At 35.8% G+C, this 72,089-nt stretch overlaps 2 protein-coding genes and 1 long non-coding RNA gene across 4 annotated transcripts in view; 2 read left to right on the forward strand and 1 right to left on the reverse strand.

Annotated features, from left to right (window-relative positions):
* Positions 1–527: 527 nt before the first annotated feature.
* Positions 528–3,180, reverse strand: LOC126814355 (uncharacterized). The gene is made up of 3 exons (XR_007677556.2): positions 3,119–3,180; positions 2,343–2,418; positions 528–1,898 (listed from the first exon to the last, which is right to left on the reverse strand). It is a non-coding gene; the product is annotated as an uncharacterized LOC126814355 (long non-coding RNA).
* Positions 3,181–12,838: 9,658 nt separating this feature from the next.
* On the forward strand, positions 12,839–58,932 carry LOC126814314 (prominin-1-A). 2 transcript variants are annotated; one of them, XM_050539395.1, is made up of 27 exons: positions 12,839–12,950; positions 34,090–34,437; positions 35,564–35,619; positions 36,142–36,347; positions 37,394–37,514; positions 38,040–38,106; positions 39,021–39,116; positions 40,581–40,783; positions 42,216–42,287; positions 42,853–42,916; positions 43,401–43,477; positions 43,916–43,998; positions 44,804–44,956; positions 45,389–45,521; positions 46,118–46,221; positions 46,577–46,667; positions 47,027–47,167; positions 47,820–47,909; positions 48,376–48,450; positions 48,810–48,863; positions 49,454–49,534; positions 49,844–49,912; positions 50,112–50,204; positions 50,510–50,634; positions 51,369–51,404; positions 52,327–52,356; positions 55,302–58,932. In XM_050539395.1, the coding sequence occupies exons 2-27, from the start codon at positions 34,179–34,181 to the stop codon at positions 55,330–55,332; spliced, it is 2,610 nt and encodes an 869-aa protein (XP_050395352.1). In that variant the 5' UTR covers positions 12,839–12,950; positions 34,090–34,178; the 3' UTR covers positions 55,333–58,932. The 2 variants fall into 2 exon arrangements, with proteins under 2 accessions (XP_050395352.1, XP_050395353.1); XM_050539396.1 differs by lacking the exon at positions 52,327–52,356.
* Positions 58,933–64,660: 5,728 nt separating this feature from the next.
* Positions 64,661–72,089, forward strand: part of LOC126815284 (prominin-1) — a 16,708-nt gene continuing 9,279 nt past the window's right edge. Inside the window, exons 1-6 of the mRNA XM_050540849.1 lie at positions 64,661–64,746; positions 66,683–66,977; positions 68,393–68,445; positions 69,711–69,916; positions 70,901–71,021; positions 71,952–72,018. Coding sequence (XP_050396806.1) covers positions 66,719–66,977; positions 68,393–68,445; positions 69,711–69,916; positions 70,901–71,021; positions 71,952–72,018 — 706 coding nt within the window. The 5' untranslated portion in view covers positions 64,661–64,746; positions 66,683–66,718. The remainder of the gene's footprint in view (positions 64,747–66,682; positions 66,978–68,392; positions 68,446–69,710; positions 69,917–70,900; positions 71,022–71,951; positions 72,019–72,089) is intronic.

Below are 72,089 nucleotides of genomic sequence, written 5' to 3' on the forward strand. Positions count from 1 at the left end.
ATATATTACGCAATGTCTTAAGCTCGAGACCATTAAACAACTTAAAATACAGACACTTGCACGTGCTTTGCAATGAAATACGTCACTCGAGTTCAATATTTTACCAAGTTACGCTTGGCACATTGCCCGTACGATTATTTGAAATAATGGTACTCCAACATCAAAGGATGACGTCACATCTGTATTTTAATAGTACACTGAAAAAAAACTTGTGTTGAATCAACACAAACTTGTGTTGTTTTCAACACAAGTTAGGTGTCTCTATTTAACAACAAACTTGTGTTAAATGTTGAAACAACACAAGACTTGTGTTAAAATTTACCAAACGATACAAATTTGTGTTGAAACTTGTGTGAAAATCTACACAATACTTGTGTTGAAACTTGTGTTGAAATTTCTGAAACTTGTGTTGAAATTTCTGAAACTTGTGTTGAAATTTCTGAAACTTGTGTGGTTTCATAAAAACTTGTGTATAACCACCACCAAAACTTGTGTTTTATGTTCCCTTAATTTAGCAATCTTTCCCATGCAGCCCCCACCCCTTTTGCTCTGTTTAACCTGTAAAGTTTGATAAATGAGGTAACAATAATTTTATTTGTTAAATTATCATTTATTCATAAAATGATAGGAAAAAGTAAATTAACACCACCAAATCAAAACTAAATAGACATCATTTGAAATGTTAACAGAAAAACAGAGATATAATTCTAATACTAATAAAAATTTTGTTATACTTTGCTCCCCCCCCCCCCACATCACAAAATACAAAGTAGCTATTTAATTTTTTCTTTACCCGAAAACAAGAACTGAGAAAAGAAAGATCCCTACCCCATACCCCAAAAATATATAATTCAAATATATCTAAATTTAATAACATCCAAACCAAGCCCTAATTAGATTAATTATGCACTAAATTGAAATACTTTCAGAAACTGAAAAGTGCTACAAAGTCATATTACAAGTGATTTGAGAGGCATCTAGAAATAACTAGCATACACAGAAAACTAACAAAAGAAAAATGCACTATTTTGCAGGAGTAATAAAATGATGTAGAACCTTTTCCTCATTAAAAAAACAACAAACAAAATGAATATTTTGTACATAAAAGGAGCAAAGCATCAAGATTACAGAATTGAAAAATAAAAAAATATCAGAGAAAATCGCAAACATTAAATAATATGTACAAAATATATATAAATAATCACAAGTCAAAAGCAAGGAGGAGTCACTGTGGTTCAGTGAGTATAAGGCATTGGCCGAGAAATTTCAATTGGATTTTCCGACATAGTTCCCACACGTCAGTAGTGTAGGACATGGCAAGGGATAATTGGGTATAAGCCCGGAATTGAAACTACCCCCACTGCGTTTACTTTAAAGAACCCTTGACAATTGAATTATCTGACTCAGTGACAGACCTTCTGATCCAATGTGCGTGTGTTAACCATTCGGCCCTCCTGGGTTCCCTTTAAACAACCCTTGACAGTTGAAATATTTGATATAAGAGTAGGTTGTAGGGCAGAATCACCATATTAACACAGAAAAGTAGGATCTTAAACCCTATTTCATTTCATAAGCAAGGGAAAGTCACCTTAATGTAGGTCAAGGTTTTTTGTAATTCTGGGTATATTTGATCTACATTTGGTTTCTAGATTATGCCTATTAAATACTTTATGATTTCCGACCAAATTCTAAGTGATTAATATGTCACTTTACATTCTATATTATACATAAATTTCTGTAGAGAATTAAAATCTAATTGTGTTTGGGAAGAATATTTAACAGTAAAAACAAAAAATAAATATTCAAAAATTGGGTCAAATGCATTCTTTTCCAGAATTTTAAAATAAATTGATGCTTGGGATCTCTTGTTGTTATCATACATCAAATAATCTTCCAGCCTAAAAAATAAAAAGTAGGCAATAAGAATACTTTCTTACTATTTATGGTTCACAATGTTTAAATAAACAATTTATTTTGCCACATCGAGACTGAGTCTCTATTTTGTTTCATCTTTGGGTAACACTTATTGTGTCTTGTCCAGTAACAGACCCAGGCAGATTATTATATTTTATTTCCATCGACAACAAATTGGATATTACCTATTAAAATCTATTTGAAAAGTAAAATATTGTCCATCAATTTTATACTGCTATTTACTGTAAAAATACACATAGGGTCTATCACAACTTGAAGAAAATCAATGGATGTGATTGTCAAAAATCAAGAATGCCAAGACTTGAATAGGAGAGTCCTAGGTATTTCCCCAAGAAGAATAACTAGATTACCAATCAAGTGTATAGAACTAGTTGATGATTAAAAATACAAATATGTATGTTACTTACATTTTACCTGATTATCAAGCTCTGTGAGAAAAAGTTTCCATAATATGAATAGCCATTTTCAACTGTCTTGATCTTTCTGATGTAGTTAACGGAGAAAAAAAAACATACTATGTATTAGTTGACTTAAATCGACTCGACAGTTAAAAGATGAAAGTTTTAATTTAATTACATTGCATTGTAATGTGTTGGTTTGCTTTGTCACAGATGAGACAAAATGAAAAAAATGAAATGGAATGGGGTTCGGCGTCCTACTGTTCAGCTCCGACTGGGCTAATGAGGTTGGGCATATGCCATACAGTGTGCTATGAGAGAAATTTTGCCGGGTACCGTGACCCTAAGGCCTACTCTTGTATCAAATTCTAACTGCCAGGGGCTATTTTTCATGCACGCCAATGTGTACACGGGACCACGTTTTTTGTTCAATCTGAACGACTAGACAGCTGTCCTTGTAAGGCCCTCCGTTCTGCATTGTCTTACTGCAAACCCGCGACCTTAAAATATGCGAACCAGTGTCTAACCCGCTTGGTCACCGTAGGTCCCCACAGATGAGATAGTCATATCTACATGTATCTGGACATAAGTAAGATTCTGTCTGTGCACATACATGTACTTCACAGTTTTACTATACTAAACTGAATTTTAAATTTCAAAATATTAAAATGAAATTAAGGTTTATGTCACATCAGCTCCAACCGGGCTATATTGTGCCAAACACATTATGGTGAGATTCTAAAATACCACAACAACAATCTTTTCTATTAGAATTGAACACTCACCCTCAAAAAACAACTATGAGAAATCATAGGTGCTCAAATCACCATTTCTTCAGCTCTTTTTTCCCATATTTGGGTTTTTTGACTTATTTTATTATATGATCTTTGATTTGCTATGGCATCTAATATGGAAACTGAAAAATATAAATATGTGACATGTAATTAACTGTTTAAGATACCTTACCATATACAAACTGTGTGATATCTAAAACCATTTGAATCCCGAAGATCTTACCGAAGCCGTGGAAATCTGTTTTAATAACCCTTGTTTGTCATGTGACTGGACTGTCACAGTAATTAGAAGAGAGCCATGTGGCTTAGTGTGTAAGGCACTGGCTTGCTACCCGGGAGGTTGCAGGTTTGCTCCCAGTGTTGACCGAGAAAGCTCATTTGGATTTTTCAGCATGGATTCCCTGTCTAGTCGTCATGGTGGCTAAGTGGGAAAGACGTTGGCTCGCTAGCCTGGAGGTCGGGTGTTCGATCCCTGCATTGGCCGAGAAAGTTCACCCAGATTTTCCGGCGTGGTTCCCCCTTGTCAGTGATGCAGGATGGAGGGCCTGACAAGGACAGTTGTCTAGTCATTCGGATGATACGAAAAAACGAGGTCCCGTGTACACGTTGGCGTCCACGTAAAAGATCCCTTGACAGTTGGAATTCGATACACCGCATTGCCGCTGTCCGGGCAAAATTTCCCTCATAGCACACTGTGTGGTGTATGCCTGTCTTCATTAGCCCAGTTCGGAGCAAAATAGTAGGACGTTAAACCCCATTTCATTTCTAGTCGTTTCAATGGAACACAAAACCTGAGGTCCAATTGGCGTGCATTTAAGCCGATAGTATGGTAGTTGGAATTTGTTGGCTGTAGCACCCGTGTCACAGTTCGACTGCTAGTTTGTGATACCCACTCGATATAAATGAGTGGTGATTGGTTAATGAATTCTAAAATCAGACGAATGCTTCGGCGAAGCGGACAGCCGGACACACCACTCAAATACAATTCGACCAAATATATTAAACATGTTTGATTCGGGCGTATGTCAGTGGATAAACTAGGTGAAGTTTAGCGCCAATTGATTCAGCCGAATCCTTTGGCTAGTTTATCCAGCACTGACGATTTAAGTTTGTACTTTCTTTATATGCAAATATCACATTTGAAAGAGGCTGTAGGCCTACTTTCTTTATATGCAAATATCTTATTTGAAATAGGCAATTATTATGTGATTCCCCACTTGAATGTGACTAGGAATAAGGTCGCCTGTCCAGCCTTGTGGGTTTTCTCCGGGTCCTCCGGTTTCCTCCCTTTGCTAAATACCCCTAGGGTGTATTCGAAACAGTGTTCCGGTGCAGAGAACGGACGGAGAATGGGTTCTTGTCGGACTTGAGCAGTCTGGAATGCGTTCACGAACACGTTCCCGTTCTCAAATCCCACACTACCTCATAGCTGGTGTGAGGGAGAACAAACATGGTCGACGCATCGATAACTGCTGAGAAAACAGCATCATGGGTGCATTTATTAATTTAAAAGTTTAATACCGTTCGAAAATTGGATGTAGTATGTGGCCAGTATAACATCAAATAAGTTAGGTTGCCAGGCAACGAAACATATGCCCACAGCAGTTTAATCGTTTGCTCAGTCAACAGGGATTGTCGCATATTCATTCTTTTGTAGGTAATGTGGGCATTTACAAGAAAAGATTATAATTTTTGTCGTATGTGGGTTTACAAAGGTTCTACAAACTGAAACAAGGGCCTTAATTGTTGAAATTTGACAGATTTTTTTGTTTTGTGTTTTACTAATTTAAATAATGCATACAAATCGGATGATAATTTTGTTGTTCGCGCGTTCACAAGGTTCGAAAAAGTGAAACAAGGGCCAGAACTCTAGACATAATTCACGGAAATCGCAGAAATTTAATAGACGTCTTCGTTTTACTAATTTAAAAGATGCAAATGAATTTCACAAAGTGAAACAAGGGCCATAACTCCAGAAGAAACTAACGGAAATTATTGAAATTAAATAGGATTCATCTCATTAAAATAAACAACATATCAATTTCAAAATAATCAGGTCTGTAGACGACGGACAAACCTACGGACGAGGGCGATGACAATATGCGACCACATTTCCATGTGGGCGTATCAAAAGGTGATGTAATCGTCATCCAAAGAATTGAAAAGGAGTAAAACGGAGTCATAATTTATCATAAGTATGCTTAATAGCGAAGTCAATACCAAACAAGTTATCGTAACAGATTGTATAAATTTAATTCATCTTGTTACCATGGATACCGTTCTCTCATGTTCGAGACTCATGAAAGTGTTTTCATGTTCTTCAGCCGTTCTCGAACCTGCGCGAACACTGTTTCTAATACACTCCTACGGTACGCGCAAGCAAATCATTCAAATAAAATTGAACAATATTAGCCTCAAAATTACCTAGCGCCAGTAAGTATAAAGGATCTATCCGACAAACACTAACAACAACTCTAGGTTTATGCAGAATTAATATAACACAACATACACAGATGGCAATAGAATGAGACAGTGTTCAGGAAAAGGGCGGAAACGGAAGAAAAAAACCCGTCCTACTTGATTCTAGGACATAAAGCATGGGCCTACTTGATTCGACCAATTTAATACAAGGAAATGAATGGCATAGTTTGTGTCAAGTGAATTTAGTGAATTTTAAACCCCATTTACTCGCCCTCTCTCTACAGAGATAAATACTTTTCCTGTTACATACAATAACAATTATTGGCCATTATTTAAAAAATATATTAAAAGGAAATGAAATTCTGTTACCTGTTTTTCTTTGTGTAGTACATGCTAACATCAATCACTGGAAAAAAAATAACGAAACTGTAGAGAAACTTCTGAATCATTGAAAGTCTAATTATTAGGCCTACACATTGATGACATTGATATAAAAAAAGGCTGATTTGTTTGTTGTTGTTTTTTTCTTTTACAGAAATATTAAGATTACATTTCAAATAAACAACTAACACAAAAGTTAGTATCTAGCTATAGTCCATGTCTGGATATACATTTCTCCTTTTTTTTTGGCCCGAACGTCTATAAAAATCAAAGATGGCGGCCAATAATTGCAACCGGGCATTACTATAAAATCAAGACAGATTCTTACCTGCTGGTCCTAGTCGGGGGTTTCTTGCAATTATAAGTATTTGAACAACGGTGTAGCGCCGATTAGCTAATAATAATTAAGCACGATTTCAGAAAAATTAAGACAGAATCATTAGATTGCTGAATTAGCGGAACACTTTTAGAACACATCAAAAAAAAAATTCTTTGTGGCGCCATTATATAAATAGAATTCCGGTGCAGTCAGTGGCAGTGGTTCTAAATCTGACTGTTTTAAACGAAACGAATTATTATATACATAGAAGCAATATATACATGCTAAATTAAATACACGGTTTTATTTTTTGTAAAAATTCATAAATTTGAAATAAATTCAAATTTTATGAATATACTTACCTGACAAATACGTATAGAATATCTATTCTCGCTTGTCACACAAATACCGGAAGTAGCGCAGTCATGCGCACTCATAACTTCCTTTACCTGAGTGGGTGCGCAAACACCCATCACTTCATCGAGGCGCTAAAACAAGTCGCCCAAATGCTGAAACCTGCTCTGAGGGGTAGGCAGGGAGGGTGTCATGTATTTGTCAGGTAAGTATATTCATAAAATTTGAATTTATTTCAAATTTATGAATTTTATTTCATCTAACTTACCTGACAAATACGTATAGAATATACCTGATTTCTAAGCAATCCTTAAAAAAGGAGTTGGGAACAACAGAGTGTAAGCATTAAACTCATCTAATATACCTTGTATTAATAACCTCCACAAAGGTTATATCAAACCTTGTAAAAACCATACCCGAAAAAACTCGCCGGGGAAAGAAGATTAACCTTCTTAAACATATATACACCTTGTACCAATCACATATATATTATATATCCAACACCTTGTGGCTTGTACCAATAACATATATACACCAACACCATTAACTCATTATATTACTACATGTATGCTTATCCTGCAAATAGAATTTTATGAAAGTTGATGAATCCGACCAATCCGCACTCTCTAAAATGCGTCTCATTGAAAATCCCTTAAATAATGCCCAAGATGGCCCAACAGAACGGGTTGAATGAGCATGTACCTTAACCATATCTGGATAGGCTATCTTTATTGTTTTCACTATCCACCTGGAAAAAGTCTGAGTGGATACTGGTAAATGCGGTCTGGTGTAACTGAGAAAAACGTTTGTACTATTTACACTTTTTTGTGCTCTAAAAGGCTCTGTCAATTTTAAATAGTATTTGAAAGCCCTCTTCGGATCTAGTTTTTTATTTTCCGAAAAAGACGGGATAAAAATGATAGGCTCCTCATGGCCAATTCTTGCCTGTTTAGACAACCCACATCTTATAAACTGTAAACCTTGAGCCAGGACATTTACATTGCCTTCTCCTAATCTTAAAGAATTAAGGTCACTACACCTACGATAAGACGTGATGGCAAATAAAAACACTGTCTTGAAAGTAACAAACTTTAAATTTGCTTTGTGCATAGGTTCAAAAGGTGGCTCTTGTAACACTAATAAAACCTTATTTAAATCCCATTCTGGTGCCAACCGTCTGGATGGAGGTCGAGTATTAAACATTCCCTTAAGCAGTCTAATAATTAAAGGATGTTGTCCGACAGGTATTTTGTCAATAGGTTCAAGGACAGATGATAGCATTGACCTGTAGCCAGCTATTGTTCTGTAATTTAAACCTTCATCGAATAATCCTGATAAGAACTCTGCAACTTGATTCAGAGATGCTGAAAAAGGATCAACCTGTTTCCGACTACACCAGCTATAGAATCTTTTATATTTTGAGTTGTAGTCCCTACAGGTTCCCGCTCTCCAAGAGGCTGAGAGCAAGTCCCTAGTTCTCGAAGAAAAGCCTTCCTTTTCGAAACGTTTGTTGATAACCTCCATGCCACCAGCGACAGTGTTTGTGGATCTGGGTGATAAACCACTGGGTGGTGTCCCTGTTGTAGTAGGTCTGTCCTGTTGGGTAATCGAAAAGGAAGATCGACCAGACAACCGAGAAGGTTTGGAAACCATATTTGTCGCGGCCAGAATGGGGCTATCAGGATCATTTCGCAGTTCTGACACATATTGAACTGTTGAAGTACTAATGGGACTAGACAAACTGGTGGAAATGCATAGGCTGACATTCCCTCCCAACTGATTGTCAACGCATCTATTGCTAGAGCTTTGGGATGAAACTTCCATGAACAAAATATTGGAGCCTTTCGATTGCTCTCTGTGGCAAACAGATCGATTAACGGGCGGTCCCATTTCCAAAAGATCTTTTGAACAGTGTCCTGATTCAGAGACCATTCCGTTGCTCGCATCATGTTCCGGCTCAATGAATCGGCCAGTGTGTTTTTGACCCCTGGAATATGCACTGCATTTAAGATTATCCCATTTGACAGCGCTAAATTCCAGAGATTCCAAGTTTCCTGACATAAAAGCAGAGAACGGGTCCCGCCCCGCTTCTTTATGTATTGGACTACTGTTGAATTGTCTGATTTCACTAGAACCCCCCTGTGTCTCAAATGTGGTAAAAAATACTCCAGACACAGATAAACCGCTCTCATCTCTAGAAAGTTTATGTGGTGATTTAATAATTCCTGAGGCCAAATCCCCTGAACAAATGGTCCTCTCTCTGCGAGGTGTCCACCCCAACCGATCATCGACGCATCGGTCGTGAGAGAAACCGTGCACTGCATGGGTTGCAAAAATTGACCATTTAGAATGTTTAGATCCTGCAACCACCAACTTAAGTGTACTACCAGGTCTTGAGAAAAAGGGATTGGAGTATGCATACTCATTACAGAAGGTCTCCAGTTTCTCAACAAATACATTTGGATTGGTCGCATAAACAGTCTTGCGTTTGGTATAATCTGCAATGCTGAGGCAATCATTCCCAAAACCCGAAGATAGTCCCTGGCTATTGACATTGGACGGAAAATTTGTTTTATCCCTAAAACTAACAGGGCTACCCTCTCTTGAGTGGGAAACACCAAGCCTGCATCCAAATGGAATTCGGTACCCAGATACACAATTCTCTGGGCCGGAACCAGTTCGGACTTCTTGATATTTATGACAAACCCTAGTCGTATTAAAAGATCCAACACCACCCTTTTGTCTCTTAGCAGGACCTGTCTCTGCCGATTTACTGCTAATAAATCGTCTAAATAAGCTGCCATTCGGACATTCATGAAGTGAAGGTGGGCCACAACTACTGACAACACCTTCGTAAATACCCGTGGGGCTGATGTTGGGCCGAATGGCAACGCCTTGAATTGGTACGCCTGACCGTTTACACTGAAGCGTAGATATTTTCGGTGCTTCTGAAAAATGGGGATGTGAAAATAAGCGTCCTTCAAATCTATGGATATTGCCCAATCCCCTTTCTGCACTACTGATGTCAAGACTTTCAATAATGTGTCCATCTTGAAATGAATTTTTTTCAAATATTGATTGAGCGGTTTCAAATTGATTACTGGTCTCATTTCCCCATTTTTCTTTGGGACCAGAAAAAGTGTGCTGTAAAAACCTGTCATTGCTTGAGAAGAAGACACAGTTTCTATTGCCCCTTTTTTTAATAAAGTGGCTATTTCTGCCAAAATAATATCTGAATTTTTTTCTCTTAAAATTGTTTGTTTTATCCCTAAAAAGGGTGGTATTTGTACAAATTCTAGTTTGTAGCCTTCCTCTATTACTGATAATACCCAGATGTCTTTCGTTATCAACTTCCATTCCTTCAAAAACAATGACAGGCGACCCCCGACAGGAATGTCTGGTCTCAACTTCAAACTTACCAAGTCACTGTCTGGGAAAGGAGGGCTTTTTCCCTGTTCCTTGACTGTTACTCGTGACTGTGGCTGACGGTTTTCTAAAACCTCTACCCTGATCGTCTGTACGGTGCCCATATCTTCTGCTATTTCGTTCATAGGAACGAAAGGAATCATTATTATGGTTATAGTTTTTTGAAAAATTAGAGTTCGTATTATTCTGACCCGATGTTCGTGGGCGTTTTGAGTTATGGCTTTCTTCCATTGGGGCTCTACGTTTTTTTGCAGAAAAAGGTAAAATGTCTGCTACAGACTTTAACTTTTCTTTTCTCTCTTTTAGAGTTTTCTCTAAGTCTACCCCGAACACCCCATCCGCTGTTAAAGGTAAATTAGAAATTGTTCTAGCATTATCTAATTGAAACAGTGAAGTGTCTGACATGGCTACCGTTCTACGAGTCATATGGTGGAATGCACCTGTTCGACCTAATTGATCCAGGCCCTTAGTCGACATAGCAAAAATATCTTTAATACGAGATACTATATCTGCCTTGTCAAACTCCTTGTCTTGCACAACTTCCAACAAAAAGGCTAAATTTTGTTGTAAATACAACTGAATGATAATCCCTAAATAAGCGGACTGCTGTCCTCTAAATGCCATTTTCTCCAGCATTTTAAACGGCTGAGAAAAGAGGAAGGCTCCTGACTTGGTAAAAGCTGCCTTGTTCCCAAATTTTTTAACTAGACAGGATTCGACTAGCTCATCTAATGATGGCACCTTTAAAAACTCTTGTGTCTCTTTTGACACAGAGAAAGTCTGAAAATTTTCTTCAGAAAAAGCTGAAACATTACTGGGATTAGCAGCCCTCCAGCTCTGGAGTAAAACTTCCTTCTGACAGCTGTCTAGAGTAATCCCTTGTGTATTGTCCTCTGATGCTTTAGTCAGGGCATCCTTGCCAAACAAATCAAAAAGCCCTTTATTAGTACTCTTTGAAAAATCCGAAGACAGTTGTGGATCCAAACGAAGCATCCCTGATTCGTCCTCACTAGTCAGAGTTTCCGTCTGTCCCGGTTGAAGGGAAATGAGGTCTTCGTCCTCACTAGAAACTATCATGGCTGATCGCCTTCGTGGCGAAACTGCATTATTTCTCGATAATCGTTCAAGTAATAAATCAAACTTTTTTTCTAAATTTGATACCTTATTACTTGTACTAAGACGGCCTCTACCGTCCGTTCTACAACTACTCGATGATTTATTACCAACCTTTGATTCATCGGGTTCAGATTCAGAATCCGATCTTTCTTTCGAAATATTATCCATCGTAACAACGATTGTTGCTAAGTCAAACAACTAAACTAAAACACGTGTGACTTGTTTTATCGCCGAGAAAGAAGTGATGGGTGTTTGCGCACTCACTCAGGTAAAGGAAGTTATGAGTGCGCATGACTGCGCTACTTCCGGTTTTTGTTTTTACCGGAAGTGGCGAGTTTGTGTGACAAGCGAGAATAGATATTCTATACGTATTTGTCAGGTAAGTTAGATGAAATAAAATTTACAAACCTGCGGTCTGGTATTCTATGTGACCATTATAATTTTTTTTAAAAAAATATCACGGCTAAAGCACTCTGTTGATGCTAACGTCACTACATCTAACTGAATGTCGCTGATATAATATCAAAGAAAGAATTTGTCGCAATGACTAAAGTATAGATACTTCTTCTTAGTTAGTTGTATTTTACGTCCGCTTCCACCGAAGTGATATCGCAGACAAAAAGTATAGATAACTTGGAGAACCATTATATCAATAAGTCGATTATGAGATACACGTGGATGATCAATTAAATTTGATTGGTTACTTTTCAGTTAACCAATACTGTCCAATTTCGATTACATCAACCAATTACATTATTAAGAGTTTTACTCATTTCTTTTGTTCATTGCACATTGAATCAATTTTCGAAAACACCAGGGTGCTGAAAATCACATGTACACTATATATTCATTTGGTCTATCAGTTTATTGGGTCAATAAAAAAAGACAGACATTTTAACTATACAGACAACTTAACACCAATTAACATTCAAGTCTGTCTGGCAATTGTCTGATTAATTGGTACTCACTCCCTTCCAGTGAAGAACAGTATGTGATTTTCGAGATGTGAATTAAGCCCTTTATTACTTTTCTTAAAACTTGACGACTCCCAAATTCAGACTTTGTATGGAGTTTTTTTCTTAAAAAGAAAACAAATCGTGGAAGGTACACGTTACTTGTGTTAATGATATGAAAAAACACACAAGATTTTATAAATCGACACAAGTTTGTGTTAATGCAATGCAAAACAACACATAACTTGTGTAGATTAGTTTTAACACAAGTACTTGTGTTGAGATCCAACACAAGTGTTTTTTCAGTGTATATAAGATAGATATTTTGAGTATCACCGGGCCAGTTGAATATTATTATACATGATTTAACATAGTAATGATAATCCAACGGTAAATTGAACCTAGCCTTTAAACATTATCAGAAAAGAAATTATATTATTTGCCTTTAGTTTTTTCATCGATTAATTAATTAAATTAAACGTCCAAGGCTAATCGGATTATATTGTTCGGTCCATATTTTATTTTTGAAACATTTCCAAAATGGTATAAATTACTTTAATTAGCCCTTTATAATTTTTAAACAAGGATTGGTGTCGTATAGAAGGATTACCTTTAATTATCTTAGAGATCTCATTAGTGTCGTGTTCGTATCCATCAGGTATGTCAATCCAACTTTACGCCATGTGATTACCATGCACGCGCTACCTTAGCAACCGTTCATTTACAGCCATTGTGAATCATGATCAATCTAACGGTGATATCATGACAACTTCATATTAAAGTATATATATACTTATACGCATTCGATATATCATGTGATTGTATTCTGACATATTGGATTTAAGTGAATAAGGTGAGAATTTTAAAATGTCTTTTTGTTAACGAGGTCCCAGTTTCTAGTAATCTGTATGGGTACCTTTTATAATAGACGGTGTTATACCCTGCGAGATAATCGACCACAGGAAACTATGATCGGTATAATAAACAAGGTGATTGTGTTAGCCATGTATGTAAATATACATTATCAGCCCATGTAAATATAAATAGGGTAAAATTTTACTTATGAATATTGGCTTATATACCTGTACATGTAAACTGGATTACAGTTAATCCACACAAGTCATCATTAATCTGCTACATTTTATCTTTCTGTTTGATTTTATGTCGGGTAGTTAATATTCTCAGGTGTAGGTAAAAAAAATATATATTCCCAGGTCCAGTCACAAATTGACCCAAATATTGATTTTCGCGTGGCAGGGTTTAATAATTTACATTCGATTATTGATCTGAGTAATAGGTTAAAATATAAGATATATATTCCCAGGTCAAGTCACAAAATAGCTCCCCAAAAATCCCAAAATATCTATGATTTTCCTTCTTTTTAAATATTTTTATTCGATTATTGATCAATGATTGTGGTTTGCACAATATCCTTAGGTAAGACATCTAGATTTTCGATGTAATTGGAAAACTGTCACAAAAAACAAATTTTTAATATAACAAAGACCCCTGCTAAATGGCCACAATATTTAGCTTTTCGCGTAGTTGGGTTATTTTGAGAAAAAAAAATATGTTACATTTTATGGTTGATCAAAGAAGAAGGGTCATGTGAAAAGTACATGTAGTAACCTTTGTTAAAACCCCTATAGAAAACCATTAGCGTTTGTTACAATGTGTGTATGTTTGGTGTGATAAATAAACTATTATGGATTAAGTGTTCATTCATAACAGGTTCAAAATTAATTCCCTGCGCAAATAAATGTATGAACCCGGATCGTTGGTTCATCTACAAGGTTATGCGTACCTTTTCAAACTTATTATATGTATGATTATGCCTCAACGTTAAGTTTGATGCATTTGAAAGTACAAAGACCCCTGTCTATCATTAATGTTAGCATATTGATTGCTTGTAAAAGGATCTTTCCAAGTTTTTGAATATTAAGCCCACCTTTTGATGTTAATACTGTTTTTGATTTCTGTGTGTAAGCAGATATGTGAATATTGTACATTAAAGTCATATATGTGTTCATAATACGAAGTATATTAGGTCAATTCAACTTACAAAAGATCTTGAATGAAAAGCTATAGATTTTGTGTGTGTATACGAACATGTGTTTAACAACATTGAGGGAACAGGGAAGGGCACACTAAAGGTATAAAGGTGTATTCATATATTATGATCTTTATTACTGTTTAATAAACGATTTACAGTTCATAAATAAACATGAATTGTTAGCCTATTGATAAATAGATATTTATTATACAATGTGTCAGAATGGAGTCTATATTATGATATGTTCATACAAACAAATACTGTCATACTATGAACCAGGAAATGCCAGAAGTTAACTCATCGCAGCCATTTTGCAAAATCAAATATTCATGTCAATCGCACTTAAATTGGCGGAGTCTTGGGCTTTCCCGAAGAGCTGCACCCCCAAAGCAACAAAAAAAAAGAACAATAAGCGCTTAGGGGCCATTTCCGGATCAAAAAAGGCCTTTCGGTAAATAGTGACCTTGCATAAACAAAACAAAAAATCGCGCAAGACTAACGATCTTTCAAAATATTGAAACCTTTATTTCTGAGAATGTATACCTCGTCATTGTTACTTATTGTAACTAACTTATAGGTGACATAATCTTAAGTATTAATACATTAACAGAACACGATTTATATGCGAAACAATCCCTGATTTTATTATAAAACACGACGTTTCGACACATATCCTCTTATCGTAATCTTGCGCAGTGAAGGGAAATAATATAAACAGGGCTGATTAGGTTATTCCCTCTTTTTGACGAAATACAACAGATTGTAGGCTGCACACGGGCATGTACATAATACAGTAGCGGTGCCATAATTTTCAGATGAAATACTTAATTCAGAGAACGTCCCCGAGAAGGAATACAAAATAAATGATTTTGTGAGTCGCCATTGTACAACTTCAATTAGACATATCATATGAAGTTAAATCACATTTATATCACAATTTTAAACATACATTATGCAAGAGCTAAATCTGCCTATTGTAGGTCTTTCTTTAGGTCTGAAATGTTATATAAACTATTAATTAGACATTAATTAACGTATCCAGACCATAATCAACTCTCGATGTCAACGCTAGCCTGCGATAATTGTTGGATTATGATCCAATTTGCTGCATAACTTTCCTTCTGGATTTAACGATTAAATGGACAATCGAGACTATGATTTTTGTCGTACCGATTTTAGTAATGATGACCGAGGCTATGCGGAACTTTCGATCGCTTATTTCTGGGTTCATATGTGGATCAATTTAACAGAAATTTTCAGCAAATTGCCTTTACATTATCTAGTTTTTAACTATTATAGTGGTCTTTTGGAGATTTGAGTTGTCCTAAATTAACCAGAGTATTAATGATACTAATCCGCCTTGGTTTTATGGCTGCCAACCTGTCAATTATTCGGTCAAATTATCCCAATCAATATCAAGTCCGCCATATAGTACCCACAAAACCCCCACGTGACGCCCCTACTGACGATATTTGCATTTGGCCTGGATATAGTTAAACAAGTGTTCTATTGGACACGAAAAGATCATGTGTATCTGACGTTTTAGAACAATAAAGTCGCTATTGTTATGTATGGACGTGTAATTGAAAGAACACAGGGTCTATAATTACACGTAATATTTTTTCAGTGTAGATACAAAATTTAAAGTACACGTATTGTCTAGCTGCGTGGTTGGTTTGGAAAGACGTCAGACAATAATCAATATCTTGTTTCAATCAATCATTGGATTTATTGATTTTTAATTATCAATCCTTTGGTCAATAGAAATATTTTTATAGGTTATTTAAGGACTTGTCTTTGTGATCTATAATATTTTATGCTCTGATAAGAACGTCTTAAAAGAAGGACAAATGTAATTTACTGGTGGCTTTATTCTAGCTAGTCAACACTTCACCCATCAAAGAAGAATTACCTGCCAAACACATTAAACAAATACAAGTACATGTACATGATATACAGTTTTCAAATTCTTTAAAAATCCTCATTTTTTTGTTTTTTATCCTCGACATTGAAATTTTGAGCAAAATTCAATTTGATTTTCGAGTAAAAATCCATTAGATTTTTCGAGTAAAAATCCATTAGATTTTTCGAATAAAAATCCGTTAGATTTTCAATGACATTTTCGAGTAAAAATCAATGATATTTTCGAGTAAAAATCAATGATATTTTCGAGTAAAAATCAATGATATTTTCAAGTACATATCAATTACACTTTCGATAGAACTATTTTTCCCACTATTTTCTTTATCGATTATTTCGAGATATCCGTTAAATGGGCATTATGGGCGATTAGATAAAGAGCTTGCAGTTATCACAATACTAGTTAAAAACTAGATAATGTAAAGTGAATTTGCTGAAAATGTCAGTCAAATTGATCCACTCTGAACCGAGATAATAGTTTTTGAATTTTAGGCCTAGCCTCGATCATCAATACTAAAGTCGGTACGATAAACAACATAGTCTCGACTATCCAGTTTTGGATTAAATCATCAATGTCGACAATGAGCGTTGAGCAGCAAATCGGATTCAAATCCAGTAAATATCGCAGGCTAGCGATGACATCGAGACTTGATTATGGTTTGGATAAGTTAATTAATGTTTAATTAATAATTTATATAACATGTCAGGCCTAAAGAAAGACATGCAGATTTAGATCTTGCATAATGTATGTTTAAACATGATTGTTGTATGATTGTTGTGACATAATCAGATAAGTCCACCAGTGAATAATATTTGAAAATTTGTGCTGAAAGTTACATCCGTAACTAATAGACATTAAAGGGGGCGATTTCTTTTGATTGCTGACACTTTTTCAGGCATATTGTGTTTATTAATAATATAGTATTAATACCGTCGTAATGCAACAATGTGTAATTGGTAATACAAGTACTTTGTTTGGGTTGTTTACGGGGGGGGGGGGGGGTATCAGATTTATTTCATACCCCTCCAACTGGTGTTAATATTTAAAGAAACCTATACTAGAAGTATTAAGTATTAACAACTTATTTTTTTTTATATTTATGGAATGAACTTATCGTCGTTATTCCTGTTCGGTTTAGGGTATAACAAATTAGTTCAACTATGTCTCTTGTGAGATATATAAATACAATGTCTCTGGTCATAGGCTCGGTTTTCTCGCTGATCTAAGGAAAAATGAAATGAAATGGGGGTTTAACGTCCTACTGTTTTGCTCCGAACTATTGACCAGTCATAATTTGGAACCGAAAGTTGGTTACATTACAGCAGTGTTAGGTGGGATTAGTTCTAATCAAACGAAACACTGCGAGGAGTATTGTATATATTTGCTGACCAAATTAGGTAATATTCTTTTTCTAAGTCGGTGTGACCGTAACCATTGGGTTATTTGTCAATACAATTTTATCCTCACATTGAATACGTAACTAACCAGATAACTTACGCTAATACATGTATACACGGTTTTAATATCTCAAGTGGCAAGGCTAATTTATACAATATATGTGTCAAGTGTTCGAGACATTATATCAGTATAATGCTTCATGATGCAGGATTAAATCAACCTGTTATATATCTAAACTCTTGAACAGCGCGATGAAAATGAAATATTATATTGAACATAGAATGACTTGCCTAAATAATAAGTATACGGCTGTTAACTCATACTGTCTTTAATGAAATGAAATGGGATTTAACGTCCTACTATTCTGCTCCGGACTGGGCTAATGAAGATGGACATACGCCATACAGTGTGCTATGACGGAAATTTTGCCCGGACAGCGGCACTACGGCTTACTCTTATATCGAATTCCAACTGTCAATGTATCTTTTACGTGAACGCTTCTCATCCGAATGAATTACTAGACAGCTATCCTTGTCAGGCCCTCCGCCCTGCATCACTGACAAGGGGGAACCACACCGGAAAATCTGGGTGAACTTTCTCGGCCAATGCAGTGATCGAACACCCGACCTCCAGGCTAGCGAGCCATCGTCTTACCCACTTAGCCACCGTGACCCCCGGTGGTCTAAGGAAAAATGTCTTTAAATAATATTCGACCTTGTACATTCTTCAAAATATCCCATAACGCCCTGTTTATTGTAAATTAACCACGCCATTGTCCATTGTTTTGATGCGATTTGTTCCTTATACAGGTAGAAAAAATCAATAAACACCATTATGATCGATATCGGTATAGGATTTGATATAGAAAGTGAATGATGTTTTTCACTCGTTTCTCTGCATCTTTTATGATCGATTGATTTTAACTTGACATTGTTAAAGGTCTACACAGACCTTACAAGTCGGCGAGAAAAGTGAGGAAATAAAGACCCTAGTGTATTATAAGTAGTTCATAATTTGCTATGAAGAAAACGTACATGTGTGGTATGGTATGGTTACATTTTCTAGAACACCTAATACTAAAGACCATTTATCCAGGTATCAAAATCAGTAAGTAATGTTGTATAATTATAGAAATGAAAATGCAATTGGGAAGTTAAATAAACTGCGTGTGGTTTGCATTTTTCGGAAAATATCAAATTGCTCACAGATGAATCCACGCTGCTGTGTATCCAGATTGATTTATTTAACATTTAATTACGAAACAAATATCAAAATATTATATATCAACTTTAGATAATCATCCGACTTGGGTTGAATCGGATTAAAAACGGGCCAGTCAATTACATTTCGCTAAATATAAGAATGGTGCAGTATACCATTTACATAGGGGTACAAAAAGATCGATGGTGTTTCAGTTCTGATTTCTTTGTAAATGCTGAACGGAACGGAAACATTTCAGGACTGATATTCCTATTAGAGATGTCAGGGCTTGGATGGCCGAAGGGTTAGCGCATCTGTCATTGAGTCAACTGTTGAGGTTTCGTTTCCACGGTTGTACGTAACAAGGAGTAGGGTCGCCTGTCCAACCTCGTGGGTTTTCTCCGGGTCCATTTGGTTTCCTCCCACTGCTAAAGATCCCTACGCGCAAGTGTATTATTGAGCCATTATTATGTTCCAAAATGACCTAGTTTTTGTCGACCCTCTCTTTCTATCTCTCTCTCTCTCTCTCTCTCTCTCTCCCTCTCTTCACAACATTGTAGTTTGCAAGGGATTCATACATCGCTCTAATAAAGCCCATGGATTAAAGTTTAGCAAATATTGTTAGACACATTTCCTGTCCTAAATGATGTTCCGCGCAGAAAACAACCCTCGGGAAAACAAAGTGTTTAATACCACCCGCCATCAGAGGCATTATAATTATTTTCTTAGGTTCATATACATATGTGCCTATACAAAAACAACAATACGAACAAGTAATAAAAGGTTTCTGGGGCGACACCCCTACACCCATTCAGGTGGGTTTTCTAGTAATTGACACCAACAGACCAAAGGCATAAATCATATTTATCTTAAAGAGGGTTGAATGGGTACAAAACTATACGGATATAACCTTAAAAATTGTATTAAATTATGTATAAAAGGCTATTGGAATATATAGTTATTATCCTTATACATTAGAGATAACCCGTTCATATCTAAACAAAAGAAACGGGTTTTAAATCGTTGATGGCTATCGATCGGATTTATGTATACTCGCCTATGTAAACGACAGCCTTTCAAAAACAACTTAAGACTACATGGTGGTATTCTAATACCATTTTTATTCTTATAATATAAAAACGTATCTTTATTGTTGCCATTAAGTGAAGAAAGTGACCCAGCCCTAAACACGAGGGCCAGACATGACAAGTGAGTATCCAAACTCTGTGTCAATACCCCAAACAAAGGGTGTATACTTTTGTTGTACACTAACTGCTGATTAATTAATTAATTAAAATAAATTAATTAATTAATTAAATTATAAGCCATTAGCTTACATTAAAATTGATAATCCCTCTGGTCAGTTTAAACTGCGGGAGCATGTCTTTGTCTGGGTTATAATCCTGTCCTTGGAAACGGATTAAATACTTTACGTATGGACCTTCATTAAATATAGGATATAAACCCAGAAACTCAGTCATAATCTTCATTACCTCCCGATACAGTATTCTTATTACATGTATATGGGTAAGTCATTCTATGTTCAATATATTTCACTTCATAATGTTGTTCAGCTACATAGCATTGATTTAAAGCGATAATTTTATATTTTCTAAGAAAGTCAAAACATAATTAATTCTATGTCTTTTGCTCAATAGGTTATCGACTCACTATTATACGATTATAGGTATTATTCTCCCTCTTAAAAATCCTTTGACCCCGGAAATAATAACACAATTACTTCCCTTGTTTATCTATTCCCCCCATGAAATAGCTATCTTCAAACGTTTGAATTTAAAGTTGAAAATGATATTTTTGCCAATTTCTCAACTGGCAATAGTGAAATATATGATTAATAGGATTATTCTTTAAAGATGGGTTCCCAGAAAAGTATTTATCGGGTGGTTATTTCCAATAAAAATATGGCAATTTTGGTATAAATGGAAAGTAGAGATATCCAATCTTACTAGAAAAATACTGGATTCCCCGAAAAACACTCATGGAGCGTATACAGGACAAAAATGTAAGGGTTCTCCAAATCAACAGACCGACGATTAGGAACTTCTGCACGCGTGAAGCGGCGTGATGTCAAAGGTCACAAGCGAACATTGAGCGCTTGATGTACAAGTTGATAAACTTTATGAAGAGTTAGACGTACAATACTTTCTGAGATAAAAATGACGGAAAAAGACGCGGGTAGTGGATAATCCGAGAATTTAATTAGGATTCGATATTTGTTAAAAATAGTAAGCGATTAAAGACAACATCGTCTTATGTATGCAATGAATTCCCGTCTTCATTAGCCCAGGCTAGAAGCAGAACAGTAGGACGTTAAACCCCATTTCATTTCATTTCATTTCATTTCCTCTGACTCCCAAGACGTGATGTAAACATGACCTGGTTTGATCGAATTGTAATAGCTGGGCATTCCTTCGCAATTACAATGTTTGAGAAGGATTTGAAGCATAATTATGACAAATTAATTAGTTTGAATATGTTTTTGGTCCATATATACCATTAAATCACCCAGTTTGTACGCGGGAACCCATCTTTAACAAGGTAGGGCTGTTTATAGATACCATCTATTTTAGGGCTTTATTTTAATAAATTTTAAAAATATAACTTAAAAATATGAAATTGCAGCTTTAACCTGTCATATCGTGAAACAAAATCCTTATTTAATCTTTTCAAATGCAATACTGTATATACCATTACCCCTAGAGGCATTAAAGACAATAATTATGTGTTAACAACCGTATACTTATTATTTATGTAAGTTATTCTATTTTCTTTTTCAATATATTGCATTTCCATCGCGTTGTTCAGATACATAACACGTTGATTTAATATTTCAAATCATGATTGAATATCTCTGACGTTTTAAATTACTTCTTGAGACGACATTAAAGACAGGGGATCACGGTGGCTAAGTGGGTAAGACGCTGGCTCGCTAACCTTGAGGTCGGGTGTTCGAACCCTGCATTGGCCCAGAAAGTTCATCCAGATTTTCCGGCAGCAATTGTACAAACTATTTCCCACGTAACCAGGCTGCTATGTACCCAAATCGTCTGTTAACAAAACAAGAAAAAATAAGCGTAGTTCATATAATACAGCCACTTGATTTTGTTTGTAATCATAATAGAGTCAACAAGTTTGTGCATGAACAAATATAAAACTTTTTTAAACTAAGAAATACGGTATTGCAGTTTTAATAACTGTGAAAATTAACAAAACAAATTGTCGTGCATTTAATGAATACGTACAGTCTGTTCTCAACGAGAGCCTTTAAAAAGGGCCGAGAAAGTTCATCGGGGGTTTTCCGACGTGGTTTCCCCGTATCAATGATGCAGGACGAAGGGCCTGACCAGGACAGCTGTCTAGTCGTTCGAATGGGACGAAAAACCGAGGTCCCGTGTACACATTGGCATGCACGTAAAAGATCCCTTGACAGTTGGAATTCGATATAGTGCCGCTGTCCGGGCAAAATTTCCTTCATGGCACACTGTATGGCGTATCCCCTGCTTCATTAGCCCAGTCCGGAGCAGAATAGTAGGACGTTAAACCCCATTTCATTTCATTTCATTAAAGACAGTATGAGTTAACAGCCGTATACTTATTATTTAGGTAAGTCATTCTATGTTCAATATAATATTTCATTTTCATCGCGCTGTTCAAGAGTTTAGATATATAACAGGTTGATTTAATCCTGCATCATGAAGCACTTGAGATATTAAAACCGTGTATACATGTATTAGCATAAGTAATCCGGTTAGTTACGTATTCAGTGTGAGGATAAAATTGTATTGACAAATAACCCAATGGTTACGGTCACAACGACTAAGAAAAGGAATATTATCTAATTTGGTCAGCAAATATCATATACCATACTCCTCGCAGTGTTTCGTTTGATTAGAGCTAATCCCACTTAACACTGCTGTAATGGAAGCAACTTTTGGTTCCAAATTATGACTGGTCAATAGTCCGATTAAAAACCAATAGCTAACCGCGTAACAATATCATTACGCTTTAAACAGAGCTCCAAATTGGACCAAATATGTTTACATAACGTTACGTTATGACTCACGATTTTATTATGCCCAATTGACCAGTGCATAGCAGAATATTTTAGAAAAACTAATTGTGTGACAAACGAGGCTATCAATACGCATACAGTGCAAACAATACGGTTTGGAGACGAACAATACTTTCACCGTTTTTAATAGCTTAAATCACTGTCTAAAGTTCTAAGGAAGACCCCAGATTAAACGAAGGGCTTAGATATATTTGATTGAACGGGAAAAATAGCCACACTTCCTCAAAAGCTCAAATATCAGAAGCCAATCCAGCAATGGCCATGGCAGAGAGTTATTCTTCGGGCCATTGCTTCAGGAATATGTTGATATAGGTTCATGATAAAGAAAAATGTAAATGACTAGCATGATTACTAATTTATAGACCAGTTAACGTATCAAAATAACCCACATTACTTACTATAGCTTTGTTTATGAATTTAAAATCATTAATTTGTAAAGATAACAATATTGTTTCAGTCGCCATATTGTTACGCTTTTGCAGTCTTTCTGTTACCGCAGATCAAATCTAACGCAATAGGAGGAGAAAATGATTGTGGGATGGGGGGGGGGGGGTAAACTTTTGCAAATGAAGTGAACATATGTAACAGAATCCATTTCAGAAACGGAACTCTGTATTTGAATTTAATAATCCATGCCAATATCTTGAATTCATTTTGAAAAATGATAATATAAGCGCTCTCTTTAACTTGTGCTGGAACATGACACCATATTTATGTTTTACAAACAGTTTGTGTCGCCATGACACTCTTCAATAACAAATATCAGGTTCTGGACGGTTGATCTATCAAAGATAATTAATCTTTTATTACAAGTTGTTATTACTGTAACTTCAATATATACTTCTGATTTAATTCATGTCCGGGGGTTGGATGGCCGAATGGTTAGCACGTGCGTGCTGTATCATAAAGCCTGTCATTGAGTCAACTGGCGTGGTTTCGACTCCTCGGTTATACGTGACATGGAGTAGGGTCGCCTGTCCAACCTGGTGGGTTTTCTCCGGGTCCTCCGATTTCCTCCCACTGCTAAAGACCCCTACACGCAAGTTTGTTGAGTGGACGTTAAACCCCATTTCTCTCTCTCCCTCTCTTTAATTCATGTCTTCCATGTTCTCAATGTATTTGTTTACTAATATACAGGGGATAAATGTTGGTGAATTGTCCGATATGTAGCGACTTGAAATCGTAAATTCTTGTTAGAAAATATGACAAAATGATTACTGCCCAGTTTGAGCAGCCTATGTTATATCTGTGTCTATTTCCAACGATTATCCTAACCAGTCGTTCATTTCGTCATGTGTCTATTATCGAACTTGTGGTTTGGGTGGACGACGGGTTTAACGCCTGCGCTTTTGTTTATAAAGTCTGCCAGTGAGTCAAATGCTGTGGTTCGATTCCCCCACCTGTATAACCTCGTGGGTTTTCTTTGGATTCTCCAGTTTCTTCCCAAGGTGTACAATTTAACAAGTGATTTATATATTAGCATTACTATACACAATGAGGAAGCTTTCTGCACCTAGCTAGTGCAAGGAATAAGGGAAGAGCCAATAAAGCATATGCACATATATCCGTTTGCAATGTACCGACCAATCAAGTGGCAGATAGTGTATGTTCTCAGCCAGTTTGTGACGTACGGTACATAAATGTCGTTTCTCGCAAGTCTCCAATTATGTGATTATCATTATTTCTGGGACGAGTTTGAGATCTGTCCTATTTTCAATTAGATATTTTCAGGGCTTAATGTAATTTTAGAAACTGCAATCTAATGATCCATATTTTAAGCATGGTTCTAAATTCTGTTGCTTAATCTTAGTTTAATTACTTCAAACCAGAACTTGACGGATTGATTTTGAGTTTTTAACCTTAACTTATTTTCCATTAACGATTCAGCGCGAGAAAGATTTAAGAGACAATTTACAATAAGGTCGCGTATTAATCACGGAAAACGACAATTACTTCATTGATTCCTCTACAAACCAATCATCAGTGTATGACATCACGAAACGTCATTTTATATGCTGTTTCTTTATTATTGTCCTTTGCTGATCAGTATGGTTTACTGAAGTACCAGGGAAATTATTGATTAATGTTAGACCAATTAACCCTCCTAATTAAGAAAATTAGTATATTACATTCACATTTTGACAACGAATTATGAATAGTATGAATAAGTTGTTCCAATACGTCAGAAGCGCTCGACAATCAGGTTTTTTTAAGAACTAGCTAGCCTGGAGTTCGGGCGTTCGATTCCTACATTGGCCGAGAAAGTTCATCCAGTGATGCTGGACGAAGGGCCTGACAAGGACAACGGTCATATTCGACCAACTCATCAGACAAATGGTTGGATTGACAGCTTATTCCATGGATAGGATCAGTTCTATTCTCATCCGACCAGCTGATGCTGCCAATCAAATTGCGTCATATTAGACAACGTCATATGGTAAGTGACGTCATATCTGATTTGGTAACCTGAATTCTTGATTAAAAATGTCTTCTTCTGTCGCTTCGAGTACTTTGACGACACAAACAACAAAAAAGAAGTGGGTAAATAATTATCACAATCTGGACGGTTTACGAGTACACTTACCGTTCAGAAATATGTTCAGCAGTAAAACGAATGATGCACTTATGTAGAAGTGATCGTAAATTATAAATTATGTTTCATGCCATGGAAATGAGTTCGGTTTAACGTCTAATGTGACACCATACCTTACTTTTCTGCACCAACCGGGTAAATGAAGACGGGCATATGTAATTTAGTGTGCTCGGGTAGTTTAGCTTCAACCAGATCAGGTTTAACGCGCCCCCAATCGTACACACGGGACACGGTGTTTGGTCCCCAATCAGAACGACCAGGCTCCTCTTTTTAGGCCAGTCCGTCCGGGCTGTAGGCCTACCTCCCACAGGAGGGAAAAGGGCTGGAAAATCCCGATACAACGCCGGGGTCTAACCCGAGACTTTCTGGTTAATGGGTCGGAATAGTGTCTTAGAAAATTGACGACCTTGCATATGATATAGGTACGAAACTGGGGACCAGGAGGGGATTCCCCCTCACTTTCCGGGTAGGCTACAGGTTCAAACATAAGGAGAATTCTAAAGATTTCAAGTAAACGCACCACCGGTTATCACTGTTGTTAAGCAATAATTTATATAGTGTCGACACTTCTGCATGATAGGATTTATATTTTCTTCTCTTGTGCAAAACTCCCAGATTTGCTACGGATTCACTTAGCTTATGGTTTGGTTTTTAAATTTAGCTTTCGCATTTTGTGCACTTATTTTTTTTCTTTCTGCTTTGATTTAAATCTGCACTTTGTAGTTTTTATTTTCATTTACATTTATATTTACAATGTTAGAATTTTTCTTTAAATTTGCAGCTACTGCTTTTGTTTATATATATACACTGCTTTTTGTAAAATTCGCATCTAATGCTTTTTATTTATATTGGCCCTTAAGCGTTATGTTTAAATTTGCACTTACAATAATTGTTCTTTAAATTTGCACTTACAATAATTGTTCTTTAAATTTGCACTTACAATAATTGTTCTTTGAATTTGCACTTATGATTTTACTTTAAATTTGCATTTATGGGTTTTCTTGGTGGATTTTCTTTAAATTTGTAATTTTTTTTATTTATATTTTAAACGTACAGTTAATGGTTATATTTGGTAGATTTATTAATTGATCTATCTTTCAAACACTTATTTAACCCTTTTGATTTTTTAAGCCTTTGTTGGGGTTTTTTCACAGTCACTGTTTGCAGCGATTGCGCAAACTATTTCCCGCGTAACCAGGCTGCTATGTACCCAAATTGTCTGTTAACAAAACAAAATAATTCCAGAGGGCTTCAAGTTTAAAAGAACCGTAGTTCATTCATATAATACATATAATACAGCCACTTGATTTTATTTGTATTCATAATAGAGTCAACAAGTTTGTGCATGAACAAATATAAATCTTTTTTAAACTAAGAAATACGATATAGCAGCTTCAATAACTGTGAAAATTAAAAAAACAATATGTCGTACATTTAATGAATACATATAGTCTAGTCTCAAGGAAAACCTTTAAAAAAGGCCGAGAAAGTTCGGCGTGGTTTCCCCCTATTAGTAATGTAGGACGGAGGGCCTGGCAAAAAACGGTTATACGTGACATGGAGTAGGGTCGCCTGTCCAACCTGGTGGGTTTTCTCCGGGTCCTCCGATTTCCTCCCACTGCTAAAGACCCCTACACGCAAGTTTGTTGAGTGGACGTTAAACCCCATTTCTCTCTCTCCCTCTCTTTAATTCATGTCTTCCATGTTCTCAATGTATTTGTTTACTAATATACAGGGGATAAATGTTGGTGAATTGTCCGATATGTAGCGACTTGAAATCGTAAATTCTTGTTAGAAAATATGACAAAATGATTACTGCCCAGTTTGAGCAGCCTATGTTATATCTGTGTCTATTTCCAACGATTATCCTAACCAGTCGTTCATTTCGTCATGTGTCTATTATCGAACTTGTGGTTTGGGTGGACGACGGGTTTAACGCCTGCGCTTTTGTTTATAAAGTCTGCCAGTGAGTCAAATGCTGTGGTTCGATTCCCCCACCTGTATAACCTCGTGGGTTTTCTTTGGATTCTCCAGTTTCTTCCCAAGGTGTACAATTTAACAAGTGATTTATATATTAGCATTACTATACACAATGAGGAAGCTTTCTGCACCTAGCTAGTGCAAGGAATAAGGGAAGAGCCAATAAAGCATATGCACATATATCCGTTTGCAATGTACCGACCAATCAAGTGGCAGATAGTGTATGTTCTCAGCCAGTTTGTGACGTACGGTACATAAATGTCGTTTCTCGCAAGTCTCCAATTATGTGATTATCATTATTTCTGGGACGAGTTTGAGATCTGTCCTATTTTCAATTAGATATTTTCAGGGCTTAATGTAATCTTAGAAACTGCAATCTAATGATCCATATTTTAAGCATGGTTCTAAATTCTGTTGCTTAATCTTAGTTTAATTACTTCAAACCAGAACTTGACGGATTGATTTTGAGTTTTTAACCTTAACTTATTTTCCATTAACGATTCAGCGCGAGAAAGATTTAAGAGACAATTTACAATAAGGTCGCGTATTAATCACGGAAAACGACAATTACTTCATTGATTCCTCTACAATCCAATCATCAGTGTATGACATCACGAAACGTCATTTTATATGCTGTTTCTTTATTATTGTCCTTTGCTGATCAGTATGGTTTACTGAAGTACCAGGGAAATTATTGATTAATGTTAGACCAATTAACCCTCCTAATTAAGAAAATTAGTATATTACATTCACATTTTGACAACGAATTATGAATAGTATGAATAAGTTGTTCCAATACGTCAGAAGCGCTCGACAATCAGGTTTTTTTAAGAACTAGCTAGCCTGGAGTTCGGGCGTTCGATTCCTACATTGGCCGAGAAAGTTCATCCAGTGATGCTGGACGAAGGGCCTGACAAGGACAACGGTCATATTCGACCAACTCATCAGACAAATGGTTGGATTGACAGCTTATTCCATGGATAGGATCAGTTCTATTCTCATCCGACCAGCTGATGCTGCCAATCAAATTGCGTCATATTAGACAACGTCATATGGTAAGTGACGTCATATCTGATTTGGTAACCTGAATTCTTGATTAAAAATGTCTTCTTCTGTCGCTTCGAGTACTTTGACGACACAAACAACAAAAAAGAAGTGGGTAAATAATTATCACAATCTGGACGGTTTACGAGTACACTTACCGTTCAGAAATATGTTCAGCAGTAAAACGAATGATGCACTTATGTAGAAGTGATCGTAAATTATAAATTATGTTTCATGCCATGGAAATGAGTTCGGTTTAACGTCTAATGTGACACCATACCTTACTTTTCTGCACCAACCGGGTAAATGAAGACGGGCATATGTAATTTAGTGTGCTCGGGTAGTTTAGCTTCAACCAGATCAGGTTTAACGCGCCCCCAATCGTACACACGGGACACGGTGTTTGGTCCCCAATCAGAACGACCAGGCTCCTCTTTTTAGGCCAGTCCGTCCGGGCTGTAGGCCTACCTCCCACAGGAGGGAAAAGGGCTGGAAAATCCCGAGACTTTCTGGTTAATGGGTCGGGATAGTGTCTTAGAAAATTGACGACCTTGCATATGATATAGGTACGAAACTGGGGACCAGGAGGGGATTCCCCCTCACTTTCCGGGTAGGCTACAGGTTTTCTTGGTGGATTTTCTTTAAATTTGTAATTTTTTTTATTTATATTTTAAACGTACAGTTAATGGTTATATTTGGTAGATTTATTAATTGATCTATCTTTCAAACACTTTTTTAACCCTTTTGATTTTTTAAGCCTTTGTTGGGGTTTTTTCACAGTCACTGTTTGCAGCGATTGCGCAAACTATTTCCCGCGTAACCAGGCTGCTATGTACCCAAATTGTCTGTTAACAAAACAAAATAATTCCAGAGGGCTTCAAGTTTAAAAGAACCGTAGTTCATTCATATAATACATATAATACAGCCACTTGATTTTATTTGTATTCATAATAGAGTCAACAAGTTTGTGCATGAACAAATATAAATCTTTTTTAAACTAAGAAATACGATATAGCAGCTTCAATAACTGTGAAAATTAAAAAAACAATATGTCGTACATTTAATGAATACATATAGTCTAGTCTCAAGGAAAACCTTTAAAAAAGGCCGAGAAAGTTCGGCGTGGTTTCCCCCTATTAGTAATGTAGGACGGAGGGCCTGGCAAAAAACGGAGGTCCCGTAACATCGGTGTGCACGTAAAAGATCCCTTGGCATTTGGAATTGGATATAAAAGTAGTCCCTCATATAAGAAATTTCCCTCATATTACACTGTATGACGTATGCCCGTCTTCATTAGCCCAGTTGGAGTAGATCGACAGGACGTTAAACCCCATTTCATTTCATTTCTTTAAAAAGGTGTATATTTTCAAATTAAGTTTGTACATCCTTATGATATGTATTCATATATTTTAATTATTTTTAGACGTTTTCAATTGCTTTCCAGCTTTGCAAAAGAGAACATGTCTATTCAACAGGCCTTCAAATTCAGCTGATATTCATTTCTTATATTTTTTTAGTAGTTGTTATAGAATGAGGTAGATTATATCTTCTGAGCCGAATGGAATAATCTTATCAGAATCATAACAAAATTAATCATTATTTTCAAAATTCATTAAATGATAAGTATAGGTTTATCTATGGGATCTTTTGATTAAAAAACACAAACAATCATAAAAGCTTTACTTTGGCTAATGATTTTTGTCGGTTTCAGCCATTCGTCAAATGATGGCGGGTACCATGTGCTTGTTATCAGTAGCATACCAGGACGAGGGGGTAGCGGTTGTGATCTATTGTATTGAAAACAGTAGGAGGCTACAAGCCATAAAAGCTTTACTTTGCCTAATGATTTTTGTCGGTTTCATTCATTCGTCAAATGATGGCGGGTATCACGTGCTTGTTATCATCAGTAGCCTACCATGACGAGGGGGTAGCAGTTGTGGTCTATTGTATTGAAAACAGTACGAAGCTACAAAATGTCTGACGCCAATTTCATTTTTTATTTTCTTTTGGTTAACAATTGGAATTCAACTGTTGAATCATGTTTTGTGTGTATTGTATTATGTTGTTTGGCGGGTGGGGTAAGGGATACAGGGATACGAACGCAAGCAAGGCCCATTCCGAGCGGGACAAACTCTACGTACACCACTGCTTGTCTGTAAATTCTAAGTAGATCAACCCAAGTAAATTGTGTATTGATGTATTAATCAATTATACATAACCCTTACTTGTATTATATAAACATTGTACAGTGGATCGATAAATAGCCGTCTCTAACACACAGTTAAGAGATAAATGAATTCCAGCCAATCAGAATCGAAGAAAGTAGCTGGCTGCACTTTAATATGCGCGCTAAATCATATTTACTTTTCATATATGAGAGTAAATTGCATATGTAAGCTTTTAAGAGCTTAACCAAGCGAGCAAATGATTAGCTAAATATAGATGTAACACGGCAGCTACGCCCGCTTATAAAGTACAGGTGTCACCTCCTACGATTACACATAAACGTGGTTTACAAATAGTGCCTCTGCACAGCCAAGTGAGTTAGCCCCCTCCCCTCCCCTATTTTTTATAACTCATTTTTCATTTGAAAATCTATTGACTCAAAAAATTGTACATTGTATTGATTTTATATTTTATTATGTTTTGACACAATACAGTATTGGAACTTAAACTCTCTCTTCTGTTTTAATTCAAGGAACGCACAAAACAAATTAACTACGGCGTATGACACGAACACGCCTCTTTAAAGTACTGAAGCTGTAATACCGATTTAATTGAGGGGGGGGGGGGAGAGAGATGGGGTTTAACGTCCACTCGAAACAAACTAGGTCATTTCGGGACGAACATAAGGGTCAATTTTATTTCAATAATTCGCTTTAACAGTGATAGGAAAGAAAACCCACGAGGTTGGACAGGCGACTCTACTCCTCGTCACGTTATTTGAGGGAATGTACTGATCTAACATGTAATAGATAACGTAGACAAGGTATTGATTTATCATCTTATATATAATTGAGACAATTTACTTACATTTTATATATAATTTATGGAATGCACTGATCTATCATGTTAAAATATATAATGTAGGGAAACTCCAAACATCACCAACAACACCGATGAATTTTAATGATTACGTTACCAAATTTTCGGTTTGTTTATGGAAGCATTTTGAAACTGTTGGACCCAGGAAAATTAACAACCTATAGTAGGTTTCCACTCAAGAATGAATAAAACCATACCACACAGTCATCCTAACCTCTATAGATTTATTGAAATAATTCGAAATATTGTTACATATTTTATACAATTTCTATGTAAATTAATTTTTCATTCTTCTTTCTGTTTGTTTTGATATAATCTATTATAGGCAGTAGCCTAAATGGGATGTTTTATGGACCAATCTATTTTAGCTATATAAGTAGGGATAATAAACTCACCAGGCCTTGTCTGCGATATCACTTCGGTGGAAGCGGACGTTAAATAAAGCTATTTCACACACTGTAAAAAATATCCATTTTTTATGTGGCCGAATTCCGTAATTTAACACCTTTTTTCTGTTAATCGATGGATTTTTTGGAGAAATTGTGTTAATTGTCTGAATTATTTCTTCAAATTACGTGTTTTATGTATTTCTGTGGAATATTCAGTATTAAACAGGAAATTTCCGTGAAATTTAGGGATAAAATGTTTTATTCCCTTCTATTACGGACTTAATTCTGTTATTTTACGGAATAAACGGTGGAATGACAAGGAAGTTCCGTGAAATTTAGGGATAAAATGTTTTATTCCGTTCTGTAATGGACTTAATTCTGTTGTTTTACGGGATAAACGGTGCAACGATAAGTAATCGTATACATATATAATCATTCCTAATAATCATCATGTTATAGTATTCATTTCAATTTATTAACCATAATATGAAGAATCATATTTTGTAACGTTTGGTATATTAATTGACATGTATATCTAATTTCCATTATTTATAAGATCTATAAAGTGTATTGTTATTCATCATACGGTAATCAGATTGTAAGTATTTTCATAAATATGTAAAAGTATGTTTTAATGCTGCGGGTGTTAAGGTTGTAATATCTGGTAATCAAGCACGCTAAATTCCGGATAGTACAACCGGTTGGCCAGTGTAAGTCGGTTTGTCTCGATGGCAGAGTCTGCATACCTCCGAATTGATAATACCGCAAACTTACATCTGAAAGCCTCCAACCACTGACGAGTAGCGGTTTGAGATACCTTGCTCTCGATTCTTATAATAGCGAAAAGAGGTTACGTTTAAAAATTATTTGCGATATAACTTCGGTGGAAGCGGACGTTAAATAAAGCTATTTCACGCACGCGTATAAAGTCAATGGTTAATTCAATGAAATTTTTATCACCTTCATGGTCAGGAAACAAAATTTACCAGGATTTTTTTTTTCTGTATTTGAAAATGGAATTTATGTTAATTGAAGGAATTTCTGTAAATAACAGGAAAAACAAATACGGATAAAATTTTCCTGGTAATTTTTGTTTCCGGAATTTTTTACGTTTTTTCACGGAAATTTTTGTTACAGTGCACAATCACCAGACCATAATCTATTGTTATAAACTGTAGTCGAAATGGGACGTAGGTGAAATGGGAGGGTACCTATATTGTATTTTTAATTACCAGGATATGATTTGAAATATGAGAACAGATCTTTTTGTTGCACAACACCAGTTGAGATATCGACCTTATATAGAACGGACTGATTTTAAGTATTTAACGCTTGTTCCGATATCAACTTCGGTGGAATCGGGCGTAAAGCCCCAGAATAAGAAGTAATTAGCGAAGGCATTGAGTGATAACGCTACTCTTGTGTTCTTTCGGACGAACTCTCAGAATGAAAGGGGTTTAACGTCCTACTGCACCTACCGAGCTAATGCAGACGGAACAAGCATTTAGTGGATTATCCTTTTGCTATACCCTTTCATATATTATAAGCTTCATAGTTGTATTTGATCGTCATTGCGACCTTGTGGTGGATATTATATAGTTTATAACGCATGTAGTATACAAGACAACCTGTAATAAGACACATACTTTATAATCAAGGGAATAATGTAATATCGACTTGCATTGGTTAATTTTGTGTTAATATCTGATTAACAGGCGATAATGGTTTTGTGTGGATAGTGTTACTGAAATTATATCATATGCGATGATTACGATGGAGAAATCATACTAAAAGGAACTTTTTTTATTTGTCTCTATTGACTTCAGAAATAGAAATACATATTTTTAGTTACAGAAGTTACCGGCAAACCTGTCTGCATCTGGCAAACAATTAATTGTGACTGGTATACTTTTAGTAAAATGGACATCGCTAATATCGTCATGTAGCTGACTCGCTAATCTGGCGGTCAAGGCTTTGACCCTAGGGATATTCCGGTGTGGTTTCCTCCTTTTCAGTGGTGTATGTTGGGTGCCTGGCAAGGGTCAGCGTTTAGTCTTTCAGGTGGGGCGAAACACTAATTGTGTGCACGTAGAAGAACCTGGGAAGTTGGAATTTCCTTCATAGCGCATGGCGTATGCCCGTCTTCTTGAGTCCTATTTTATTTCATTATATCCCACTAACAGGTTCGAACTACAAACGATTCATGTCCAATAACCCTTTCCATGTGAATATCATTATCGGATCTGTAATAATGTTCTTTTATTTTTATCTTTCAGAATACGTGTAAATAGATTCTAACCAACTGCAACAACAAGAAGAATTTTTGAGGTTTTTATTTACGTAAACCGTACAAAAAGACACAATAATGTTGTGCAGAACTATTGTGTTATTGACACTTTGTGTTGTGTATCTTTGTGAGGCGGCTGATCCTGTTTTAACACCACAGACATTAACTGATAGTGTTCTTAATACAGCCGATAGTAACAGCAATATAGTATGGTCTGATTTACCGGAAGGTCAAACGTACAAAACGGATGCTACTTATGATGATGGCGGAATGGGACCGCTGTTTGATTTTGCCAGAAATTTCATTAATACTGTGTTTTCTGGTGGATTTCCGTATGGTATGTTCAATATTATTCTTATAGATACATTCCCGCGTACAAACTATGTGATTTGATGATATATTTGGACTAAAAACATATTCAAAGTAACCAATCTATCAAAAATTTGCTTCTAATCTCTCTCAAATCTTTGTATTCGCCGGGGATACTTATAGCTATAAGTAAGCTGTAGTTAGACGCAGTGTCTGCCAACTTAGCTTCATTGTGGGAGGGTCCATTTTTCAGAATGTATTTATCATTACGTACTGTCCATTTACCATACATATTGACTTCTAAGTAAATTCTTAGTTATTTCTGTCATCTTCTTTTTCCGTCGTTTATTTGCAGAGTCTTTTGTACGTTGACACCCCTCAATGTTCCCAAAACCGCCTAAACATTTGATCAAGAAATAACAATCGCTCCCTCACTTAAGCTGGCACCCAAAAAGCTGGCAGATAACAGTCGGGTTGCCAGTTAGTGATGCCCTGACAATTTAGACCAATGCTTGCCCCATGGGCGTTTTTCGGGTAATCCAGTATTTTGCTAGTAAGATTGGGTGTCTATATATACCAAATTTGACATACTTTTATTTTAAAGAACCAACCGATAAATACTTTTCTGGGAAAGCATCTTTAAATCGTACGTTTCATATCCACAAATAAAATGACAAACCAACAATTTCAAGAATTTCAAGACAAACATATCATGCAAGACAATTTCAGAAGTAATTATAATAATGGCTGATTCACAAATGACAAAATGATAATTAAGATAACGGGTAGAATGAACTCTAAGCCGGGTAAACGATTGTCGTTCATAAAACATAAATAGACTCTGGTGCCGCGGTCCGGGTAAATTTGTCCCATAGCGTATTCATTAGCCCAGTCGGTGCAGAAAAGTGGGTCGATAAACTATATTTCATTCATTTTCTACCCCACCCTCTAACGAAAAACACAATACGCGTTTAAACTGTTAAACAAAAAATGGTATTTTCTGGGAAAATCAAATTGTGTTAGGTATCTCTTGTCGTTCTGCTTTTCAAGCAGAAAAAAACAATGTTTGTTTCCACTGCAGTAAATTATTGTTGTAACATATTGGTTTGTTTGTGAATAAAGCGTTTCCCTAAAATTGTTTTTATTCTTTTCAGATTTCATCGTAGATGTAAAAGATGGCAATTTTGATGTCACTCGAGATTATATGCAGGTAACGTCACCATATCAGACATATTCACAGTATAGCTAAACTCAATTCGGTTGTCAACGCTACATCTGGCACGCCATTGCAATATTTTTTGTTTGTCGAAAGCACCACATAAACTTCGAGAATTTATTTTGCTTCCATTTAATAAAATCAGGATTTTCGGGCACGGTTTCCCGTTGTCAGTGGTGCGGAACCAAGGACAAGGACCTGACAAGTATAATGTCCGTGTGGGTATAGTAGGTAATAGTAGTAGGTTTCGCCGCTGTCCGAGCAAAGTTTACCTCATAGAACATTGTATTTCGTAAGCCCGTGTTCATTGGCCCAGTCCTTGCAGAAACGCAGAACGTTAAACTCCATTTCATTTCATACCAGTTATTTACTAAAGAATCCCTCGCCGTCATTAGCCCAGTCATTGCAGAACAGTAGTTTGCTAAATCCTATTTCATTTCATTTCACTAAAGAATCCCAAGTGTATTGTATGTTTATTGTTTTGTAATGTAACGTTAATACGCGTTATATTTCCAGGTGCTAAGCTTATTCGGTGGTTACGCAGCAGCTATAGTCATTGGATTTCTATTCATTATCATATTTACCATAGTTGGTTGCTGTTTTTGTTGCTGTCGATGTTGTGGAAATTGTGGCGGGAAAATGTTGCATAAGTCATCCCCCAGTACATCATGTAGACGTAAAGTGTACAGCGTCATCTTATTGGTTCTTGTTGTGTTTACAGGGTAAGCAGTGCCTTACAAAACATAATATATTTGCAGGATTGTGTACTGTGAAAGTTGAATCCCTGAAAGAAATGTCAGTCCAAAATGTTTCGATGACCCCCTTTTTAACTCAATGAATCCATGTCGTTTCTTCTTGAGTCGAACAGCTAGTGCCCTATCACAGGACCACTGCAGCCCTGCGAAAAAAATAAAATAAAACATTTATAATGTAAGGCAGATCAAGGCAACAGGGAATTTAAAGGAAACATAGATAAACTAGTGCCCTATCACAGGACCACTGCAGCCCTGCGAAAAATAAAATAAAACATTTATAATGTAAGTCAGATCAAGGCAACAGGGAATTTAAAGGAAACACAGATAAACTATCTACTTACTTGAGGGGATCACGTGGCTACGTGGGTAAGACGCTGGCTCGCTAGCCTGGAGGTCGGGTGTTCGATCCCTGCATTGGCCGAGAAAGTTCATCCAGATTTTCCGGTGTGGTTCCCCTTGTCAGTGATGCTGTGGAGTCCTTCGGATGAGACGAAAATCCGAGGTCCCGTGTATACATTGGAATGCAGATAAAAGATCTCTTGGCAGTTGGAATTCGATATAAGAGTAGGCGATAGTGCCGCTACCCGGGCAAAATTTCCCTCATAGCACACTGTATGGTGTATGCCCGTCTTCAGTAGCCCAGCATAGGAGCAGAACAGTAGGACGTTAAACCCCATTTCATCTCGTTTCATGTCACTACTTACTTGATATGTGTTATACGCGTGCTTATATCTCAGCGATTTTATTTTTAAAAAAATATCGTATATTCGATTTTATATTGAAGATATTATGGTATCTTCGACCTTATATTAAAAATAATATATCGCCGATTTTATATTGAAAATATCGTATCATCAATTTTTACTAAGAATATCGTTTCTTCGATTTTTGCAAATATTGTTTCTTCGATTTTTGAAAATATCGTTTCTTCGATTTTTGAAAATATCGTTTCTTCGATTTTTGAAAATATCGTTTCTTCGATTTTTGAAAATATCGTATATTCTATATTCTAGCGTTGGATGTATTTGTATTTATGTTTCCAACGATCGAATGACTACGGCTATTGGTAAATTTGACAGTACCGTTGGTAATAATCTGGATGATGTTGATTTGTTCCTCAACAATACGGTGACGGTAAGTAACCAAAACGAATTAAATATTTTACTATGAATCCTATAATATGTTGAAAGTAAAGAAACTATGGATATTTTACAGTGTCCTGTAATACAAAACAAAATATAAATTTTCCTTGTTGAATATTTTATTTGCTTAAACAACCGTGAATGTTTCAGAATGCCCCTATTGAAACTCTAACATGTTTAATGATCTGTACTATTACATCCTCGTATCGTTGGTATTCACCAAAAATTACCTAAATACAATTCCTATACACAATGCATAAACTGAAATTTAATATCCAATTACCGTTTTTAGTTTATTTTCCTGTTGTAGTCTGTGTACCATTGCTTTGATAACTCTTGTCGTGTATTCTCTATTTTACAATAATATTTTTTTTAGTTTTCACCCAGTAAAACGTCTTTTAGAAATTGAATTGAATTATAATATTTTTGGGTTTTTTTCAGCAAGTAAAATGTCTTTTAGAAAATGATCTGAATTTCGTGTATATATTATAATTCATTTTTTTTGTTTATTTTTCAGCAAGTAAAACGTCTTTTAGACAATGATCTGAATTTCACATTTGATGTCCTCTTTAGAGATTTAGACAGTAAGTAAGATACAAATAATAACAGTTTGACCATGATTGTGGTAATGTCTAATTTATTCGTTATAGTATATGGGTAAAATATTCTCGATGATAAAATAAACTACACCCCTTACTGTTTATACGACTCATATTTCGGTTTCCTTTTTCGAGGGGATCTTTAACGCGAGAATGCTAGATCGGAGACGGTCTTGCACATATGACGTCATACATGTACATGGATTGTGCGTTAAGGTTAAGGTCTCACGTCAAAAGGCAAAACCTAGTAACTCATTTTTTTTTTATCAAAATTGAGTTAGGACCAAATTTTTAGTTACAAGGGTATGTGCTTCCTGTTGTTGTACTAGATATTCCAATCTTTTGATTTTGTAAGCAGTTACACCCATGACACAACCTAGCAACTTCCTTCATTTGCCTAGTAACTCAATAGTCAAATCAATGGATGAGCTGGCGTTTAATTTTCATTCATTACGTTTTCCTTTGTTTTCTCAAAATAAGAAAAAAGTGAGTTACTGGGTTTTGCCTTTTGACGGGAGAGGTAAGGGTTAGGGTTAGGGTTAGCGCTAGCCCTGTTTACGTCTCAAGACTTTGACGAAATCGAAATCTGCAGGGCCTAACCCACAATCCACATAATATGATGTCATATGTGCTAAAATGTGCAGGACCGTTTCCTATCTAGCGTTCTCCTCTTTAACGTGTTGTCATCAAACCAACTGGGTGCTCTTTCCTTTCCCGACCACCCGTTTTCCACGTGGAAACCAGACCGGAAAATCCAAAGGGTCTTTCTCGGCCAATGACGTTATATTCAACTAGCCAGCGTCCCTCACGAATACACAACAAGATTAAACTGTTGTTGTAGTCTCTGTCTACAGGTTGAATCATCAGTTTATGTGTTTGTTTGTTTGTTTGTTTTGTAGACGTGGATGTGTTAGTTGGAATACCCGTTAGAGATAAGTTTGATCAATCGGCTGGCATTAATGCCATCTTTACTCAAGTAGGAGGTCTACAAACAGGTACAGTAAATTTATACTTTCATTAGATTCCAATAATACACAGCATATTTACTTATGAAAAGAACAGGTTCAAATTCGCAATACCATTTCAGCTAGTATCAGAAATCTTTTGCAGGATTTCGGTCATGAAGAGTTTATTCAGCTGACAATCCATTATGCACACAGAGAACTGTATACTCTACTTCGAGAATAGATCTCTGCCCTAAATAACCGCCATATGCAAAAATTAGTATACTATTTTGCCATGCGACTCTACTCCGTTTCACATCTGTCATACACACAAAGACTAAATAAACATTTTCAATTATTTTATTAATAAATGGAATAAATACTTCTCAAAATTCTCGAAGTGTTTTCGACTAAAATCGTAATTTAGTACCCAAAATGTCGATCATCCAGCTTAGTGTCTGTTATTAAGTAGACAGACATCATTAGTTTAGTACGGTCTCCAACAAGACCCTAACCAGCCATGGAACAGTATACTGTTTTTGTAATGCGGTCCTACACCGGTTCACATCTCTTATACTTAAAAAGACTAATTAAACTTAAACCTTTTCAATTATATTAAAAGAAAGCAGAATATATACTTTTCAAAAATCTCGAAATACACTTAGTGTTTGCGACTAAAATCATCGATTTAGTACTTAAAATGTCAGTCAATTAGCTTAGTGTCTGATCTCAAGAATAGCTAATAGTAAACAGGCGGCTTAAGGTGCTGGCAGCACGGGGTAAAATGCTTCCAAGATACTGTTATCGAACAACAGTGGTTTTTGTTCAGAATGAGGTGGGGATGTTGTAACATAAATTCATTTGCTTTGTTAACATACATAACAAAAGGGGGCACCGATGGAGTTCGAAATAAATCAACCACCCTGTTTTGTAAATATGAAGGTAAATCGTCATCAGTATGCTGCCATACGATTTCACCGCAGAAAATAGCCACCAATCATAGACTTAAACGTAGACTGGAATACATGTTTAAAGTGACACGCCTATAATACTTATATTAGGACGGTTCTTCGTCACTTCTATTATGACAAATTACTGTAAAAGTACTCGTATTTCAACAACAAAGTAGTACCGTGTGTTCCTGAAAGCATAAATTTTCCGCCGTGATTCCCCCTTGTCAGTGATGCAGGACGGAGGGCCTGACAAGGACAGCTGTCTAGTCGTTCGGATGGTACAAAAAACCAAGATCTCGTGTACACATTGGCGTGCACGTAAAAGATCCTTTGACAGTTGGAATTCGATAAGCGTAGGCCGTAGTGCCCGCTGTCCTGTCAAAATTTCCCTCACAGCACACTGTTTGGGGTATGCCCGTCTTCATTAGCCCAGTTCGAAGCAGAACAGTAGGACGTTAAACCCCTTTATATTTAATTTCTTTTCATTTTCAAAGCATAAATATACTCTGCCGCGTCTACAACACCTACCTGAATGTCTTGTTTAATGATTTCTCTTTTACAGATGTGAATACAGTTATATCTAAGTTTGATACTGTCGACAGTGACCTTACAAATCTCAAGAGTAACTTTTCCGCCTTCAAGACTGATCTAGATAATTGGATAACTGATTATGAAACTACAAGAGCTACTTGTCCCGACGGCCCATCAGTGTGTAATTTGTTTATCAATGGCAGTAATCTATCTCCTCCATTTGATCCTAATAATGTAAGTGCTTTATTTATTGTAAGAAGCGGTGGGGTGGATGACCGAATGGTTAGCGCGTGCGCGTTGTATCGTAAGGTCTGTCATTGAATCAACTGGCGTGGTTTCGATTCCCCGGCTGTACGTGACAAAGAGTAGGGTCGCCTTTCCAACCTCGTGGGTTTTCTCCGAGACCTCCGGTTTCCTCCCACTGCTAAAGACCCCTACGCGCAAGCGAATTATTTAAATAAAATTGAACCATATGTTGGTCCCGAAATGACCTGGTTTGTGTCGAGAAGACGTTAAACTCTTTGTTTCTCTGTTTCTCTCCCTCTCTCTCTGGTAACCTGGTAACTTGGTAACTTGTTAACCTGTAAGCATGCTGTATGTAAATATAGATAGAAATGAAGTGGTTTGTTCAGGGCTATTACCGTCCGCATCCACTAAAGGTGATATTGCAGACGAAAATACAAGAAAACAATCTAACGTCTTGTAATAATTGTGTACTTTTCATGCCACTGAATATTAATAATGTTATACAATCTCTAAATGTGAATGGCGCTCACGTGCTTTCGGATTTTCTTCACACAGAGATCATTGCTACGATAGCTGAGTAACAAGCACGTGAAGAAACGGGAAGTGACGTCAAACATGACAAACACGAGTTGTCCTTCTATATAACAGACTGAAGTAACGAGCGGTAGCAGACAAACGATCGAATTTCATTTCACTGAAAATTCCGTTGAAGTTGAAAAGTTATTATATGGGACGGTGAGAGGGTATCTCACAATTCAAAAATAGAATTGGCTGTCACTAGATAAGGGACACGAGAAAAATAGAAAAATCCCGTGCATTTTCCCGTTTTTATTCATTCTGTTCTTAATAAAAACATGGTAATGCACGGACTTTTTCTAATTTGTTCGTTATCTTTTATCTACTGACAGCCAATTCTTTTTTTGAATTGTCAGATATCCTCTCATCGTCTCATATAACAACTTTTCATCTTCAACTGAATTATCAGTGAAATGAAATTCGATCGTTTGTCTGTTACCGCTCGTTACTTCAGTCTGTTATATAGAAGGACAACTCGTGTTTGTCATGTTTGACGTCACTTCCCGTTTCTTCACGCGCTTGTTACTCAGCTATCGTAGCAATGATCTCTGTGTTAAAATTATATTTGGGATGTATTTAACGAGCTCTATCACATATTTTATAATGACTGACACCAATATTGTCCTTTAAACCGCATTTCATTTATATCAGAAAATTTTAATCACAGAAGTATACTAACCCACCCTACGCTATTTGAAGTGGTCAAATGGAAAGTAGTTTCGGGTTTTCTAAAATGAGTAAGCATTACCTGCATTGGACAAGACACTCATTGGTGCTGTTAATTGATCATTTGTATTTAATATTATGTATTGATGAAATTCATTTCCAATTTCGATCATTTCAGATTGATATTTCGTCTGTTAAAACTGAGATAGACAACGTAAGAAGCCAGGATATGTCCAGTTTAGTTCAAACTGTAAGTATATTCAGTCATATGCTTTATATCTGCAGTTCCGGTCTCGATATGTCGCGTATCAGTTTGGCACAGAGTTATTGCTCTGTCATCAAACGTTACCGATTTACCGATTGTTTGATTCGGCAAAATCCTGTGACGCCATTGCTGCCCCTCAAATCTATTGTTGCTATCACATAATGACCACTTTTTTCGAAATACAAGTATAGACTTAATCTGTCTGGCTACTATGTTTGTTTATGCCACTGGTGAACCTGTTCCCTATAGACTCATTAATTCCCATCGGTAGTACATCCCCGAGGCAAAAAATGCCAAGTCGGACCGAGGCATTATGGAAATGCTCGCGGATTCAAAACGAAATGTATTTTAGGCAAACTCAAGCCAATCATTGCCATGGGAAGAATGTACTTTTTAACCCCGAGGATGGGAATGTATCACCGAAAGACCATGCATCGAATGGTCGCCGAATATTCGCCGAGGATTCAAATATCCTCGACGGCTTTAAACTTCATTCTGTCTCTTATAAATAATCACACATTATGATATAATGGTAATCTTTTTATGTCAGGCAAAAGATGAATTTAATGGTATTCCCGAAAGAGTGAAAAATGATTCTGCTTCAACTATTCAAGGTAGACAACCATTTCAGATCTACAGGTTTTCATGTTCATTATTTTGTTTGAATTCCTTTGTTTTGGAATTGCTAGAAGCAGTGTTACGGTGCTAAGTGCTTAGGTCATCAGTTCTAATTGCTTTGCTAATATAAGCGTTATCACCAACTACAAACAGCGGGGCGGCGACCTGGATTGGGTGGGTGTTGTGCTAGTGGCCTAATGGGCGCCCTTTAAACATTCCGGTCTGTCATTAAGTCAAGTGACTGGTTTATACCCCACAAGGATGGAGGGTGAGTGCCTGTCCAACCTCGTGCGCTGTCTCTGGGTCCACCAGTTTCCGTCCACTTTTAAAAAAGATTTACGTGCAATTTGTGTCGAGTTTAATCCCATTTATCTCTCTCTGTCTCTAATTGTCCAGCTATTAAAATTTAGGCTGGATTCAATAAATATAACACTTGACACGTGAAAAACGTGTATATTGCATTATGTCAATCTTTTGTAGACCTGAAGACCACCGTCACCAACTATAAAGGGGAAATAACTCCAATTATCGACACGATAGAAAAGTTCCAAACTGACGTAAGTTATCTATGCAATTGCAGTCGATTTATATTCTTATAATAAATAAGCTTATGGATACAGTCAATATTTAATAGGTGATATTACACCTTTTTCATTTTAAATCTATAGGGGATATAACTCCTTTTTAATGTTGAATCGGAAGGAGGTGTAACCTATTTTTAATGTTGAATCAATAGGGGATATAGCTCCTTTTTAATGTTGAATCAGTTGTTGATATAACTCTTTTTAATGTTGAATCAATATAGGAGATATAACTCATTTTTAATTTTGGAATCATAAGGAGGTATAACCCATGTTGAATCAACAGGAGGTAGAACACCTTTTTAATAATCAATAGGGGACTTAATCCATTTTAGATGTGGAATCAATAGGGGATATAACTCCATTCTAATGTTGCAATTACATGTTTTAAACTCCTTATTGTGAATGTTTCAGGCTTCTGGTAGTCTTAACATAGAAGATATTAAGAAACTAGTGACTGAATATAGTGACCTGGCCAAACCTTATGATAAATACAGGTAATGTTAAAGGGGCAGTAGGGGAGATTAGATAAAGCGCTAGCAGTTCTCACTATAATAGTTAAAAACTAGACAATATAAAGGGAATAATAATATGCTGAAAATTTCAGTCCAATTGCTCCGCGCTGAACAGAGATATTAGCGATTGAATTTTAGGTCTAGCCTTGATCATCATTACTAAAGCCGGTACTATGAAAAAGATAGTCTTGACTATCCACGTTTAGATTTAATCATCATGGAGCGTTGAACAGAAGATCGGATTCAAGTCCAGTGAAAATCCGACACATAAGATGGTATCGAGAGTTGATTAAGGTCTTTTCGTCTTAATAAATGTCTAATTAATAGTCCTGCAGAAAGACCTGCAATAGGCAGACTTAGCTCTTGCATAATGTATGTTTAAATTATTGACTATTGCTTTATAAACAGTATTCGTTTGTGTGGCCAAGGACGCCGGTGGCCAGATCACTGGGCCCTCGACTATAAACGGCCTATTGGACGAATGGTTAGCGTGTGCGCGCTGTATCATAAGGTCTGTCATTGAGTCAACTGGCGTGGTTTCGATTCCCCGGTTGTACGTGACTAGTAGTAGGGTCGCCTGTTTAACCTCGTGGGTTTTCTCCGGGTCCTCCGGTTTCCTCCCCCGGCTAAAGACCCCTACGCGCAAGCGAATTATTGAAATAAAATTGACCCATTTGTTAGTCCCTAAATGATTTGTTACTCTCTCTCTCTCTCTCTCTCTCTCTCTCTCTGTCTAATAAAGTAATAGAATTGCAAAAATTATATAGTTCACCCCTTTTTCATTTAGGTGGTATGGTGGCGTTGGCTTGACTAGTATTGTTTTATTGGTTGTTCTATTAGAATTTCTCGGATTAGCCTTTGGTGTATGTGGAAGTAGTTCGGACACCCTCCCTACAGAGAGAAGCTGTTTATCAAATGCTGGCGGAAACATGCTCATGGCGTATGTATTTCATATTTATCCTTTAGTCAAATATGACCTGTCTTTATCATTGGTTTTGGAATTTGAATATTAATAGTTTCTTACATATATTACTCAGTGTATTATATAATTGGTCACTCGTTAAAGATCCTCTGACATTGGGAGCCTGGTGTGCCGCTGTCAGGATGTTATCTTGATCAGTCTTCATGGCGTATTTTGATAATTATTCAGTTTGCAGAATAGTGAGACACTTAACCTCTTTTCATTTTATTTCTGAGAGCATTTTTCAGATTATTTCTCAGTTGTGCTCAGTTGATGCGCAAACGTATGACTTGAAACCCTATCTCATTTTCCTTTAAAACCACTCATTTTGGATACTAATTTTTCTAGATTTTGTTACCGTTATAAGGAATTAGTTCTGATAACATTTCAAATTTATTATTTTTTTTTCAGAGCTGTTGGGTTTATTTTCATTTTTTCTTGGCTCTTGATGTTTCTGACAACACTGACATTTTTAATTGGCGCTCCTGCTGAAAAGTTTATATGCGAACCACTGTCTGAACCTGAGCTAGAAACAATACAAAAGGTTTGAATTTATATTATCGATAAGATCCAATTCGAAATGAAAATTTAGTATTATGTAAGCGTGTACTTTTACAATGAAACGGTGAAGCGGATCAAAGACACAGTCGTTCTGGTCTCAAAGTGGTCAATTTTTATTCATATAATAGTAAATGTACTATTCTGGGAGCCAATATGCCCCTGGATCATTAATCATGTCCGGCATCTTTGTTGGCCGAGATAGTTCTGTGGGATTTTCCAGTCTTTGTCAGTGGTACACGAGGGAGGCCATGATAAGGAAAGGCGTTTAATCCTTCGTATGCAACAAAAAAAAACGAGATCCTATTAACAGTATGGTTGAAAATCGAAATAAAAATAGACTGTGGCGCTGCTGCCCGGAAATAATTCACCCATAGTACACTATTAATCTGTTGGTGCAGAATAATAAGAAAGTTAACCCTTCTTTTCAATACCAGGTGTTCTTAAAAGGGGCAGCATACGCTGGCGCGTGTACAACAATAGCAATCCATTTGGAGTATATGTTTACTCTTTTTCTAAGATATCTAGTAAGAAATACGTATATCATGTTTACATTAATCTTTTTTTTATCTAATTTTGCAGCTTATTGATAATTTTGGTTTATTGGGTAGTGGCAATGAATCATATTTAGGCAAGACTTTGTTGAATGACCCCAATGTTGACCTGAAGATTGGCACCGTCCTGAAGTGAGTATCCTAAATATTCAGTTTTGACAAAATTCTTTAGATCACACGACTGGAAGTGCATATACTTTGGCTGAAAAGTAACATTCTGGATGTGACGTAACGAGAAGAACTGACAGTCAGTAAAACTAACTTGTGAATTAAAGATACATTATGGGAGATTAGATAACGAGTTGGCAAGTCTCACTACATTAGTTAAAAACTAGATAATTGATCCACTATGAATCGAGAATTAAGCGATTGAAATTTCCGCCTAGCCTCGATCATCATTACTAAAATCGGTACGACAAAAACATAGTCTAGATAATCCATTTAATTAGTCCGTTTTATTCAAAGATTTGTTTTGCTTTATCAACAGAGATTGTGGTGATGGAAAAACAGCCTATACTGCTTTCAAACTGAAATACATGTCCGGATTCAATCTATCTATCATCCAAAACTATAAAAGTGTAAGTATAAAACCGAGAGCGAAATAAAACGTAAAGGAATGGGGGTTAACATCCTACTGTTTTGCTCTGACTGGGCTAATGGAGGCGGGTATGCTATGAGGGAAATTTTGCCCGGACAGCGGCACTACGGCCTACTCTTATATCGAGGCGAGGCGAGAGAGAGAGGGGGGCGTCGGGAGAGAGAGAGAGAGAGAGAGAGAGAGAGAGACAGACAGACAGACAGAGGGGTAGTGGGTGGAGGAGGGGATAGAGAGGGTGAGTGAGAAAAAGAGAAGGTGATTTAGTAATGGACAATAGAGACTATACTGGTGTGTTTAATTTGTCTATCAGTTTTAATAACCTCGCATTTTATTTTTTAGCAACTGGACATAGACAGCAAACTGAACAGCTTCAATGTGGACTTCAGTACAATTGAAGTGGCCCCCGCATCATTGAAAGATAACATGCAGAATTTTAAAAACAGTATAACCAATATGAATTTTACTTCTTACACAGAGGAGGTTGGTCACTCAGTCTTTTAATCTTTTTTAATTGATAATTAGAAAAATCAAACGAATACATTTAATTTTTCGTAATTCAGAAACTCTCGATTCAATTAGTTTAGAATCTGCAAAATAGTTAGGTGGAGGCGGCCAAAATATCGTACAGGATGTTTCTTGATAAATGAATGACAGTATATGACCAAATAAATTAATCGGAGGGAGGGGTGGGGGCATGGTGTTGTCCATTTAAACATTATGTAAATGCTAATACGAAAAGTCCATAATCAGCTCTCTAGAACACCGGGTGGTAGTGATTTTGAACGGATTTAAACAAAATCGCTGTCTAATTTAAAACTGGATAATCAAGATTTGGTTTATCATCGTAACAACGATAGCAAAGACAATCGAGTCTACGCTATTCTTAAAACATTTATAATTCCGCACAGAACAAAGTAATTTGACTGAAATTTTCAAATTATTCACTTTGCATTATCTATTTTTAAACTATTATAGTGAAATTGTCAGATCTTTTATCGAAATTTTGGATATTGCATGAAGGCCGTTTATGTTGATAATACATACGACTCTATGTAAGACCAAATGACAATTCTCAATTTCTATTAAACTTTTGTGTTTGATAGTTGTAGTAATTTCTTGTCTTGTTTTTCAGTTAAATAAAAATGTAACAGGTGATGACTTAACGGCTTTCATTACGGGTTTAACTGCTGCTATTAATGCTGCAAGCCCAAGTACTTTTAAGGTAGGTTATTATTCTTTTGGATTTTTGTGAAATAAATGAAATATTTTCGTCAGTGATTAAATGCATTGTGTAATTTAGAAATCTAGGGGCCGTAAAAAACAGTATTGTCTATAACACTCTGAAGTCAAACTTGGTCATAGATTTTAAGCCAGACATTGTAACGTGACCTGCGTTTTAAGTCTTACCTGATAATGTGGTCATGGGTTTTAAATCAGACCTGGGCTGGTAATATGGTCAAACCCGGTAATATTGTGATAAAAAATGGTAATTTATCGTGCCTTTAAGTAGTCTAATCAAAATAATATTAACATTCGACACGGAACTTTATAATGCTGTCTGAAATTGATCGACCCTGATCGTCATCATTGTCTTTATGGAGTGGCCATCAAAATACACAGAACAAAATTAGATCTACTTTTAAATTGTGATTTTAGATATTTGATTATATATTTCATTTGAATTACAGACAGACATGACGACGCACCGAGACGATTTAATAACAATTAGAGACGGTTCGTTTAGTGACGCAGTTGCTTCTAAGGTGAGGTTCATTTTTACTTCCAGTAATGGCTGCATCACCATTTCGCCTATAAGGCTGTAAGTCACACTGTGTTTGTGAAAGGAAACTGTTGTAAATACAGTATAGTAGATTCACATTTTTTCATAATGTATATTAACTAAATTATATGGAAATAATGTACATCAAATGTTAAATTGTTATTAATATTATACTACTCTTTATACAATTGTTATACGACTTTTAAATTGAATAAATATTTTAAAGAAAAAAAAAAAAAAAAAAAACCTGTCAAAAACAAATCCGTTACATGGTTTAAAGCATCATCTTAATGTATTCTTTATTATCTTTTTTTTATTTTATTTAATATTTTTAAATTTCAGAATACACTGGCGTCAAGCATGAGTAGTCTTGAAACATCTGTGGGAGGTATACCGGTATGTATTTCTGATTTACAGAAACTCAGCTTAGGGTACAAATTACAATTGACCATTTCAGTGGATTGTATATGTTCATTTGTTTTGTCTTAGTTCAAAATTTACGTCTTGTGCATGGCTCTAAACGATAGTGGGGGCGAATGGTTAGCGCGTGTGCGTTGTATCATAAGGTCTGTCTTTGAGTCAACTGTCGTGGTTTCGATTGCCCGGTTGTACACTACAAGGACTAGTGTCGCCTGTCCAACCTCGTGGGTTTTCTCCGGGTCCTCCGGTTTGATCCTACTCCTAAAGCCCTAGTTTGTGCCGTGGACGTTAAACTCTCTCTCTCTCTCTCCTGCCCTACTGTTCTTCTCTATAATGGATAATTAAGGTGGGCGTACGAGGGAAATTTTTACCGGACAGCGGCGCTAATTCCTAATCTACTCTTTCATCAAATTCCAACCGCCAATGGTTCTTTTACTAACACGCCTCGTTTTTTGTCATATTCGAAGGAGAAGAGGCTCTCCGTCCTTCACCATTGACCGTCTTTGAATAGACATCATCAGCTACATAAACATGTTAAAACAAATTATTGTGATTTATTTTTTCAGACAAAGATTGATACTCTATTAGCCAGCCTTAATACAACTCAAGAATTCTTAAATACCAATGGCAGCACTGTATTGACTAATGTAAGTGTTTGTTTGTTTATATACATGGAATCAGTCCAAATATGGTTCAGATCCGTTCAGTATTCATGATGCATTGGAGATTTCACAGCATTCAGCATCCCCTTCATTCAATATAATCAGCCAACGCCTTTGAATTGGTCCCTTTTTAATCCGATTGAATCCTAGCCGGGCAAATTATCTACCATTGATATTTTGATTTTATTTCTTAATCAATTTGGACACATATACAAAGGTGTGTATTTAGCTATTAAATGAAAAATGCATCATCATCGGCTTTGATAATGCATATACATAAAAATTATATTCCAGGTTCTACGAGACTTTGTACTGCGGGTATTTACAATCACCGATGCTTTAGTAAATCGTGCTATTTCAGGGGTAAGTAATTTTCTGTTAGACTTGTATATTACAACATCTACAAATACATATTTAGAAAGTGGGAGGCTATCTTTATGTTAAGAAATGATTGTTCCAAACTGATTATTGTTTATTTATGTGTATTAATCTGTATAAAATCATAAACATCTATCTATATTGAATTACAATGGAATAAACATAATTGTATTGTTCATTACAGCTAGAAAATGATGTAGCGAAATGTACACCAGTATATAATCTATATCAATCTGTGGTTGTTATTGGTTTCTGTAAATATGTCATCGATGCCTTCGTAAGTATTTTAAAAATATATTATTTATTTTGTAATAATTGTCAAGGGAAAAAGGGAGAGGGGGGCATAATATATATTTTTTTAAAACATTTTTTAACCCTGAACTGTTTTCAAACACTTGGTAATCTTGTGCTCGTTCTTCTTGGAGAATGGCGCATCTGTTGACGGGCCTTTTGATATGGCGGCACAATTCCAAGATCGCTGCCATGACGCCACACTCTGACCCTGATTAATTCACACGACACCCGTACTTATTTTTTATTGATGGATATAATGTTATTGTTGTCTCTGTGTTTGGTTTTCAGAATGGTTTCTGGTTCTGTATTGGTTGGTGCCTTTTCTTCTTTGTACCAAGTACAATATTTTCTGTGAAACTAGCAAAACATTTCAGAAGAATGAAGCAACTTGATATGTACGATGCTACGCTACCGTAAGTAAAACATTCATGTTTAAATTGTATCATGTCTTGTATCACTCACATCATCTATATATGGTGCCCAGTCTATTTGGGGGTGTGTCTATCTAGTTTGTGTCCTTTCCGGTTTTGTGTTTTAGTGCAGTCCTTCTACACTTATTATTACAATTTTTGATTTCCCAATTTCAATCTAAACTTTAAAGATACATTATGGGAGATTAGATAAAGAGCTGGCAGTTCTCACTATAATTTCAGTAAAATTGATCCACTCTAAACCGATAAATTAATGATTGAATTTTCGGCTTAGTCTCGATCACCTTTACTAAAGTCGGTCTGATAAAAAACATAGTCTCGATTATCCATTATCCATTTCATGATTAAATCATAAATGAAAGTTGAGCAGCAAATGGGATCCTAATCCACTAAATATCGCAGACTAGCGATGAAATCGAGAGTTGATTATGGTCTTGATAAGTTAATTAATGTCTAATTAATAATTTAGAAAACATTTCAGGCCTACAGAAAGACCTGCAATAGGGATATTTAGCTCTTGCATAATGTTTAAATGAAGTTTTAAAAAGTATATTATAGAAAATGAATACGTCAAACAAAGATGAAAGTTATTTTTCAATTTTTTCGGTTAGTGCTGACAAGTAGGACTTTAAACCTTATGTTAATTCATTTAAATACATTATGGGTACCTATCGTGACTATAATTATACTTATGCAACTTATCTTTTTTTTAACAGAACTAAAAACGATGATCATAATATGATCGGTGGAAGGTAAGTTATCTTTTAACGTTCATACTATTTTAGATTAATGTATAAAGCTAATTGGGGCATTTGACTGGCTTCATCTGATTTCAAGGATCAAATCATGCTGTGAAGACTGGGCCCTGGCAAGGGACAACGTATAGTCGTTCGGGTGGGACGAAAAACCAAGGTCCTGTGTACACACTGGCGTGTACGCTTGACAGTTGAAATTCGATAAAAACAAATTAGGCCGTAGCGCCGCTGTTCGGGCAAAATATCCTGCATACCACACTGCATGGCATATTCCCGTTTTTCATTGGCCCAATCGGTACAAAACAGGTTCACGTCATTTCGTACTGTGTGAAGACGCATTTCAAACATTTCTTGAACGCCAATCGCTTTTGGTGGACCAATCGTATATATATATATATATATATATATATATATATATATATATATATATATATATATATCAAATTATAAGATTATGTTGTATTGCTTATTTTTTAGGACTTAGGCCATACAGGTATTGTCTGTTTTATGATGCACAAAGGGACATTTCGTCAAAATTGAAATTGATTGATTGGAATGTGTGGTGACCCTAACTGCATACCGCAGTGTAAATTAAGTAAATGAAATGAAATGAAATGGGGTTTAACGTCCTACTGTTCTGCTCCTAACCTGGGCTAATGAAGACGGGGTGTAAATTAAGACAATAACGTGAATTTTCAACTACATCTAGTATAAGGATCATGAAGTTATCCAAACAATTGGGCACAACGGCTGATATCATAAACTGTTGATCATTGATTCTTGACGAAATGTCTCATTTCATATTGGTCGTTTCAGTTATTGAAATAATTTAATTTATATTTTGTTGCGTTTTGTTTGAATTTCTTGAGAAAGTGTTTAAAATACATAAAGCATTTAAAATTGTTATCTTTATTATCAGTCCACCACCAGCATATGCATTTGGAGATGGGTAATTAACGTTCATTGTTTGTGTATATTTAAAATTTATTATCACTCCGTATTCCCCAAACTGTATCAAGTTTTAGTTACCAATTCTTCCTATCCGTGAGTAATGTATCACCCTTTAGTTACCAATTCGTTCTATGGTTTGTTTCATTGTTACTTGGTATACCCAAATCTGTGAGTAATGTATCACCCTTCAGTTATCAATTCGTTCTATGGTTTGTTTCATTGTTACTTGGTATACCCCAAAATGTGAGTAATGTATCACCGTTTAGTTACCAATTCGTTCTATGGTTTGTTTCATTGTTACTTGGTACCCGAAACTGTGAGTAATGTATCACCGTTTAGTTACCAATTCGTTCTATGGTTTGTTTCATTGTTACTTGGTACCCGAAACTGTGAGTAATGTATCACCGTTTAGTTACCAATTCGTTCTATGGTTTGTTTTATTATTTAATGGTATTCCCAAATCTGTAGCAGCTTTTAGTTACAAATTCTTCCGATAGCGTGTTTTACTTTATATAGGTATTCCCCAATCTGAGACTAATGTAGAAACTTTTAGTTACTTATTCCTATAGTAATTTTACTTTATATAGGTATTCCCCAATTTGTGACTAATGTGGCACCTTTTAGCTAACCTTTTTAGATTTAATGCTGTTCCCCAATCTGAGACTAATGTAGTCGCCTTTTGTGACCAATTCTTCCTATATAGTGGTTTTTATTTTGTTTATTGGTATTCCCCAATCAGAATCTGTGATAATGTGGCATCTTTTAATAACCATTTTGTTATGTTTAATTGTATTCACCAATCATATTTTAGTTACCAATTCTTTTTATGTACTTTATTTTGATTATCAATTGGTATGCACTACTCCGTGACAAAAAAGTACCATTTATGATTTAGTTACCATTTCCCTCATAATACACTGGGGGCCACGGTGGCGAAGTGAGTATAGACGCGGGAGGTCGCGGGTTCTTTTCCGATGTTGGCCGAGAAAGTTCGTTCGTCGGGATTTTCCGACTTGGTTTCCCCTTGTCAGTAGTACAGGACGGAGGATCTGACAAGGACAGATGTCTAGTCGTTCGGATGGGACGAAAAACCAAGATCCCGTGCATACATTGGCGTACACGTAAAAGATCCCTTGGCAGTTTGAATTCGATATAAGAGTAGACCGTTGCGGTCCTGTCCAGGCAAAATTTCCCTCATAGCACACTGTATGGCTTCTGTCCGTCTTCATTATCCTAGTCGGAGCAGAACAGTAGGGCGTTAAACCTCATTTCATTTCATTACACACAGTATGACGTATACCTGTCTTCATCAACCCGATTTCATTTACCAGTGTGTATATGTATTGCAATGGGGGGGGGGGGGGGCATGTTAGCTCATTGTATTGATTTCTTTAGTAGATTTTTGTTTTACATTAGAATGTGTTTTGATTTTATTTGTTTTATGCAATAGCTATTAGTTATCTTTACTTATAGTTTTTTTTTGTTTTAATTTTTTTTTTAAATTCAAAGTAAACCACCAGTGAGCGAAAGCTATCCTCTACCTAGGTAAATAGTAAGAACTAAAATAGCCAATAACTGCTCCCCTAAAAATATATGTGACCGGTTAGGCCAATTGAGACACGTCTTATTTGAGATAAGCCGCAAATCGATTGGTACTAATAAACTAATTTGAGTTTTTGGCATATTTTGGCATAGATTCCCCTGAATCTCAAAAGTCTAAAACTCTACTGAAGCGCATGCTTTTTTGGGGTTCCTCTGGGGCCTTCATTTTTGTGTTTCAGTAATTTTCAATCGGCCATTTTTTAAGATTAATTTCACTTGCAAATTTAAAGGTTTTTGAATAGATAAATTTAATTGATGTATAGTTGTTTTGATTGTTAAATCCGTGTATCTCATTAAGCCACTGCCGGCCATTACATTATGTTTTTTATTGACCTGCTTTATCCTTCTGAATTAGCTTTTAAAAAAAGCCCACAACAAATGCTTAGTGCTAATATGAATGGGTATTGTTTGTTATCTAGTGTTCTTTTCGAATAATGGATACTGCAACAATAACAGCCAAGGTCTGCTTGAACGTTCTTTTTTTAGATACATGAATGCAAATCTTTACAGCGTTTCGATAGCTATAGTTACCCCCAATCCCAACCCGTCTGCGTGTAGCTTCAGTATAAGGTCTTGTGTGAAATAGCTTTATTTAACGTCCGCTTCTACCGAAGTGATATCGCAGATAATGTATAAGGTCCAAGGACATCTTTAAGATGTATGTGTTAGCTAATCTAACTCGACCCGATTAGCCAATTAAAAGATGCTTTTCCTCTTACAATATTGGTTTTAACCTATCACAGTTGCTCAAAGTGCAAACCAAATAAAAAATGTTCTGAATCTTAATGGGAGATAACCCTTCCGTTGGTAAACTTTTCTTGTATGCAATCGGGTTTTTCTAGATATTTGGACAAAAATTCAAGGCAGTGTAAGCTTACTCTTTTAAGAACTCCTTTAAGTCTTATAGTGCTTTGGGTGTGGATATTTATTTTCACACTTTATGTAGATTAGATTGAATATTAATTTCATTGACTATTCTTATTTTATCAACATACTTCTCTCAAATTGCATTCATTTTGTTTTTAATTTGAATATATTGTTAATCTAAGAAAGCCCATACAAACAGTCGAGTAATTACATTAAACAAACATAATGGTTCCAAAGTGGTTTTAGATCTTTATTTACTAGATTAAAACAAAAACTTTAGGTTAGTTAGAGTCATGGCCTCGATGTTACTAGGCACAATTAATTAAATATAATGAGTTTATGTTGATATTTTTGATCGTGCATGATCTTAAACTCTGCAATTGCCGCTAATGATGTCATCCCCGATTGGTTCGTTCTATTTTACAAAAGGTTATACTGATTGTACTTATATGTTGGTTTTTTTTTTCGTTTCAGAAACAAAGTTGGCCACTCTGATAAATTTTAAGATCGATACAGAAAAGATACCAGCAAGTGCTTTGTAAGAATCTGTCCATGACGTCATAATACTGCTGAATTTCAATGTCTGACGATACATACGTTGCGATGAATAACACTATAGCCAATTATAGTAAAACCAGATTTTAATTGTGTCACTATTTATATCTTTTATGTTGCACTTCGTTGACATCTCACATTCAGATGTTATTTCGTTTCGTTTTATTTTGATGGTACCACATTCGTATCTGTTAAATTTTTTTGAAGTGCGTGTTCAGAAAAATCAGAAGAAAAAAAACAAATAGCATCATATATCTCATTTGTTTTGGAAGACGGCGCTCAGATCAGGCGAACTTCTTGACTAAATAAATTGTCCGTATTCGTATACTGTGCCGCGTATTGCGGTGAATTATGCGAGTGCGAATTCGGATTGATAAGTATGAAGATCTTTTCTTGTGCGAACAGTTTAATGATAGAAATTGCCTTGATTACAATGTAGTCTAAAAAATATTAAATAAAACGAAACGAATATTTTATCTAATTTTAACTAAGCTCGACTAATTACAAACAATATTTTATATTTTGGTTTATGTCTACGTACTGTCATTAACTTGAAAGACAGTAATGTTATCAAACAAAATCCGTCCTAAAATATATTTTTGACACGATCGTATGTGCAATTCAGTATTATTTTTTTTATTTCTTTACAATTTTACTTTCAAAACATTCCGTTTTAAACAAATTGATAAAATTGTGATGTCTAGCCCAGACAAAAACACAATTAAGGTGATAATAGAACGTCCTGATATTGGTGGAGTGATAGAAGAAATGTATTCGATGATTGGCATGTAGAGTGCTATTACAATATACATTCTTGATCATATTATTATTATTTTTATTTCTGCATGTAATTAGTCTAGACAAGAAATCGCTCTCTGTTTTTCCGTTAAATTTTGTTAGCAAAAAAAAAATATGTAATCGTAATTGAGATAGGTGTTGTTTTTTTTTAGTGTGATTCAGCTTTGATTTTCACTACCAACCTTAGAAAGCCTTGTTTGCGGTTATTATTTTCCCTATGAGTGAAAAAAGGGGACTTTGATTAAAGTCTGTATTTACATTAAATTTTGTTAGTAATCTGAAAACTAAAACTATGTAATCAGAATTGAGATTGTTTTTGTTTGTTTGTTTTTTTAATTTGATTCAGCTTTACTTTCCACTATAATCCTTAGAAAGCATCTTGTTTGCCATTATTATTTGTCCTAGGAGTGGAAAACAGCTACTATAATTAAAGTCCCCCTGTAAGGTTGTACCTAAGTAGAACCCTCACCATACTGTACTGTTTTCTCCTCTTCCTTCCTTTTTAAAATTTTATTTTAGAAAGGCTATCAATATAGATAAACATAATTTTACCCTCTTTTACATTATTTCTCTGTTATAATTTGACCGGCGGTTTTAAAATAACATATTATATTAGATAAACTTCTATTATTATATTAAAGTCACTGGTCGTCATTTGCTGGACAATATTTATTATTTAAACATACATTATGCAAGAGCTAAATCTGTCAATTGCAGGTCTTTCTTTAGGCCTGAAGTGTTATCTAAATTATTAATTAGACATTAATTAACTTATCAAGACCATAAACAACTCTCGATGGCATCATCAGCCAGCGATATTTACTGGATTAAAACCCGGTCTGCTGCTTCTGATTAAATCAAAAAATGGATAATCGAGATTATGTTTTTTTTTATCGTTCCGACTTTAGTAATGATGATCGAGGCTAGGCCCAAAATTCCCTTTACATTATCGTTTTTAACTATTATAGTGAGAACTACCAGCTCTTTAAACGTTGACAATATTGTAGTTTGAAAGGGATTCAAAATACCTCAAATGACGACCAGGGACTTTAACTACGTATTATTCTTTGTTTGCTCACATTCTAGAATCTGATTGGGATTATTTTGCTGTGTATTTTTATGATTTGAATTTTTGTTTATCATTATAAATGATAATATATGTACATATCAATTTAATGTCTTGATGTGCCACTTACACCAGAACTTCAACTTAATTATAAGACCTACAATATACAATTGTTAGTTTTGGCAAACACTTTCCAAAAGATTGTAGTTTTAGTTTGTTTCCAAAAGAATATAATAAAGAACTAAATATATTTGATAGAATGAACACTTATTATTAAACGTGTATTATTTTACAGTATACTGGTCATATATATTAAAAGCGCTAAACCTATTTGATTTACGTCAAAATGAAATATTAAATTGGGTTTATTTGACTTGTTATTTCGATTAATTATAGATCAGGATCTAAACGATTAATTTTTTCATGCGAAAGATTAAATAGTAATTTGTTTTCTAAATTTAGTTTCATTTTTGGCTCACTCTATCGATACATAATCACTTATACAGACTTTATATCCAACAACACATCAATAACTTTCACTTAGTAATAATTATGTGATCACGTCATCACGTGTTCAGCAATTGACTGTGATAATTTTGAGGAATACTTTTATAATGAATGTACATGTACTTCACACTGAATAGCCAAAGAAACGTTTAATTTTTCGCATATATATGTATAAATTGCTAATAATGCCGATTCCGTAAATTGTTCCTATTTAGTAATATAACATGTGTGTATAAGTATACTTGAATGTCATTTGGTATTATTTGTACACCTGCGACATTTAAGCAATTTATGGATCCCTGAAATATTGTATTCAAGGGATGTCCCATATTTTCTTTTTTATTATTGAAAATTAGATTTATCTAATTGGCGCAAGATCAAATGCCAAATATCATTTAAAGATGTTATTGTGCGTTTCTTTAGCTTTTGGGTTCACTTATAAATAAATGCACAGTTCTCACCCGTGTTTATTGCAAGGTGTGCATAATGTTATTAACATATTAAAATTATAACTACGGTTTCCTCGTGCTATCAAATTAACTGTATCAGTGTGGTGTAAATGTAGTCTTAGACGAAACGTTACTCAACAGAATATTCAAATAGAAAGTTGTTTAATTGTTAATTAATTATTCATATAGTATTAAACAGAATCGAAATTATAATTCAAAAATAACTTTATTTACATTTTTGGAAAATAACTTATTCTGAGTTCCGAGTAGCTCCAGTTATATTATACCGATACCGATATATATAGTTTTTACTATGACAAAGTGCAATAAAAACAACATTTTAATGTCAGTGTCCGAGAAATACATTGGATCTTTGACATTCGGACATACATCTTAATATCATAATATTTGTATCTATTTAGAACTTTATATTGATCATGTATTTTCATGAATACAATTGTGAAGAATTAAATTAATATCCATAAATCTAACCAATGCTCTACTTTTTATATATTTGATCAACATTTCATATTAAATCCACTCCTTTTATTGTACAAAAAATGATACTATAATATTTTTAATACTGTGAAAATATTCCATATAAGCAGTTGTTATAAATCCACCTTTGTACTGTTAAAAAATCTATAATAGTTTAAGCCTAGAAAGTGATATTAGGCGATTTAAATCAGAGACCTGTATATTATATTTTGTTGAATAAATTTGGTGTTTACTGAAATGGTTTGTTTTAAACTTCGGTCCACATACCCGCACCCCCCCCCCACCCCGCACCCCGATAGCTCAGTGTGTATGGCGCTGAGTCACTCATCGGTCCCAGGTTCGATAACGGTTTTGCCGAGAAAGTTCCTCCGGACTTTGTAGACTAATTTCCACTGTTAAGGAAAGGAATCAGCTTTGGGACGAAGCCCAAATAAATATTCCTTAACAGCTGGAATTCGATGAAGAGTAGGAGGAAATGCCACTGTCCTGGCTAAATCACTCTCATGTCTATTAAAGTTGCAATTTCATATTTTTAAGTTATATTTTTAAAATTTATTAAAATAAAGCCTTGAAATAGATGGTATCTATAAACAGTCCTACCTTGTTAAAGAATAATCCTATTAATCCTATAATTCACTATTGCCAGTTGAGAAATTGGCAAAAATATCATTTTCATCGACAAATTCAAACGTTTGAAGTTAGCTACTCCATGGTGGAGAATAGAAAACAAGGGTGGTAATTGGGAGGTAATTGTGTTATTATTTCTGGTGTAAATGAGTTTTAAGTGTGAGAATGACACCTATGATCGTATAATAGTGAGTTGACAACCTATTAAGCAAAAGACATAGAAATAATTATGTTTTGACTTTCTTAGAAAATATGAAATTGTAACTTTAATATGTATTAGTGGGAATTTGATGAGAAGTGGGAAGTAAGCCGCTGTCCAGGTCAAATTTCCCTCAGCACACTGCATGGCGTATATCCGGTAGCTATATTATAATACTTTTGAGTCTAGCTTCCTTTTTAGTAAGTAGAACAGCATAAAGTTAAACCCCAATTCATTTCATTTCATTTTTTAGTAAGTAAAAAGCCATGCGTGTATTATAGAATTATAGCCCCTTGTTGTCAATAGATATTTTCCGAACAACAATACTCGATCGTGATATAGCTATTCTGACACTTGCAACAACTCAACGCGTTTGTCTTTCATTTTTAATGTCGTAAATGAAAGATTGTATTTGATTTTATAATAGAACAAGTCATACAAATATCTAAGAAGACAATATACGTTATTTGTCCCTTTGAACAGTTTTATAGTATTAAGGACTGTATCATTTAGGGGGGGTTGGATAGCCGAATGGTTAGCACGTGCTGTATCACAAGACCTGTTATTGAGTCAACTGGCGTGGTTTCGAATCCCCGGTTGTACGTGACAAGGAGTAGGGTCGCCTGTCCAGCGTCGTGGGTTTTCCCCTGGTCCTCCGGTTTCCTCCCACTGTTAAAGACCCCTACGCGCAAGCGAATTATTGAATTAAAATTAAACCATATGTTAGTCCCGAAATGACCTAGTTTGTGTCGAGTGGACGTTAAACCCCATTTCTCTCTCTGTATCATTTAACACTCAGCAAGGTCACTTTAATAAGGAATATTAATATCTTGAAATCTGAATTTCACTAACTATAGGCAAAACACATGTGTGCTCCAGGCTACATAACAAACCTTATCTCTCAACCCTCCGTGTTTCGAGATAAGAAATGGTGCTATTAACTTCAACGCAGCACATGCGAGAGCGATTCACACCCGGCATTTGTAAACAAAATTGACAATATTTTTAATCAAAACAACGATTGATTATTGTTATGTATAAAATTTCGGCCACACCCAACTACAATTAAGCATATAATCCTACCTGAAACGGGTACAAATCCCCTCGTTTTAAATCAAAGCGACAGTAGATTGCTTTTTCCGACATTTTAAATTTACGTCTGTAACACAAAAACGGGGCCTCGTGTGCAATAGCCAACCAGAGAGAGAGAAATGGGGTTTAACGTCCACTCGACACAAACTAGGTCATTTCGGGACTAACATATGGTTTAATTTTATTTCAATAATTCGCTTGCGCGAAGGGGTCTTTAGCAGTGGGAGGAAACCGGAGGACCCGGAGAAAACCCACGAGGTTGGACAGGCGACCCTACTCCTTGTCACGTACAACCGGGGATTCTAAACCACGCCAGTTGACTCAATGACAGGCTTTATGATACAGCACGCCCGTGCTAACCATTCGGCCACCCAACCCCCCAATAGCCAATCAAAGTACTAATCTGATCAGGGTTCCGCAGTAGTAATACGCCGTAATTATGAACGTCCGAATCAATTTTGATAAAAACAACGCTTGATTTATTTTATTGTCAATATTTGCTGATAAATGAATGTTGTTTCAATAGATTGGATTGCGTATGTGTAATAAGTACTAATAATATAAAATTAACTTATTTTTAAGATGGTACATGCATTAATAAATAAATTGAGTTTGCCACTTGGAACTAAAGGCATCCAATCGTAGCTAAAAACAAGCACATCAGTATATCTCAGCGTTTTTAGTTACGTTCTCGTAGCTGGCTCCAGGCCAGCAACATGAACTGGAATGTGATTTCGACATGCAAATAAAATTGAACTGGGTTTAACGTCTTACTTTTCAGCACTCATCTGGCTAATGAGCAGCGTGCAGTGTGCCATGGAAGGGGGGATGAGGGGGTGGCCAGGACTCTTATTTCGATTTCAACTGCCATGTGATCTTTAACGTTCCGCATTCCGCACGACTAGACGCGTGTCCATGCCTCTGTCTGGCACCACTGCCAATGGAAAACCTTTCCCCACTATCGGCGGAGGACGGGGTGGGGATTACATTAAAAAAAACTGATTGGAATATCTGACTGTATTATATCCTGTTTATTTGTCTTGGATGTTGTCCACGAATAGTTGATACAATGAAGGGAATTTGTAACTCACTTCACAATATTGTCGTTTGGGGTCATTCAAACAGGTGGATCCACCACCCCCTAGACAAAATCAATAACAATTACATGTCATGAACTTTATGTCAACTTTAAAGTAGCTAAGTCTCTAACTCAATGATCAGTAGGACGTTAAACCCCATTCCATTTTATGTCTCTAACTCAATATCATCCAAAGTCTTCGACATTAAAAAAAAGAGATTTATTTGTCAATTTAAATCAACATTGGTGTTGTGATCTTACAGGGAAAAGATGGGCTTCTGATATCCAATATTCAAGACAAAATAAACATTTTACCATTGGTACACGAACCGTGTACCATAATGCGTTTCAGCGCCATTTGTAACAAGGGATTCGAATAATAAGGGTAGACATACTCCACAAGTCATGTCAAACGGTGACGTCATATTCGTATCTGTGCAGAGCATGCGTATCGGTGTAGGCTGGAATAACCAGACGCTAGAGATTGTCATTCGATTGAGAACATAACTACTTAGAAATTACAGTAAAAACAGAAGCGATTGAATGTAAATCAGTTTACATACATTCATATAATAAAACTGTTTTCCGGCGCCGGCGAACAACTATATAGGCAATACTATCTATGTTCTACCAGGGCGCTTAGTGTTATTTTATGCACTTTATTACGTATTTTGATGACATTCATTTTGGGGTGGGATTTGGATGGCGCCCTAGTTTGGGAACCACCCCCTATTCCCGGCTTCTCGTTCCACGACTACATTCAAAAGAATAAACATTTTCATCTACGTCACGCTACAACAGTGAATTCATATTGCCGTAAATAACGTAATAACTCTGCTATAATCCAGCCAACTTTAGAAACTATATTCCCACACTTTATATTTTTGTGGATCACGGAAATATGTGGTTGTGAGGTATTGTGAGATGTATTTTGCATGATATTAAGAAAGATATTTTTGTATATAATTTTGTTTGGCACATTAAAAATGCACAAGCTCACTAACCAGGACCTACGAGGTTCGAGTCAGGTTTCATTTTCGAACCTGATGTTCCTTTGTCAGTGATGTAGGACTGAGGTCCTGATAGAATGGAAAGAAAAACATTACCAGCACGTTGATTATATCCCGATAGATGGAAATTATTTCTATTTCCATAAAAAGAAATTCCTCATACGATTCACGAAGGTTTCCAAAGTGAACGACCTCCTACTTTTCAAAAGGGGATACAATCTACTACGCGTATTATTTCTATTTCCAAATAAAGAGATTAAACAAACGATTCACCTTCTACATTTCATATAGAAGCATTGCAGACAATTTTTCGGATTTATTTATTAGCAACCAAACCGTCCGACTTTGTAAAGAGCTTCCGTGTACAAATCGTCACTATAGCATTACAACAAAAGAGAGAGTTTTATGGGGTAACCCTGTATTAACCCACATAGTTATCTCATTGTATTTCTATATAATAAGGACAGTTATTGAGTTATTTTATGTGCTTAACGTGATATTCTTTTTGAATGTTCGATTGTTAAAATTAAACCATGAATAACTTACCCTGCTACTTACTTGGTTTGTAACAACACGATTAATAAATTAATGTTAAATCTTTACACCCCATACAAGTTTCAAGTTTCAAGTTTTTATTCACATAGCTGTAAGTCATTGACTTTTAGCTTTTAAACACAGTGCAGCAATGGTAACACATAAAATAGAAAAATTCATAACATGAGATTATATAGAAGTAACAGCTCACAGGGTGGGTAATGATTTCCGAAATTTGAAGGCTTCGAAGACATATTTACATAATTTAACTTGAAGATTTCCATTATTTGTAGACATTAATTCATTAAATTTATAAACAGTAGGGTGAAGTGAATAAAATTTAGGGATATATTTTGTTCTTAGGTGATTTAAAGATTTACAACACAGTGTAAAGTGAAATGAATTAGGGTTTAAGGTTTTACGTTTATGCAGCCATTTAGCGTATGAAATGAAATTAAATGGGGTTTAACGTCCTACTTTTCTGCTCCGACAAGGCTAATGAAGACGGACATACGCCATACAGTGTGTTATGAGAGGAATTTTGCCCGGACAGCGGAGCTAAGGCCTACTCTTATATCGAATTCCAATTGCCAAGGGATCTGTTATGTGCACGCCAATGTGTACACGGACCTCGTTTTTTCGTACCATCCGAAAGACTAGACAGCTGCCCCTGTCCCGCACCATTGGCAAAGGGAAACAACGCCGGAAAAGCTCGACCCACTTTCTCGACCAACGCCGGGATCGAACATTTGGCTTATGAAGACCGACATTAGACATGCAGTGTGTAGTTAAAGTGTTAGCGAATTTTTGCCCAGGCAGCGTTTCTGCCTAGCCCTACTATTTATCGAATTTTGTCAATGTTTGGACTCGGTTTTTCATCACCCCAACAACTAGACCCCTTTCTTATCCATTCCCTGCTGCAAGGGGAAACTAGGTTGGAAAATCCATACGGTCTTTCTCGGAAATGGACAAAAATTGTATCGCGCGCCCTTCCTTTGATGCCCTGGGATGGTGCGATATTGCAGTTTATTAATGGCTTATGACTCATGGCTACATTTCTACTGAATGAATGACATTTCCTTAAGTATTATATATACAAAATTTTTAATGCAATTGTCGTCATTTACGTTTTGGGTTGGTAAAAAATGAATTAATGATCCCGAACAATAACTTGTCACAGGTACAATACGTCACGCGTTACTTTACTGTATCTTGGCAATTGTTGACTAATATTTATTGAATAAAGAGGTTTGATCAGTCCATACGTATATAATAGTGAAATTGTATAGGTAAGTTTGTTTTCAACTTGAATAATACTAGGTAGAGAGTATATGGTAAAAAGACATACACGCATTGTACGTTTCTTTACCTTGTACCGGCATACCTGTACGTGACGTACCAATTCAAATAAATATATAGTATTGTAAGTAACAAACTGTTCAATAGTAGAATATTTAACATTAACATACATACAGTTATATTTAGTGACTGATATAGAAGTAAAAGGTAAGAGTTTAAATCTCGTTCATATATAAGTGAAATGAAATGAAATGGGGTTTAACGTCCTACTGTTCTGCTCCTAAACTGGGCTAATGAAGACGGGCATACGCCATACAGTGTGCTATGAGGGAAATTTTGCCCGGACAGCGGCACTATCGCCTACTCTTATATCGAATTCCAACTGCCAAGGGATCTTTTACGTGCATTCCAATGTATATACGGGACCTCGGTTTTTCGTCTCGTCCGAAAGACTAGACAGCTGTCCTTGTCAGGCCCTCCGTCCTGCATCACTGACAAGGGGGAACCACGCCGGAAAATCTGGATGAACTTTCTCGGCCAATGCAGGGATCGAACACCCGACCTCCAGGCTAGCTGATATATAAGTATATCAAGATTAAATGTTCGGATTATAGTGTAGTTCAAGAATCGCAGAGAAAATGACAATCTGGAATTAGTTAATTGAAAAAAAAATAATTCTCTTCCTAATATCATAATATTAAGCCGCAACTTAAACCTAACTTGAAATTCTTTATATCGATTCGTAGGTGAGTGGTGTGTGGTCAGATTGGATATGTTTTGTTACTTTTAAGACCCTTAGACAATGTTTGATTTTTTTTAAAATTATGGTTTGTATCCGGAATGTTATATTTTCTGGAATAAAGGGATTATAGAATGCAAGAAAAAAAAAGATTTTCCCCGATTGTCAATTCTTGTTTCTCTTTTGTTTGAATATGAATTTTATCCTCAATGTTTGATTTTCTGGAATATGTAAACTACACTACAGAAGGGATCATAGAACAATAAATAATATATCTACTAGATGTTAATTCCTAGTTTAAGTCACAATGTGTGAGTTTCATTCTTTGGATATTATCAGATTTCGCATGGCTTAATCCACGCTAAGATACACACACACATTGATTATTTAATCAGACATAATTCAAAACCTAAATCTGCCTTTCTTTAGGCCTTAGACATTAATTAACTTACCAAGACCATAATCAAACCTCGATGCCATCGTATAGTCTAGATTTTCAATAGATTTAAATACGTTGTTCGGTTGGTGCGGTTGCCGTAAAAGGGGATAATCGAGACTTTGTTTATTATTTTAAAAACGGTAGCAATGACAATCAAGGCTACACTGTTCTTCTAACGACGATCACGAGGATCAGGGTCAATTAATTTGACTGTAATTATCAGCATAGCAAGAAGGACCAGCTCTATATCTATTCTTACATAATGTATCTTTAATATTCAATTAAGAAAGCATCAAACAGGTTAAAACAGGCCCATCAATTTCATTCGCCGCAAAAAAACAAGATGGTGGGCCGTCTTATTACATAAGGAGAAGCATAGATCGATGGAGTTTTTTAATCGGTCATATCCTTGTATATACTGAACAGATTTGAACCATTTATGGATGGATATTGATATTTTTTTTTTTTAAGGGACCAAATCATTGAAAAACAAGTTGTTATATTATTCAAACATTGACATCTCAATTACTAGTCCGTTGGCCGTATCGGGGTGTTCAGATTAGAATATGTGAATATTTTGCGACATATCTGTCAATTTGTCGTTGAGCTAAAGGTATATGTATTCTAAGACAAACTGTGGTTTTTAGGAATATTATGAACGTTGAATCTCTAAAAATGTTATAAGTTCAAAAAATCGATCATTTCCGTTATTATTTACAAAGATGTGGTGAATTTAATAATAATATGATCAAGCCATCGCCACCTATACGTGTTGGCCAGGCTAAAATCCTCTGATAATCCTCTTTCTAATCCGATTGAATCGATGCCAGGAGATTATCTACTCTTGATATATTGACTTTCTTAATTAAATGTTAAATTATCAACATCTTTGCGGAGATACTGATCAAATGACAATCAGCGGTTTTATTATGCTTTGGTTTTACTGTAATTTGCTTTTCTTTCAGGAATTTAACAAAAGGTTCAAATACTCAAAAATCAGGATGAGGATATTTAGTTTGGCAGTAGTTTTACTTCTATTTGATCAATGTTTGGCACCTGATCCTGTTTTAACACCCGCGACTTTAACGGACACTGAATCTAATACGGCTGATAGTAACAGTAATATATTTTGGTCGGATGTACCATCCGGAAAACACTACAAAACAGACGCTGCTTACGACGATAGTGGACTTGGACCCATGTATGATTTCGCTAGGAGTTTTATTGGTTCAGTGTTGGGTAGTTTCAACAAGAATGCTGGTATGTAGACCAGAAATCCTTTTAAATCCTTTTAAATCCAATAAATCTTTTACGTGGTAGTATGGAAGTCGATTAGGGTCAACAGAATTAAATAAAATTACTCTGATTATCTGGAAATGTCGAATTATATAGTTAACTCACCATTACGATATGATCAGTATATTTTATGTAGTTACGAGTTAACTATATCGTAATATCGAGATAATAATGACAATCGAAACGAAAACCAACATGAAAAGGAAAATATGCTCGTTTCCGTTTTCGTTCACGTCTCCATTTTCGTTCACATCGGTTTTGCAATCCGATCTATAATCATATCTAAAATTATGCTTTATTTCTATTCAGATAATCGAACATATTACAACTTTTACCAATTATTGGACAATACATACTGAGTATTAAGATTATTAGATATTTTTAAACAACTAAGAATTATTCAAGTTAAACTTTCAACTTGTCAACGGAAAGTTTTAAATCTATTTTTTGGCACATGCAAAACAAACAAACAGTATTTTGCATTTCAGCACATGTTCCACAATGAACACTGCACATACGTACTTTTAATATATGTCACGAGTAACAGATTCGTATACACGCCAGCGTGAATCCAGTTTCATAGGATGTTGTCACAAGTACACATGAACCGATGACGTTTTCGTACCTACAATGAAGGTCTCTATTAACTCGTAATTACGAGATAGTTAACTCGTAATCAGAAGATAATCAGAATTTGATTTACCCAAAAATGGTCTTCCCTACTAATGATCTTACGCACTAATGGTCTTCCGTGTGAAGGCTTTTTACAGCAACTTACAAAACATCCCATAATTCAACAGTCATAATCATACTACATGTTTTATACAAGTCAGTCCATTGTTCATGCATATTTTTTTAATAATAGGGTGCTCTTGATTATATTAGAAATTTGATTTAATTTAGGGTTAGTTAAAAAGGTATTGATAACAGTTCAGTGTGATAGGTATTTTAGCATTGTATAGGCTCATTAAAAATCATTATTTCTTTCGTCAAACGCACAGTTCTCACAGTATGGAATGGTGGGATTTACTGTCGATTTTTTTGTCGAATGTGGTGTTGTTGGTGATTTTATATCCGTGATCACTGATCGAACTCCATCGTTGCCTCCGGTCTCCTACAGGTTTTTTTTTTTAATGTAACGCAGTTTGTCGTAGAACAATTATCCTAATTACTCACCGAACCCCAATCTCTACCACCGTTATTTCCGGCACCCTATAGGTTTTCTTTTAATGTAGCGCAGTCTGCAGCATTGTACGATCACCTTTATATTAAGCAGAATCTGGTGCACCTTGGACGAATTGATGTGGGCATCTACCTACCATGCTGCAGATTTGTATAGGCCTACATTATTTCTCACTTATATTTTTTGTACTTCACAGATTTTATTATTGGAATAGTAAAGAAGGAAAACCCCCTCGACGATCCTCAGTCGGTAGGTTTTAGTTTCGTATTTCATGGATTTTGTAATTTCATTGTAATTTCTAACTGAACACAATCGTTTATGCCTATTCACCCATTCTTTGCAGTTTTTTTATTATCATTTTTTTTTATCATTTGTAAAACAGCCATTACTATTTACTGACACATTGTAATTTAGAATAATGTTGTTCATTGTTCATTCCCTTTGCTCCCAAAACGATAGGGTACACGACTCCTCTACGGATTTTAAAATGTTCATTGTGTCTTAAATATTAGATATTAGGATCCCACATTTTCATGGCAACATAACAACATCAATATGGATTGACAGGGACCAATATTTCGTTCTAATACATGTCTTTCATATCGAATATTATATAGAATATTGAGTTAGAGACTTGGCTCCTTTAAATTCCGGGGGGTTGGATGGCTGAATCGTTAGCGTGCGCGCGCTGTATCATAAAGTCTGTCATTGAGTCGACTGGCGTGGTTTCGAATCCCCGGTTGTACGTGACAAGGAGTAGGGTCGCCTGTTCAACCTCGTGGGTTTTCTCCGAGTCCTCCGGTTTTCTCCCACTGCTAAAGACCCCTACGCGCAAGCGAATTATTGAAATAAAATTAAACCATATGTTAGTCCGAAATGACCTAGTTTGTGTCGAGTGGACGTTAAAACCCATTTCTCTCTCTCTCTCCCTTTAAATTCCTATCGCCGAAACTTCATATTTGGAATGGTATTACCGTGATGAGATTTTTTATTTGAGAAAATGCATAATACTCAATGAAAACAAATTTTTCATCGGGGAGCACCCCCCCCCCCTCTCCAATTTTATACCAAAGCAGCCTCTTCTCCAAACCCCTCCATAACAAGCCCCGCCAGAAAATGCTGGCTGTGTCCTTGATATTTAGCATTTAATATTTTAAATTTAAGAAAATCCAGGATTCATAAACTGATCATTGCAACTCAACCCTTGACTAATTACATCATAGTCTGTTTTCCGCTTGCACTAGATCTTCAACCAACTGTTTAATTTGTACTAAAGTGTGTTGCTGTCGGTAGGGTTTAGACTCCGCTTCTACCGAAATGAGCAGTGAGAGAGACGAAACCGGAGTAACGGGTGTAAATCCTTGGGGATGAGAGAGCGCCCCTATCTCCAAGCTACATACGCTAACACAATGGTCGAAACCAGGACCATTACCAGGTAGAGCTCGAAGCGCAACACTCTAGACCACTAGACTATCCTAATCCTCCAATAAAGCTGATTTGTTTAACTGTTTCAGGTGGCTCTGCATTTTATTGGTTTTGCAATATGCTTGGTGATTGGTATCTTGTTTATGATCATCTTTCCAATAATTGGTTGTTGCTTTTGCTGCTTTCGATGCTGCGGACAGTGTGGTGGGAAGATGATGCAAACGCAGTCTCCATCGACATCATGCAGACGTATTGTTTACAGCGTCATTTTATTGGTTCTCATTGTTTTTACGGCGTAAGTCTCAAACGCTTAAAGTAAATATTAGCTTTAATTTCTCATAAAAACACGCATTTGAAGAATAATAATTAATAATTTTAACATGGTAAGATGAAACATCGACACGAAAAAACATCCCTCCCAAGCATATACCTCAAGCAGGTCCAACTCACAACCAAAAAACATAATAGCACAGTGAAAGTTTGTTAGCTAGCTGAATGCCTCAAGTTGTTCTGGAAAGTGAAAGTAGGACATTAAACGTAGGTAATTGACAGCGTCATTTTATTGGTTCTCATTGTTTTTACGGCATAAGTCTCAAACGCTTAAAGAATATATTAACTTTAATTTCTCATAAAAACACGCATTTGAAGAATAATAATTAATAATTTTAACATGGTAAGATGAAACACTGACACGAAAAAAACATCTCTCCCAAACATATACCTCAAACAGGTCCACCTCACAACCAAGAAACATAAGAGCACTTCGAAAGTTTGTTAGCTAGGTGAACGCCTCAAATGTGACCTGACAGCAGTTGTTTTAGAAAGTGAAAGTAGGACATTAATTGTAGATAACTGGAGCAATGGGTTGGAGCCTATCAGATTCCTCGATCGTCGCGAATACCAAGTCTATGGCTTTCAAGCTAAAATGTCTACCTGTGATAATCGAGTTGCAAAGTTCAAGGTTCATTCAATGTCAAGGTTTCCGTGGAGGTCGCGATGTCACTACCTCTGATTGGACGCTACTGCTCACGTGTCTGTAGATAACATAGCTATAAGTTCGAAATTGTGAAGTAAACAAGCAACGACCAGATGTTGTGAAACTCGCAGTCGTTGTTTCAGGAACATGCTGTCATTGGTGCAGGGCGGATGACCTGGCAAGGAAGGTCTCTGCTCGTTCGATTGTACAAAAAGTTGGGTTCACCCGTGTACACTTTGGCGTAGACAAATAAATTTATTTATCAATTATTTGTTTTTGCGTCGACTGTTTTATATTTGACAGAGTTGGATGTGCGTGTGTTTATGTGACTAATGACCAGATGTCAACAGCTCTAAATACATATGATGATACATTTGGTAATAATGTGGATGACATCAGTGTGTATCTCGATAACACCGTTGATGTAAGTATGATTGTACAGTACATTGATGTAAGTAAGGTTGTCCAGTACATTGATTTACGTAGCTGTGTCTAGTACATTGATGTAAGTAATGTTGTCCAGTAAATTGATCAAAGTAAGAGTTCCAATACATTGATGTAAGAGTAAGATTGATTATAGACATTATTTTATATCCCTTGTTAAAAACGTAAAGAAGCAAAAAAAAAAAAAAGCCCCTCATCTGAGTAAAAAAAAAACTTTCATGCCATATGTACATTGCGAATTAGCATGCATTGATATATTATTTTATTACTTTAACATGTGTAATAGGCTTTGTGATTGTATCACGCTCATTTGTGAAAGTTTCATTATTTTTTTATTTTTTTTCGTGAAATCATTTAAAATCTAGATATGACATGTAGTATAATATGCATATTGATAACATATCGTTCCTCGTCGGTCACATTTTGCAATACCTTGCCGCCCAATCTTCTGTTTATTCCAAAGGGAAGATGGTGTAAAAAGCTAGATAAAAAAATGAAAAATAAGTTTAATTGGTTGAATGTGGTCATTTTTGGACTAGGGTCCACTACATATCCTGTTGTTCTTGTTTTTGTTGTTCTTGGCGGCGAGACTCTTCGAAGAAAGCCTATAAAGCCCTGCCAGTTTATATACTGTTGACATGATACTTGGTATTATTGTTCCTTCGACAATTGCGCATCGACTGACGAACTTGGATATTTGATATGACACTTGCAATATGGCTGTGATGACGTCATACTCAGTTTCAGGTTCATAGTTCGCCGGTACATGTTTTTAAAGAATTTATTAGCACTTATTCTAACATTTATTCAATTAAAGGTTTTTAAAACGCGTAGAAACGATTTAATTTCGAAATATTTTAGCATTTTATCGAGAATTTTTTCGGGGATGTTTTGTTTGTATATTTTTCAGCAAATCAAACGCATTTTGTCTACGGATGTAAATTTTGCACTAGATGTTGTTAAAAGAGATTTAGATAGTAAGTACATTATATTAATATTTTAAATAAAATCATATAGGGTTTAACGTCCTAGTTTTCTGCACCAACGG

This window comes from Patella vulgata, chromosome 3 (genome assembly GCF_932274485.2).
Source record: "Patella vulgata chromosome 3, xgPatVulg1.2, whole genome shotgun sequence".
NCBI lineage: Eukaryota > Metazoa > Mollusca > Gastropoda > Patellidae > Patella > Patella vulgata.

Excerpts from the sequence above, each read along its gene's own strand:
- LOC126814314 (XM_050539395.1), top strand. The coding sequence starts at position 34,179 with ATGTTGTGCAGAACTATTGTGTTATTGACACTTTGTGTTGTGTATCTT. Across the intron at positions 43,999-44,803 it reads AAACCTTATGATAAATACAG|GTGGTATGGTGGCGTTGGCT; the intron begins GTAATGTTAAAG and ends TTTTTCATTTAG. Across the intron at positions 49,535-49,843 it reads GCAGCACTGTATTGACTAAT|GTTCTACGAGACTTTGTACT; the intron begins GTAAGTGTTTGT and ends ATTATATTCCAG.